This window comes from Ictidomys tridecemlineatus, chromosome 1, assembly GCF_052094955.1.
Source record: "Ictidomys tridecemlineatus isolate mIctTri1 chromosome 1, mIctTri1.hap1, whole genome shotgun sequence".
Taxonomy (NCBI): Eukaryota; Metazoa; Chordata; class Mammalia; order Rodentia; family Sciuridae; genus Ictidomys; species Ictidomys tridecemlineatus.
The window spans coordinates 219,269,476-219,341,564 of record NC_135477.1 but is presented as its reverse complement, the minus strand read 5'-3'; the positions used below and the strand labels follow the sequence as shown (position 1 = coordinate 219,341,564).

Sequence of the window (72,089 nt, the reverse complement as noted above, 5' to 3'; positions counted from 1 at the left end):
ATGAGTACACATTTCCCTAGTGAGAAATGTATGACCTGTTCTTTAAATGTCAAGCAGAGCCTATTTATTGGGCGCCCATGTTTTCCTAGTCTTGTCCAGAGATGTACAGAGATACAAGAAGATAGAAGAAACAGTTTCTGGCCTTACAGTCAGTAACGCAGCTAGGTTGGAGACATCCCTATAACCAGAGATATGGGGGCCCCTTTGCAGATGGTTCAAGGGTAATTTATGTAAAACTATGTTTCTTAATAATTATATCCAAATTCACTGACATAGGATGTCAACTAAAATGAAAAGATTGAAATAAATAAAATTTTGATTTGTCAAAAGAATTCATAATTGAAGGCCAGAGATTGAGGTCTGGCATCTTGACCAAAAGGGATTAGAAACTAGAAATTAAGGCATTTCCTTAAGGTCTTTGACTGCTGACTACAGAAAATTCTAGATTTCTTGGAATTTTCAGATGGCTGAATTTTCTAAATAGCAACAATTAATAAATAGATGGTCTTTATATCCAGGGCATATTTACCAGTCCCACCACTCAATGGTGACTCCACTTGAGGAGCTGGTGAGGGTAAATCGATCCAGATGCAACAGCAAACAGGGCATCTATAACAAAGGCAGGGGAACTGCTGTCCTGCCCTGTAGCTTCCCCTCCCCACCCTGGCCAGTCAGCCCTCTTCATCAGAACCCTGGGCTTTGTGTTATCTATTTTCTCATTTGTCATGTTCTTTATAAAGACACCACATTTAATTTTCTGGTCTTGCTGTTTTCTTTTGTCCAAGGGTGCTACATTCTAGTCTGGTTCACAAAGTCCTTGTCTGCCTTGCTTTCTCTACGCTATTGTCTTTCTCTCTAATTTCTTTGATCTCCTCAACCATACAAAGGTCATTTGTCCATTGCACTTCCAGCTGACTCAAGTCTCTATGTTTGAGAATGCCCAATAGTAGGCCAACTTTTAGAGTTGGCATATTTTCTTAGTTTCCATAGTTAAACTCATTTCTCATAAAATATGACTCTAAATGATTATTACCAGAATTTTAAAATTCCTCCCTCCACTCCCTGCCTTGCCCTGTGTGTGTGTGTGTGGGGAGGGAGAGTGGGGAGGGCTAAAGGCACTGAAACTATAGAATTTGGGCATGAGAATTTTCAGCTTTGAACATGAATGCAAAAATAAGGACCCTTGAAGGAAGAAAAAACTTAAAGGCATTATGGTTTAGATATGAAGTGTCCTCCAAAGCCTCATGTGTTGAGGGCTTGGTCTTCAGTGCAGCAATGACCTGAGGTGGAGCTTTGGGAAGCTATTGAATCACAAGATCTCTCATCACATCAGTGGATTTATCCACTGATAGGAAAATGAACTACAGGAGGAGGTGGGAACGGTAAGTCATGGAGAATGGCTGGAGGAAGTAGGTCACTGGGGGTAGCCTGGAAGGGCATATCTTGTCCCTGGCCCCTTCCTATCTCTACTTCATGCCTTCTATGAGCTGACTGCGTTCCTCCACCATACCCATAACACTATGATGCTCGGCTTCACCTCAGGCCCAAAGCAATGGAAACAGCTGACCACAGACTGACCTCTGAAATTATGAGCCAAAATAAATATTTCCTCCTGTAAGTTGCTCATGTCAGGTGTTTTGGTCACAGAGATGAAATTGAATACATCAGGAATTTTGTCACAGTAGTAGAAAATTGACTAACACAATAACCATCAATTGCAGATTTTTAGGTCAATCCAGTTTTTATTTGTGACGATTCATCCAGTAGTCATTTACTAAAAATTATTCACAATAGCTACTGTGCTAGACACTGGGAAGGAAGGAGCATATGTACCCTGAAGAAGAAATTACCTCAAGATACACAGGCTATTCGATATGACGCAATGACTTCTGCAGCTGAAATGTTTATGAAGAAATGTTGTAACAGAAGCATTAGATTGTAAGCTTGTGGAAGGCAGAGCCTGGGTGGATTTTATCTTTCTGACTTAAACACCTAGTTCAGGGCTTGACACAGCACAACTTTTTTTTTTTTTTTCAGTATTTGGAACTTAATCTCATGATAATCTCAGGTTGTTCTACCACTGTCCTACATCTCCAATCCTTTCTGATTTTTTATTTTGAAATAAAGTCTCTCTAACTTTCCAAGACTGTGCTTAAACTTGCGATCTTCCTGCCTCAACATGCACCAGCGTGGCTGGAAAATTTCAGGACATATATATTTAATGATTAATTGGTTGATGGCTTGAAATAATGAGTGAAAGAATAAATAAATGATGTTGTCTATGTGCCTGTTTATATCAACCAGTTCCCTCTTGCTATTTTGTCAACTATCTCTCATTTTGACAAGTGACTTTTTGTCTGGGAGAATACTTTACAAGTTTTGTAGGTCTACTACTTTCTAGTCTCTGTTTGACAGCTAACTTTAAGTCAATGATATTTATCAATGAATCAGTTTGTGGCCATTGAATGTCTCAACTTGCCATTTATAGAGTGACCTGGTTGGGAATTCACTGGGGTAAAGAAAACAGATTCAGATACCAGTGTGCTGCAGATGACTCTGACAGGAAATGAAGTCAAGAGAAGCTGATCCCCAATCCCGGGTCACTGTTTAAAACAAACAACAAACAAACAACAACAAAATCAAATCAGAAAAACACCTAATGACATCAAGCATGAACTCTGTCCTTGACCAAATGACCATGTATTTTGTGTCAGATAACAGAGGCAACATCTGTTCTTGCTCCTATTTTGAAAATTATTTTAAAAACTATATGTATATTATTCCTTATACTGTACCTAATAGTACAGTATAAGGAATAATAAAATGAATATCAGGTCAATTTAGAAATGGTGTATGTTTACTCTGTATACCCTCCCTGTTCATGCTGAGCCTGTGCCCTACTATGTCTCTGTGTTAGGATTTTCCCAAGAGGCAGAATAAATTATATATATATATTGCAAAAATAAGGATCTTTCAAGGGTCGATAGATAGATAGATAGATCGATAAGGGAATTAGGGAAGAGGCTTATGAGATTATGGAGGCTGAGAAGTCCTTCAACCACAAGTCCTGCAAACTAGAGACCCAAGTAGCATGGCTAAGTCCAAACCCCAAAACCTCAGAAATAGAGAAGCTGGTGGGTAACTCTCAGAACTTGGCTTAAGGCCTGAGAACCCTGCAGATCTGCTGGTGTAAGTTCTGGAGTTCAGAAGCTGGAAAGCCTGGAGTTCTAATGTTCAGAACAAGGGAGTCCCAGCTTCCGGGGAGGCTGTGGGCATACCCTCTTCCCTGCCTTTGTGTTCTATCTGGGCCCCCAGTCAACTGGAGGGTGCCGTCCAGTCCACACTGAGGGCAGATCTTCCCCGCTCAGTCCACTGACTCATGTGCCAATCTCCTCTGGAAACACTACCACAGACACACCCAGAAACACTACTTCACCATTTCTTTAGGTGATTCTTACCCTAGTTAAGTGGACACCTAAAATTGACCATCACAATCCCATACCTCCCGCTCAGGCATGGTCACCATTCTGAAGGTGGAACAAGGATAAATAAGTTGTAGTTTATTTGTAAATGGAAATCCATACAGTGGTGGAAAAGAGTAAACTAAGCACGGTGCCAAATGAATAAAGTCATGAAAGATTATGTATGACACCATTTATCTTAGCTTAAATTTCATTTGGAAATGCATAAACATAGTAAAATTTAGCAAAAATAGTAAAAATATTTTTCTTTGATCAGTTAGAATATATGGTAGTCATTAGGTTGCATTTTTTTGTGGAAATGGAAGAATAGAATGCAATTCCTATGAGCAAAGTAAACAAAAATTTAGATAATTCAGGATTTATTAAACTATTATTAGGTTTTGCCTCGATTTTAAACAGCATCTCAGGTATATTTCACTTGCCACAGTTCTTTAGTAGAGCTTAAATGTCAAGCCGAAGGCCTCAATGACAAATTTTTTTCTTTGGCTCATTAATAATAATTGGGGTGAACTCCCTACCTAACTAGGTAACTAGTAGTTATAGTGTAACAAAAATAGAAGCAAATATCAAATAGTTAGCAAGTAGGCTATCAGTTCAGTGTTAATTATAACACTTGGGGCAATGAAGAGCTAAGTTTAAATGTCTGAAAACTTTAGTGTCAGGATCTATCCTGTTTCCTTTCCTCATTTAATCTTTCAAAAAATTTTGATTAATTAAAAAAATACATAATAACATAAAAGTTGTATACATTATGGTGCAGCACATAAAGTCTTATTCAATCTGTATTACTCTTAGGGTGGGCATTATTATCCTTACATTATAATTAAAAACATAGATACTTAAAAGGGTCATATTATAAATTTGTAAAATTGTTACTTGACAAGGCCAGTATTATAATTTAGGTCCATTTGACTTGCAACTCTTTTGCTAATTTCAAAAATATTTTTAATGATGTCTATTGGGAAAGAATAATATGAACTTTACATGGCATACTCTTAATTAAAACACCAAAAAAAGCAAAAAAAAAGTCACTTTAGAAATATTGATGCATCCTATTTGAAATATCATGTACATGGAAAACGATCGTCAATTTAAAGTTATATTTATCTGTAAAAAAATATAATTAAGTTATATTTATCTGTAAAGCATGTTGCCATGGGAACCTGGAGACCAGGGGACAAGGAATAGGATGTGGGGTCAGAAGATCCACGTTTGATTTCCTCTCTGGCAACTATTAGTTGTGGTCATGACAACACATTAAAACTCCAGTCCTCCTCTACCGACCTGTACAAGGAGAATAATCTCCCTACCATTATTGGTTGTTATTGATCCCTTTTAAATTCTCTCTTCATGCCAGTTCTGTTCCCCTTCCTCTCTTTCCTGTAGGCACAGTTCTATTTGTTTGATGTTCATGCTTTAATTTGTAAGTCTTCTTATAAACTATGAATAAAAACGGTGTGTTTTTTCACTGGAACTTTCCATCTGCATTCCCTTTTCTTCCTTCCAGGTTAGATCACACTTCTCTGCTCCCCTGAAGTTGGCTATGATCATATACCTTGTTTCAGCAATAAAACACTAGTAATTGATGTGTGTCATTTTTTGAGTGGAAGCCTCTCAGAGCCAGGGTATGCATGCCTCACCATGCTTCTTTTCCCTACTACTGCCAATAGTGGGTCTTTTAAAAATATTTAGCATGGGGCACATTTATACTAAGGAATTGTTTGTTGACTTGAAATTCAAACTTAACTGTGTGTTATTTGGCAATCTACCTCCAGCCAGAAGTTAACAGTTGTTACATTTCAGGGTTTCAGGATCTCCTAGTAGTAATAAAACCATTTTTCACGTCAAATACTGTTTCAGAATTCAGACGTTGTACTTTGGCATCCCTTTTATTTCATGTAGTTGTTTAGAACATACACGGGGTATAAAGAAGCATTTGGGCAAGTGAAACACTCTCCAATGGGTGTTCAAATAGTATCTTAGTTTGTTTGGGCTATTATAATGAAATACTATCAACTGGGGAGCGTATAAGCAATAAAAAATATAATTTATATTATTTCTTATAGTTCTGGAAGGTGGAAAGTCTAAGATTAAGTCACTGGTAGATTTAGTATTTGGTGAGGGACTATTTCCTGATTCATTGATGGTATCTTCTGTGTTCTCACATAGAAGTAACATGATAGCTCTTTGGGGTTTCTTTAAAGGTCAATAATCCCATTATTGAGGACAGAACCCTTGTCTCCTAATCACCTTTCAAAGGCTAATCTCCTAATACCATCACTCTTGATTAATATTTCAACATGTGAATTTTAGGGCAACATAAGCATTCAGATCATAACAAAAAGTAACCTGTGCATGTGATGTTTCTGGTCTAGTTGGTCTTAGAGAAGCCCATGTAAGAACAGGTGTGGCCTTAAAGTGTGAAAACATGGTCACTGACCACATCATGTGCTATAATATCAATGAACTACTTATTAGGTGTATATGTTTCTAGACTTTATGACCATGTTTAAATTTCTCTGCTCTTCAGAATGAAAAGGAATAGGGCCTTTCCTAGTAAGGTTCCTAAAGGAAATAAACACACAGAAGAGAAAGAAAAAGAAATATGTGCTTTCTATTACTATAAGCTTTTGCCTCAAACCCCAGTCTTTTGGGTAGACTGCCCAAAAGTCTCAATTTTCTCACCCCAGTCAGGCTGAGTATCCCCCTCCCCATTGCCTGTAAGCTCATTTTAAGGGTCTCTCTTTCTTATCATTCCAATTGTAAGGAAAATCTGGCCTAAGAAAAGGTGAAGAAAAGAAACCAAAATTCCAATGGTGGTGCTAGTCTCCTTTCTCCATCCATGCCAGACCTTCTCACTGCAATGCAGTGGTCCAAGTTGGCACTTGGTGGAAAGGGGTCTCCCATCTAGCATCATCTACATACTTTACAGCATATTTGTAAGAGGCCCCAGGTGGCAAGTATGATGCATATTAAATTTATTTTTCAAGGTAAAAAAAAGAAACAGTACATTAAATGTATGCATTGTCTATTAAGCAAAGCTTCATTTCTTGACTGTTTTGTGGGGGAAAAAAAAGTGGTCCTGGGAACTAGGACAAGGGGAGAAGGAAATACTCCCCTCACAGTTAATGGTCTTGTACTTCTCTGGGGTGAAGTATAGAGCAGGAGATGGGAGACGTGTGGAGAGGGAAGAACTTCTGGCTTCTCCTTGGAGATGCAATACCATCAGGCAACCTATGTAGCTCTGCTGTGTCCTGGGTAATAATGTGGGGTAAGGGAGGAAGCATTCTTTCCACCCATCTGTTCACCCCTAATGTTCATGCAGTTTTAATCTTGTACCAAGCAATCTAGCTGCTGATGATACAGTGGTCAAACAGTCCTTTTCTTATAGGCTGCCACTGTGGTGGTAGGGACCAAAAACAGTAACTGAAACTTTTTAAGACCAAAGTACTTCTCTATGTAGGGAAGAAAAAATTCTTTTAAAAAATACAGATTAAGCTGGATAAAAGGAGGCCTGGATATTATCAATATTGTGAAGCACCATTAACCTAACCCCAGGGGTGTCTTCTGCTGATACATTAACAAGATATAGATTTTTCTTTCCTACTAGTCAGTATCCATTGGGACAGTGTACTGTGCCCAGCCCAATGAACTGAGCATTTATTTATTTATTTCTGTAAGTTTACATTCACCCTAGAGAAACAATGTTCCCAGGGTAAGCTTCTCTGTCCCTGTAAATTTCCCAGCTGTTGTCTATGTAAAGTATAAATAATTGCATCACGTTCCTCTTGCCTCCACTGGGCCTTTGAGTTTTCATGACATCTTGATTAGGTATTAGATTGAACTTCCAAAGTTAGCTCATGTTCTAGACTGCTTCCTTGAATTCCTTCCCTGGGTTCAACAGCACAACATTTGCTGGCACACTTGGACATGGCCTCTTGTCTCTGGCCACCTGTATGTGGTGATCTTCCTTATTCTCATCCTGCTAGGTTGACCTTGAATCTTTTGCTTGTTTGCAACTTGGACAACTACCATAGCCTTTTGCCCCAGTTGGGATTCCATTTCTAAGTCTTGTCCCAACTTACTCAAAATGTGGTCCAGAGATGCCCAGCATGGCACCAACTATGTTTTTGACATCAAAATCTCAAGTTCTACCCCAGATCTCACTGAATCAGAAACTGCATTTTCAAAGAGAATCTGGGTGATTAGTATCCATACTAAAGTGCAAGAAGTTGCTCTGAGCTCCAGTCCATTAGTGTGGACTCTGTTAGTGTCCTACCAGCATCTGTCTCTGGCACTCTCGTGAGCTAGGGAATCATTATTGTCATTTGCATTAAATTTCTTCCTTTGGTTTTCCTTCTTGAATGTGTTTTCATTCATGTTTTGCCTTTCTAGGATCTATTATCATTAAATCTCTGAAGGAACTGCATTAGTTGCCTCTAATTTCTCTTATCTAAGTGCTGTGTAGTGTTGATGTGCTTATAATGGGTGTACTTTTTCTTGTTAATCAGTAGATCCCCCGTCATTTCTTACAAATGCATGTGCATGTACACACACACACACACACACACACACACACACACACATTTATTTCAATGAGATCCTTGTCCATATGAAGGGTCCTCACTCAGGTCCACACAGCACAAAGACATCTTGAGAAGTGACTGACTTGGACACTCTGTTAATGGTCTCATGATGTGTATTCTACTCACTAGAAACAGAAAGCTTTTGTTTCTAACTGATTTTGCAGATCTATCAGAAGCTTCCTTCTGTGTGTGGGTTGTCTAGGATTGCATGTTTTTTTTTTTCTTTTTTATATATCTAAAGAGTTATTCTCTCCTAGTGTTCACTGGTTTTAGCTGGTTGTTTATAATTTTCTTTGACTCATGCTTGTTTTCATTTGCTTTTTATTATAAACACTTGAGAAAAACCTTGCACAATCATTTTGTCCATTATACAGCTACTTCCATTATGTTTTAAATCAATTTTTTAAGGATAATAAAGTTGAATTATTGTATTCAAAGTATTTATGGAAAGAAATTCAGAGAACACTATGTACTGAGATCTGAAAGATTACTTGATGCTTCCATTTGTTAGATCTCTTTAGAAAAGAAAAAAGCTGTCAACTGCCATTTGCATTCATATACTAAGTGTGCCAGTATTGAATTGGGCTCCGTTTTATGTGCTACAGTTAAGTCTGTAAAAAAAAAACTACGCAGATCCTAACTCCTAGGTTTTAGTTTAAATAGATAAGTTACTTCTAACTAATCTCCCATATCTAAGTTCCATGTAGTATGGATTATGCTGTGACTTTTTTTTTGTTGCTGTTTATGTGTTTGAAGAGATCTAAACACACTTTTCCCTGACTCCTTCTGCCCAGTTCTGCCCTGGTTGTTTTTTTTTTTTTTTTTCTTCTCCAGCAGCTCCCTCTCTAGCTTTTCTCTTTTTAGGCTGCAATGGTTTGAATATATGCATATACGCATCCAAGATTTGTAAACTGGAAACGTAACATCTATGGTGATGGTATTAAGAAATTATGTGTTTAGGGAATCACACGGGTTCTGCTCTCATTAGTGGGATTGACCTCCTTATAAAATAAGGCGTCAAAGAGCTGCCTGGCACTTCCTCTCTTCTGGTATGAGGGGGCATAGTGATGATGTGACGTCTTAGAAGGAGAGAGAAGGCTCTTACCAGACACTGAATCTGCTGCACTTCAATCTTGAACTTTCTGGTCTTCTGAACTGTGAGGAATAAATTTTTATTATTTATAAATCACTTAGATTATGTGTGTATGTGTGTGTGTGTGCACGTGTGTGTGTGTGTGTGTGTATGTGTGTGTGTGTATGTGTGCACATGTGTCAGTATATGCTAAGTTATAGGCTCACCTTTCTCTACCTAGACATTGATTTGGGAATTCAAAGCTCAAACCTAGGCTTCCTCTTCCATCATTGTATATTCTACCCTTGGAAATACATCCATTTTCCATAGTGTCAGTTATGCATGTGAAGATGACTTATAGTCAGTCTTTGTTTGGACCTCCCATCTGATCTTCAGTCTTATACATTGTCTACATTATCTCAAGACTTAAATGACTCAAACACATTGTCTAAAACTGAATTCATGAGTGTCTCCTCCACCAACCTGGAGGAAACTGGAAAAATTCCCCTCTTTGTGTTCTCTTTTGGCTTACATGTATTGGGGGATGAGATGTCCTTTAAGTGTAGGCCCACAACTCTATCTATCAATAGGAGAGTTTTCCGTGTGCCCAAAGGTAAACTCAGGAGTATATTAGGAAGGCTAGTAGGTTGAACATTTAACATCCAGGAATAAACTCTAATTAGTAAGGAACTTAACTTGGTGGGTAACTATCCAAGTTTCCTCACCTGGGGGAATGGGAATTTGTAGCTATTTGTCACATTCTCCCAGAGGTCCCCAGCAGGCTTGGCTCCCAGTTGCCTAGAACACATTCAGTAATGCATCCTTCATTGTCTTTCCACTGTCTCCTCCCTTATTTTCTCACTTCCTCTCAGTGCTTCCTGTATAATCTCCAAAATAGATTATTCTGCCCCAAATTCTTTTCTCGGGGTGTATTTTTAAGAAAACCCAAACTAAAGCACTTAACATCCTTGGGGACCTATAGCCCACACTGAAGACCTACTGCTTCTCTTCCTTTCAAATAATCTGTACTAATTCCATTTGAGGGAGATTATGAAATCTACCCTTATATTACACCATGGCCAAAGAGACTGTGAAAAGCAACATGAAAAAATAGAGCTGGAATGTTTATCCTCAGATAATATGTCTAAGTTTCTTGGTATTAGGTACTATCATAAGTAAAATAACTTGAGAATGATAAGTAACCAGGAAGAGAGCTCTGGGCCATCACTACTACACAGCTGTCTTCTATAGTAGTACTGTCCAGTAGAAATTTGCAGTAATAAATTCTGCAGTAATAAAAATGTTCTGTATATGCACTGGCCATTTGGGCAGCCACTAGCTACATGTGCAGAGTTCATTGGCATTTGGAATAAGACTAGCATGACTGAGGATCTAAATATCAATTCTTAAATAATTTTAACTAAATTAAATCAGTCATATGTGGCAGGATTCCACCATATTAGACAGTGCTAATGTTTACTACCTCAGTGAGGAGTGCTACCTTCCTATCTTCCAGCATCTGTTATGTGAGTCAGAAACCTTAAGAGTCCATCCTGACACCTGCTCTCCATCTTACCCAACGTGAATTTCATCATAAATTTTTTCATATCCATTTATTATCTCTAATCCCTTGGTTTCTTTCTTTATGCCACCACTAGAAACCAAGTCACCATTTTCTTTCACTTTGATTAATGGAACAGACTCTTAATTTTCCTCCTTTCATTTACTCTCAGTTTTTTTTTAATCAATTTGCAATCCCCTAGCTTTTCAAAATGTAATTTTTCATCACCAACTTAAAAACATTTTAAAGATTCGCATTGACTTTCAGTTAAATCCCTGCATCCCAAACACAGCCCAGAGCAGTCTCTGGTGTTCTGACCCTCTCTTCTAATTTCTCCTTCTAGGCATACATATGTCATGAAGCAAAATGCCAAGAAAGGTCAAGATTTTTATTTACTTCATTTGTTAATCTACTAGTGTGCCATATTTGTCTCAGTAAAAATAGTTTTTAATATAGTTATTTCAGGTACATATTGAAAAGATGTTTTTATTAGCACACTATAGTTATATACAATAGCGGATTTCATTTTGACATACTCATAAATACACATAACATAAATTGTTCCATTTCAGATTCCTATTTTAAGACTATTAATAGTTTGAGGAAAAGCGTCCACTATGCAAATTAAGGATTTTTTTTTACATGCTAATAGATGAAAGCCCTGGCAGCAAAGGTGCTATTGATATTGAAGGGTTTAGTGATAGTTTTAGATGAAAAGATATTTATGAAAATCAAAGGAAGGTGAAAACTTAGAAAACAGTGGATTCAGAAGGAAATGAGAAACCACCAAGAATGAAATAGACAAATTTTAAAGGTTGCAGGAAATCAATTTTTATAATCTTTATCAAAGGAGGAGAATTCTCAGATGAGATGAAGGGAGGACTGGAGTGAAGGGAGATTGGGGAGGTGTCTGTGAGAGCCTTTGCTTATGTGAGTGGAATTATGCAGTAAACAGAGTAGAGCGAGGGGCTTAATCCAAAGGAAGGTAGCTGTGAAACAGTTTCACCTGGAATGTACAGGAGGCGACCTAGGAATATCTGTCTATCTATCTAATTACTGGAAGGATGAAGGAAAAAAAAACAGGTTTAATATAAAAGAGAAAGTACTAAATAGAAAAGAGAATAAGGGGTTTAAGAGAAGCCTTTTGACTAGAAGAGGAGTAAAATAATAAAACAACAATGATCTAGGAAAGGCAAAATGCAAGTGAGCCCAAGTTGAGTTACACAAATGAGCTTCTGCATGTGTATCTAATACATTTAATCTCCGTGGAGTTCTGACTCCAAGACTCCATCACAATGAAAATAGTCAGAATTCTCAAACTCACAGTACACACGTGATCCTGAAGGAGGCACTCTGGGGAAAATCTGAGAGGTGCTGTTATAAGGGGAGGAGAGGTTACTTTGGGGAAGAATCCCCTGAGAACCTAAAAATAGCTGTAAGGTGTTTTGAGTTGGGTACAATGGCACACACCTGTAATCTCAGCAACTTGGGAGGCTGAGGCAGGAGGCTCTAAGTTCGAAGCCAGCCTCAGCAACTTAGTGAGGCTCTAAGCAAATTAGCAAGACTCTGAATCAATATAAAAAAATAAAAAGCATTAGGGATACGGCTCAGTGGTTAAACATCTCTGATTAAATCCCCAGTACCCAAATAAATAAAATGAAACAAAAAAATTTAAAAGTGTTTTTTAAAAGGTTTTCCTATCAATACAACTTCCTGTAACCAAATTCCAACCCATGTTGGTTGCTGGTTGCATCTTAGCCCACAGCATCTTTGAGAGCAGCAGCCCCGCCTCCAGAAGCAATGGCCTGAACTCCAGTCACACAGCCAGTCAGCTCCCCATCCCCTCTTCCTCAGGCTCATCACTCTATGCCTCTTTTCCTTAGAACCTTTCAGGGAAATGACTTCATAATTTTACATACATTTAAGAATGTATTCTTCTACTCTTCTGGAGAGAAATTATATTTAAAGAGCAATGTTCTAGAAATATCAACGCCTTACACAAAAGAAAAAAAATCAAAAAAAGAGAAGATTTCAGAAGCACAGGTTGTCAATGGTGACACTGGAAGGCACAGAGGTTTTAACATCACATATGTGTCATTCTTGTGGAAACTGGTTGTAACCACACAACTTACTGTCAGTTTATGAATATTTTTTCACTAGTCCAAGATAGTCTTGCCTAACAAGATGACATTAATAATAACTTTTTTTTATTATTTCTTTCATGAACTTTTGGAGTATCTGTTTTTCCAAACAATTGGTACTCAGGCAACCTCATCATCCCTTCCTGATATACTCGGCTCTCTGTGAGGCTCACCTGAGGACTGACTACTCTTTAAGACTTTCTTTCAAATCCCACTTTACTCCACATCTCTTAACAATTTTACCATTACCTTTGCAAAATCACAAACTTCCTTTTCCATACCCCTCAACATTGAAAGGCTCTTCTTAACTAGCCTCTCAAACCTCATGCATATCTTGTATTTACCTGTTTCTCTCCAAGACACTAATAAAGTGCTATCAAAGCAGTAGTCTTTCTTACTGCAATAAACAGTGGACTTATCTCTGCTTCAGCCACAGGCAATTGGAATTGATATTTTCAGGGAATCAGCAGCTAATGTATTTATTTGGCCCCCAATGGGTGTTATAAATTGTGCTTGCAAAAATGTCATTGAACAACTATTGTTTGTATGTGATGAGGATTTTCTTAATTAAAAGGTGCAACGTTTACGATGTTTGCTGGCTTCCCAGGAGAAGACCTTATGCCAGAAAACAGATAACATCTCAACGGTTCAGGAAGAACAGATCTTGGAAGACATCAGAGAGCTGCCCTCTTCAATTTGCCCATCACCTCCAAAACACTGTGATAAAAGCTCTGAAGTATCAGAACTGGATTTCACTGTCATTTCATTCGCTATTACCATCAGAGAAAACTCTGCGTAAATACATACATAGATGATAAACACACTGACTATTCATGAAGGGAGAGAGAATGTGTTAAAACACCAAATGTTTTGTGTTTGCTTACAATTAGCACTCAGAGTAATGTCTTCACAGAAAGCGTTCAACAATTAGAAAATTCACTACAGCCCACTGGGATGCTTAAAAGAGATGGAATTAATGATTGCAAAGAGTATCATATTCACTGAAGTACCAGTTCAACTGTAAAACATAAATGTTTTCCTGAGAGCAGAAAGTTTTATTTAACTCCTGAGGTAGCCAGTCAGCTGTAATCAAATTGTGGCATGCCAAATTTGCAACTTTCCCTCTTTATTGGGCAAACACTTCAAAGTCCACTGATGCAATTCTGGAAAATGCACTTACTGGTGATTTAATTCCATGCTTTTTTTAATATTGTATTTTTGTGATTTAGCTTGACACCAGAACTACCACTGATCATAAAGTGGTTTTGAAAATAAATTTGTAATTTTGATTTAGGCTGGCAAAAAGTAACAGATGTTTTCTTAATTCATTTTACGGGAATCTAGTCAAGTCTTACTGAAAGAATTCTACCTCAGTTACAATTATATTATCTGTGGGAAAAATTGTATTTAGAATATTAAAAATGGAAATAAATAATGTCAGGTAACATTTATTAAGGGTTTACTAGATGTTGGGTGAGCCCTACACTAAGGTTTTAACAACATCATTGGATTGTATCTTGTAACATTCCTGCAAGACATGTGGTATTATCATTGGATGCATTGATTACCTGAGCCTTTAAAAATTGAAAGACCTGCCCAAGGTCAGGCAGCTAGTAAATTGCTGTGCAGGATTTATCTCAGTTTCTCTTGACCATGAGTTCCTGTTTAATGCTATGGAAAAAGGTAAGTTCCCATATCTCATGTTATATTTCCCTAGAGTGAGAACATCTGAGAACATATTACACAAAGTACAATAATATTTTGATTGACTTAAAAAGCCATGAAGTGATACAAACAGGTAGACACTAGATTCATATTGAAGAAAATAACATACAATTCAGTACAAAAGCTCTTTATGTCCTCTCAAAAATGTAAGCTGACTAGCTGGATCTTCACTTGTTAATACCAATGGAGCCAAGCTTCTTTCATTCACTTAATGCAGTTTTATTCATTGTGTTTACTATGGGACACACATTGAGGAAAAACACAGTCTGATGGGACTGATAAGAAATTCATTCTTCCAACAACCATATTCGGGCGTCCATATTCATTTCCTATGGCTGCTGTAACAAACTGCATGACCTTCAAATCATGAATATCATTACTTTATTGGTTCTGGAATTTAAAAGTGCAAATGGTTTTATGGAGCTAAAACCTAGATGTCAGCAAGGGAGGCTTCTTCTGGAGGCTGGAGGGGAGAATTTGTTTCCTTGCCTTTCCCAGTCTCCAGAGGCTTCTGGCATTTCCTGGCACACGGCCCCTTCCTTACTATTAAAAAGGCATATTACTACCCTTTGTTTCATTGTCATTTCTGACAGTGACCCTCTGGCTTTCCTGTTACATGAAGTCTTATTTTACCTTGGGCCACCAGACGATCCAGGAGAATCTCCTCCTCACAAGATCCCTATACATCTGCAAATTCCCTTTTATTCTGGAAGGTAACATATTCACAGGTTCTGGAGTTTAGAACATGAACATCTTCGGGAGGAGGGTATTAACTTATTACAGGCTCTACTATGTGTATAAGCCTGTGATATACTTTAGTATAGAATAGTCAGTAGTAGGTAAGACAGAAATTAAAAGAATAATTTAAATTAGTAACATAGGCTATAAAGAAAATAAAACAGGGTAATCTAATAATCTAATATAATGGAGAACAATTATAGGGTTGGGAATGGATACCCCTGAGGAAGAAACTTTGAGAGATAAATGGTAAACAAACAAACAAACAAACAAAAGCAACAAAATCTGAGGGAGGGACATCTCAGGTAGAAGAAGTGTACACAAAGGTCTTGTAGTAGGTTCTGCCATGGACAGAGAGGCTAGTATGGTAGGATTGGGGAGGCACGCAGGAGGTGAAACACTCAGGTCACAATGAAGAGCTCTGAGCATATTCTGAGGCTGATAGTAAGTCATTAGAGGACTTTGAAAGAAGAGTGATCTATTTTGATTTATGTTCTTAAATAGAAGATCATAGAAGAGTATTGCTATAGAAAATGGATTATAGGGGCCAACAGTGGGTAGAAAAGATCTGTTATGAGGCTGTTTCCATGGTAGGATGGGGAAGAACCATGATTTCTTGGACTATGGTAGAAACTATGAATACAGGAAGAAAAAAATACAACAGATATTTTGGGTGCATATCATAAGGAGAACGGATAGGATTGTTTCAGTATCTCGGGGGGGGGGGGAGATTATCTCTAAGTCTTTGGTTTGAGAAATGGAGGATAGGGTGATGCTGTTTACCATGGAGGACCTGTAAAAGAGCATTATTTGTGAGGAGATATCAAGATTTCTGTGAGAACGTGTGTTTAATGTACTTGTAAGGCATCTGAAACTGTTCCAGGAAGAGTGTCTGCTATATGTACCTGAAGTCCAGAGAAGCTATCAGAGATAGAGCTATGCATTAAGTAGCTCTAGGCATTTAACATCATGGGACTGGATGAGACCATTTGGTGAGAGAGAGAAGGTATAAAGTGATCTGAGAAGGACCCAGATAATAATAATAATATCAGTGCATTCTCATGTAGCACTTGATCTATTTCTTGCCTAGCACTACAATCTCTCCATGTATTAATTTATTTTATCCTTACAACATTTCAGTGAGATGGCTTTTATTGTTAGCATACTCTTATTTCACTTTTATTATTAGCATACTCTCTTTATAATTGAGAACTCAGAATAGGAAACTTTGCCTAAGGTCATACAACTAGTAATTGGCCAAAATAGGATTCAAATTCAGGGAATTCTGGTTCATGAGCCCATTCTCTCAACTTGAGTTTATCCAAAAATGCTTCCCTCAGGAATATATTCCCGGTGAATTTAAGATTATTAACAAAATTACAACAGAGATCACCATTTAGCCTGTGTTTCATGACCTTAAGCAACTAGTCCAATGCCGATTAGAACTGGGGTTGGTGATTGTGAACTGGATTCACATGCATTGGTTAACAATGTGTTTGAATTTGGTGAAACAGAACATCCATACACACAAAGAATTACACGAAGTGATTTGTTTATTATTTACAGACAGGCAGCGGGGACAACAGATGCCTAGGATTCATTGTGTGCTGAATGTTTGGAGTGGATAGAGCCACTGTACACACCCACCTCATTTCCATTGCAGCTAAAGGACACCAGAAAGCAGCCTACTCTGGGTTCTATACCAGAGTATAACTCACTGGGCTTAAGCATTGAAGGAAGTCCTGTTTCTAGGGGGCCTGGAGCAGTTCCCAAATTTTTTGACCATTCCCTCTCTATCTTAGGATACTGCAGTCTCCACAGAATCCTACAATTATTTTTGAGAATCACAAACAAGAAAGTGGGAAGGGACTGGGCAAGTCTTAAGTTCATCTAGCAAACTCCTATACTGATAAGCAGAGTTCAGTAGTAACATTGTTTAGTTTTACTAAATACATCCTTTCCTTTTAATGTGCTCTATTCTACACCATCAAACCTTAAAATCTTTTTCATGTGCTAGCTCTTTAAGCTACTTTCAGGTAGGATTTGACAAAAAACAGTTTACACAGGCTTCCCATAAATATACTTTCCACTAACACCCAGGAAATTCTGTGGTTACATGAACCATTGCCTGAAAAACAATCAGGCTACCCATCATGACCAACAGCTCATCTTTGAGAAGATAAAGTATTTGGAATTGATTTTCATGATGAATCACATTTTTAATACTTGTACAAAATTACTCACAAATTCAAGGGAGTTAGATTTGACTGAACCCCATTTATAAACTGTACTTACAACATGTTCTCATATAACACCCACAAAATGTTTTTGTTGGTGCTCTTGATTTTTTTTTTATTTTTAAGACTCAAATTCCTTGAGAAATACTGAAGGAAAATTTCCACTTCTGTGAAAATTGTCAGAATCACTGTGTGGGATGGAGCAGTTTGTTGATTAAATGACAAACATCATCTGCTCAAGAGGGAGTCAAAGGGTCACATACAGAAAAGTCCCCAAAGTCTAAATGTGAATGTGCCAATGATGAGAAAGCCATCTCTGATTCAGTATGTACTTGGACAGTAACTTAGCAAAGTCCAATTACTGAAAATCTACTGTGAGCCAAGCACCAGAGTCACAGTAATGGGTTACAAAAGCAAATGAGCACCATCTGCATGAAGTTCATGGGCTAATAAGAAAAAACTAAAATCAAATAAATAATAAAATGTAATGGGGAAAATGGGGAAGCCAAGAAAGTTTGCTAGTTGGTTCTTATTGCTTTCATGGTCTGGCTTTGATACCTAAATAGGATCTTAGCAAAATATTGTTAGTGTTGATCAGAGGATGAAACCATCTTGGTTTCAGTTCTCTGGACTCTTTAAGAATCACATGTCCTTAAGAAGAAATTAGGTTTCATACACTGAGCCATAAGGGGAAAAAAAAATAAGATCAAGGACTGAAGGTTTTCCTTCTTTAAGGCTTTCTTTTTTCATTTGCCAGCGTTCAAGGAGGTGCTAATTTTAGCATCTTCAAAATAGCTTTCCATCTCTCCTCCCAAATTCTACTAAAAAATTGACTGGGCAGGTATGTTACTTAACAGTAGGCTTCTTTCTGGGATTAGAGGAAAACACCCAGCAGTAGGTGCTACGAGATGCACTGATTAATTAATTAATAATTTATTTGCATCCTCTGAGGGCTGGCATGCACTAAGCTTTATGCTAGGAGCTACAGATTCCAAACCTTAGTACTCAGAAAAATGTCCCCTTCAAATATCCACTCTACTCCCTGGCACCATTATATATGTCCAATTATATGACATAGGAGAATGAAAGTTGCAAATGGAATTGAGGCTGCTAGTCAGCTGACCTTGAGCTGGGGAGTAAATGGCTTCTTAATTCTTCAGGACAAAATCCCTTTACGTCTCATCTGTCTTTGTTTGTCTGTCTGTCTGTTTGTTTGTTTTGTTTTGTTTTAGTACTGGGGATTGAACCCAGGAGTACTTAATCACTGAGCGACACCTCCTGCCCTTCTTTGTATTTTATTTAGAGACAGGCTCTCCCTGAGTTGCTTAGGGCCTTGCTACATTGCTGAAGCTGGTTCTTTGAACTTGCAATCCTCCTGCCTCTGCCTCTTGAGCTGCTGAGATTACAGGAGTGCACCCCAGGCTAGGCCCTCATTTGCTCTCCTGCCCCATATCAATACTCTCACACTCCTCATGTCTAGGACTCTAGTCAGTTCTAAATTCAGCATATTTGCAGGAGTGTGCTGACCCTCCCCACCTCCACTGCTACACCCCAGTCCAAGCCACTCTCACCTGGCTGATTTCATAGCCTTTAACTGGTTTCCCTGCTTCCATCCTTTTCCAAGTGCATCCTATTCTCAACATAGAATCCAGGATAATTCTTTTAAAATGTAAATCACTATTCTGCTCAAAATCTTCAGTGATAGGCAGTCTCAGAAACCAAAAAACTCCTCAGTATCTGGCAAGAGAAGTAAAAATGTATGTCCATACAAAACTTATGTAAGAATGTGTCACATTATCCAAATTAGTCAAAAAGTAGGTCCATCCCTATTATGTACTGATGAGCGGATACATAAACTGTGGTACAAAAACATAATGGCATATTATGTGGCAAACACAAAGCAGTGAAGTATTGCTACATATTACAAAACGGATGAATCTGAAAGCATTAGGCTAGTCCAAAGAAGGCATTCACAAAAGACCATGCTTCATCCTATTTATGTGAAATTCCCAGAATAGGCAAATCTATGGAGAGAGAAAGCAGATTAGTGGTTGCCAGAGCATGAAAGGAGGAAGAAGGAGGAAGCAATTGCTAATGGGCATGGAGTTTCTTTCACAGCGATGATGATATTCTGAAATTAGATAATGGTGACATTTGCATGGCTTTGTGAATACGCTAAAAACCACCGAATTTCACTTGGAGGAAGTGCAATTGAACATAATTTGGCTTCTATAAGGAAGGTAGATGGATGTTGGGAAGGCATGAGTTTATAACTCTCTTTAAATCTTTGCCTGGAGAAATTCTGACGTAGCTTTGAGTGTAGGTCAAGGTGCAACAATAGTTGCTATGGTATTGAACATTCTTAATTTAAGCTTTCAGGAAGAAACTGGCCAAAGAATGAGGTTAGTAAATTAAGTGGAATTTCCTATATAGGTGGCAAATGGACAGAGAGCAATAAAGTCATTTTCCCTCCAGACGTCTCATTTTAGCCAGATTTTGACAATCCTGGGCTGTTGGGACTCCAAGAAAGCCCTATGTCTTCTTGGTGATGATGTGATTATTGTGACCCTCATTCCAAATGATGTCTTAACTAGAGGTTGAAACATAAAATAGAAAGGTACATTGATGGATGAGTTATAAAAATATTTAATCATTTTGTTGTGGTTTGAATATAGGAGCTTCTTGAAAGTGCTTGTGTGAGACAGTACAGGAATATTCAGTGGAAAAATGATTATATATTGTGAAAGCTGTAACTTCATCAGAGGAGTAATCTATTTGGTGAATTAATAATTTGAAGAAATTAAGGAGTGATCACTATAGGCAGGCAGGACACAGCTGGAGGAAGTAGGTCACTGGTGGTGTGTCCCTGGGGACTATATTACCCCTGGCTTCTTGCACTCAAGCTCTTTCTGATTCCAGTCTATCAAACGAAGCAGCTTTCCTTGGCCATGCCCATCTCCCATGATGTTTTGTCTTGCCTCTGGACCAAAGCTATGGAGTCAACTGACCATGTGTCATCATAGATGCAACCTCTGAAACCATGAGCCAAAATAAACTTTCCCTCCTCTAAGTTGTTCTTGTCAGATCTCTTGATCACAGTGTTGTAATACTCACTTTTTTTACCCTTTGTTTTATATGTGTGTGTGTGTGTCTGTGTGTGTGTGTGTGTATTTATATATATTGTTGTTGTTGGGAGTTGAATACAGGTCCTCATACCTGCCAAGCAGAGTTCTCTACCGCTGGACTAAATTCCCAACCTTCAATAAATATTTTTTGAGTCCTTTCCAGGTGTACAAATAGAAAGGTAGGTAGAAAGACTGAAATGACATTACCCTGCCATTGTAGAACTTAGAATCTTAGTGGAGAGAACAGACATAAATCAAATAATGACACCAATAAAGCAAAACAATTGGGAAACACATTACAAAGGAGAATCCTCATTCAAGTGGTAAACAGACTTTATCTGGGGAATTGATAGTCGAGCTGTGGTTTAAGAGAGAAGCCAGAGGAAATTAATTGGAGGCTGGAGGTAAATTATGGTAGTAGAAGAGATGGCAGGGGATGGCTCTCAGTGTTTTAGGAAGAAGGAATTTCATTTGTCAAGAAGAAGCATGACACACCACTGGAAGTTACAGAAGACTGGTGCCCCTGGGAGCCAGATGAAGAAGGGGCTGGGGATTTAGCTCAGTGGGTGAATGCTTACCTGGATTTGCATGAGGCCCTGGGTTCAATTCCCAGGTAAAAGAAAAGAAAAGAAAACAGAGAAGAAAGAAAATTTCTATTTTCTTTGAGGGCTTTTAGGCCCATGTTGAAGAATTTTGATTGGAGTCCTAAGGGCAATGAGGGGTAACTTGCCACTCTTAGAGCAGGCTTTGTGTGGCCAGGTTTGACTTTCCAGCAGAAGGCTCTTGCCACATTGTGAAAATCATACTAGAAAGAGAGCTCAGTCTTAACAAGGGCATATAATTAGATTATCATTAAGTTGAATGGTATGAACTTCTATATATTTGAAGATTGCCCTGATTTCATATGATTCAATCTAATATAATAAGTATAGAAAACTTGAACTAACACCTATAGGTGAACTAATCTTTGCTTTTTATTACTTAAACTCAGAGGTAATATCTAATGTTTATTGATTACTTAATGCTTAATACTTCAACTAACACTTATGTATTGCTTTAACTTTTACTGTGATTAACATTTATGTAATAATTTTTTAAAATTATGTATTTGTGGAGACCCTATTAGTGACCTTTACTTTTCCAGACACTGCGGATTTTGTAGTGAACTATACAGGCATAAACTCTTCCCACTTAGAATTTACATTCCAGTGAGGGGAAACAAATAATGAATGAATAAGAAAAATATACATCATGTCTGAAAGTCATAAATGCTATGAAAAAAATTAATTGAAGTAATGGGTTACACTTTTTAACAGATGATTTGGAACGATTCACTGGTAAAGTGACATTTAAACAGGTCAGGGAGTGGGCTATATAGTCTGAGGCAGAGCACAGCAAATTGAAAAAAAGAAAATAAAACAATGTAAAACTCTGGGGCCAGAGCGTGCCTAGGTAGTCCAGGAATACCAAGAGCAGTGTGGCTGGAGCAGAGTTTGAAGGAGAAGAGAGCATATGGGATGGGCAGGGGCAGAGGCAAGGATAGGGGTGGGACACTGGAGATCTTGCAGGCCATTAAGTCTCTGTGAAAGACTTGCTGTGCCCCCGCCCCCCATCGGAAGAGGAGGAGTAAAGTCTGATTTATATTTTAGTAGTAACAACTGCTCTACTGAAAAACGACTGAGGGGAGGGGGAGAATGGTAGCAGGAAGATCAATTTGAAGGCATCAATTTGAAGGAATCCAGAGTCTTATTATACTGGTTTGTCCAACGTATATATCAGTGAAAGCTGAGAGAGCTGGTAGGATTTGGGCTACATTCTGAAGGCAACAGCCTCAGAACTTTCTGACACATTGGTTGTGGGTGCCAAAAGGAAGGATTCTAGGATCATCTTCTAGATTTTTAATGTGGAAAAGTGAAAGGTTGGTGTTTCCATTGAGTGTGACAGGGAGATGGGAAGGGGAGCAAGACTGAGCACAGGTCAGGTGCTAAGGTTTGGATATGTAACCCTTGAGATGCATATTAGATATCCACACAGAGAGGTGGAATCAGCAGTGGGCTATATGGATTTGGAGTTCAGAGGAGAGACCATCTTGATCCTGTCCTTTATACTGAAAGCTATGATCACCCAGAGAGTGACACTGGCATAGCAGGAAAATTGGAGGAGGAGACTTTCTGATATGGAAATATGGGCAACAATTAATTTTAACTAAGTAATCAAAAGCAAAAGTCAATTTAACTATGGCTGTTAGCTCAATTAAAATTTTCATTATTTAATATTTAGATTGGACTATATGAAACTTAGGTAATAGCAGTCACATATAGACAATTTCATACAGTTCAACTTAACATTCATATAGGAGAATGAAAAGAACTGGATTTTATGTAGAAAGAAATAAAGAGTTTAGTTGTTTTAGCTAATAGAAGCAAGCATTCTAAGGAAGAGAAAGTGCTGTGGATTGATCAAATAAGATGAGGTCTTAGAATTGACCACTGGATTTCAACATGTGGAAATCATTAGTGTCCTCAATAAGAGCAATTTTAATGGAGCAATGGGAGTATAAGCCTTATTGGCATGAACACAAGAGAAAATTGGAACAGACAGGGCACAGAGACAATTCTTTCAAGTTTTGTTGTAAAGGGCAGCAGGAGAATGGGGTGCTATTGGGAGGAGGGTGTAGAATCAAAAGTCAGTTTATTTTCTTATGTACAAAGAAAGACAGTGAGCTGGTAGAATACTCCAATGGAAAAAGAAAAACTGATAATGAAGAGAATTAGAATCTGGGAGTCAAAGACTAGGTGCTAATGTGCAAGTACTGCTCAAAGATTAACATGAACAGTTCATCCCTATTAACAAGAAGAACTCAGAGTCTGTAGGTGAGGATGCAGGCAAGTGGGTAGATGTGGTGTAGGAGCTTGTGGGACTTCTGATGGCTTCTATTTTCCCACGAAGTCTGAAGCAAGATCTCATCTAAGTGAAAGATAGTGGAGGGGATTTTAGAGTTTGGTACCTTAGTAGAAGTTATGGGACATCCCTTAGGAAGTTGGGGAATAAAGGAATAGGATTCTTGGACAGTAATAAGGTCTCGTATTGCATGGTCAATAATTTAAGTGGGACCCAAGAGCTGATTGGGTGTTTCTTCTACCAGGGTCAGCATCATGGTGCAGACATAAAGTAAATGGAATTGTATTTCCCAGTATTGGGGTTTTGTTGAGTGAGAACAAAACAAGAGGAGCACAATGAAGTTGGAATAGTAAATAAGGAAGTGATTATAATATCAGAACATAGTGGGGAAGTTCTACAGAAGACTTGAAGTCAGGAGTTGGGGTATAGAGGAACTAGCTACAAGGGCAGTAAGGGAAGGTATGTCAGGGAGTTGAACCCTTGACATGAAGCTGTGAATGCTGCTAATGGCAGATATATGCTGGCAATGACAGTGAATGTCAAACTCTGTGATAAATGCTTTATATGCATTCTCTCAATTATTATTAATCTCTGAAGATCATTTTATCACTTTTACATATAAGGAAATAGAGAAAGATATTCCAGATCTTTTTGTTGTTGCTATTAACAATTACCAATATTGCCACCCACCATAAAAAAATCCTCTTTCCAAAAACTGGTTTTAAGTAATATGCTCATGATCCTACAACCCATTGGCAATACATTAAAGGCTATAACCCAGATTTTCCAAACCCCTAATAAATTCTCCTAACAGAATTCATGTGAACTAGGTGCCCAGTGAATTAGGAACTTGAAACCTGCTTCAACCTTTTTTCTTGCAGCTTTTCTTCAATAATTTGCTACCCCCAAATCAGTGCCCGGATCAATTATCTCTTAGCTAAATCTTTAATAGGAAAAAAAAGATTATAGCAGATGAAAATAGTGTCTTGGTAATTTATTTGAGTATTTCCTTTTTCATGTTCTTGTTTGGACTTGGTAGAATTTAGCCTCAGGGGAATTGATAGCATTTCTATTAAAGTCAAGCTAGTTAGGAAACTTCTAATGGTTCTGCTTTTCTTTTATTGTTTCATAAAATACACAAGCTGAATTTTAATTGGAGATGAATTTGTCTGAATAAATCGCCTCTATGAGTGTGTATGTGTGTGTGTGTGTGTGTGTGTGTGTGTGTGTGTGTGTGTGTATTAAGAGATGGAGTCCCTTTTTGTTGCCTTCATTGGTCTTGAATTTATGGACTCACGTGATCTCACCTTAGCCTCCTGAGGAGTACTATGGGGTTTTTTGAAATGACTTAACAATGAATTTTGGGACAAATTTTTTACTTTTCCAGGTTCAGGTAGGGCTAGAAGGTGAGGCACAACACCATTTGTTTCTCCAGGGAAGGCCTTATTGTAAACCCTGACATTTCCGACTTTTCCTTTTTCTAGTCCCTCGGGAATGCCTCCTTTCTCCCAATTAATGATAGCAATGACATTCACACAACAAATAAACAAGGGCTGGCTGGACATTTAAGTATGAACTTCATCATTGCTTGTTTTGGTTGTTTATTTATGAAACAATCCTTCAAGGAGATAGTCAACTTACTGTAATGCCTCAAACTTCTGTCTCACATAACTAAGAATTTATATGATCACCTTCATTCAACTGGTTTCACGCTTTGAACATTTGAGGGGATCATATAAACTAAAGCTCAATTACTTGTATTAGTTTCTTAATGCTGCTGTAATAATTTGCCACAAACCTAATGATTTTGAAACAATAGCATTAAGGGTGTGTGTGTGTGTGTGTGTGTGTGTGTGTGTGTGTGTGTGTGTGTGTGATGTCAGTCTTGGTAAACACTCTCACTCTATGTGAATGGTTCCTGTAAAGCTGCACCCACCTGGTTTGAGATGAGGAGGAGAAGCATGGATTCCAGCAACCCTTCTCCAATAAATCCTCATTCATTCTTTGAGCCACTTCTGTTTGGACTCCTGTGTCAGAAATGTCATAAATGCTGTGGCTTATAAACAACAGAAATTGATTGCTTCCAGTTCTGAGGTCTAGGAAGTGCAAGATCAAGGTGTTGGCAGATTCCGTTTCTGGAGAGGGTTCCCTCTCTGATTCATAGATGATGATCACCTCAACTTTACATGGTAGAAGAGTCAAGGCAACTCTCAGGGGTCCCTTCTGTAAGGGTATTTAATCCCTTTCCAAAGGCCATCATCTATTAACATCACCACATTAGAGGTTCAATTTTAGGAGATGGATTTTAGAGAGAGAAACATTCAGACCATAGCACTCTTTCTAATGGGCTAAGGCTGGAAGAACCTTGTTAGAAGATCTTGCATTGGTATCTGATAACTTTCTGTGAAATGTGAGGTTATTTGTCATCTATTTGGCCTTGGGCCTTAGTTGATATTATACTGAGATTTTTCATATCTTTTATAGAAGTGAGGAAGGAATTCCAGCACATTTGCTGGGCCAGCAGGATGGAAGAATAGGAGGAACTCAGGTGAAATTTCAGAGAGTATGTATTAGAGGATATATTAACTAGGGCAATAGTTACCTTGAAGGTTTTCCCAACCAATTCCTCTGGCAGTAGTGTCAAATAGGATGACTGGTCTATGTGTAAGTACACCCTAGTCTCCAGAATTCTTTTCTTTAATGGTTTGAAGGTACATATTTCAGGGTTAAATCCACTTTTGTGGTATTGCTCAGGTGATGATCTTCAAGTTGTTTTATGATATAATTTTATAAAGCCACATAGTTGATTACACATTTTTAAATAAAAAAAATTAAATTTTAGAATTAACTATTTGCAAAGGATATAATTTCTAGCCAATTGTAAATTATTATTTTAAAATAATATATACCACTCTTTCAAATGCATCTAATCAAGCTAATACCATAGAAATCAAATATCCATCTTAAAAAAATTAAAATGTTCATATTTAATGGAATTTTTACATTTTTCTTTTTATCCCTTTAACTTATATATCCATTAATTCCTTCCTAAAATATTTAATTGTATGTTTTATGCTGAAATATTCTTCTGAACCACAAATATATTTGATAATGATAGTTGCTATTGAGTATCTTTTTTCCAAAAGTAAGATCCTTAGCATTTTTAAGAAAATCTTTTGTTATAATTATTATTAAGACATAACTGATCAAAAATACAAATGTTATACACTTGGATGAATAATTATTGAGCACAAAAAGAAAATTGTTATCTTTTGATGCAAAGAACTTTTTCCATTAGTTCTTGCCTAAGGATGAATATTAATTATTAGTATAACAAGATAGTTTCAGAATCAATTCTATCCCTTCTTTTACCTCATGAATACAAGTTTTGATGAATTTTGTTGATAAGAATATGCAGATGAAAAAAACAAATACCAAATATCTTCTTTGATATAATGAGAGCAACTAAGAACAGAACAGGGAGGAAGAGCAGGAAGAAAAGATTAACATTAAACAGAGACATGACGTGGGAGGGAAAGGGAGAAAAAAGGGAAATTGCATGGAAATGGAAGGAGACCCTCATTGTTATACAAAATTACATATAAGAGGTTGTGAGGGGAATGGGATAACAAACGTGGAGGGAAATGAATTACAGTAGATGGGGTAGAGAGAGAAGATGGGAGGGGAGGGGAGGGGGGAAAGTAGAGGATAGGAAAGGTAGCAGAATACAACAGCCACTAATATGGCAGTATGTAAAAATGTGGATGTGTAACCAATGTGATTCTGCAATCTGTATTTGGGGTAAAAATGGGAGTTCATAACCCACTTGATTCTAATGTATGAAATATGAGATGTCAAGAGCTTTGTAATGTTGTGAACAACCAATAAAAAAATAAATAAATAAATAAATAAAAGAAAAAATAAATAAAATAAAATAAAAATAAAGTACAAGTGTACTTTAGGTTAATGATTAATTAGGAGACTTAGAGTCTGGTTACGTAGTTGGGCATTAGTTAATAAGAAAATAATATATCTTGGGAAAAATAGTAAATCTTGGGAAAATCTGAAGGATGTAAATTGGTGACATGTTTTATTGATGATTCTGTACTTTTGATGATTGTATGGCTGGGGGTCATATCCTGGAAGGATGTAAATCGGTGTGCTCTCAATCATGGTTAAGGAAATGTCATGTCTTGGCAAAGTTTTAAATTATATAATCAATGACGTATTGTAAATCTATAATGATAAAAAAAATTGTAATAAAAAGGGGACCCAGAGAAAGCAGCTTTAGCTCTCTCTCTGAAGATTGCTCAAAAAAAACCCAGAATATGCAGATGAGGATAATATTTCATATGTCAATATCATTTAATTTGTTTATTCTTCCTATATTATTTATTAGTGAATTTTATTTCAATGATTTATCAAAGATAACTCCTTTACATTACATTTCAATTTTGTTGAAGGCAAAGAATTTGAACCCATCTCAGTTGATTTTTTTTTTTACCCAGCCATTAGAGTTATTCACTTTCTTAGCATGAGCACATTTTAATATTTTAAATATTTCCTGGAAGTTTTTATACTAAGACTAATTTTAGAGGAGTAAGAGAGATGTCCTGTTTTGTTTTTTAACTTTATATTAAAGTTTGAGTATAAAATATGAATATTTTACAATCTGCAGCTAGATGAATTTTTATTACCAAATGCACCGCTGCTACCAGTTGCCCAGATAAACAACAGAACTAACACACCACAAGATTCCTACTTGCTTCCTTGCAGTCTCTACTCCATGCTCACCCCAAGATGTGTCTATTTTTGTAATTGACATGACTTTATGTTCTCTTTTGGTCACCACTATTGGGATTAATATTAATGAGATTGAGATTAATAGATTCATGCCATCCTATTTCAGATAATCATAGATGGTTCAGTCCTATTGCTAGATGGCATGATTTCTTTATCCATTCTCCTGTTGTTGAGCATCAGCTATTTTTTTTCAGTTTGGGGCTCTTATAATAGTACTATTATGAACGTTCTAGTACATGTATTTTGGTGAATATGTCTAGATTTCTGTGGAGTAAAAACCTGGAAGTAGAACTGCTAGATCACACAATATGCAATTTAGGATATCTTTGGTACATATTACCAAATAGTTTTCTAAAATAATCTCACCAATTTATATTGAGTTGAATATATCAGCAATGAATGAGTTTTCTAGTTGTTCTATGTATCTGCCTACACTTAGCATTGTTTCTTTTTGTTAAATTTTCTAGTAGATAAACAATGGTAGCATATTGTGGTTTTAATTTTCATCTCTTTAATATCTAAAGAAGTCAATCAAGATTTCATGCATCTTGGTCATTTATTTTTTTATTTTTTAATAATATTGTTTAGTTGTCAGAGGACCTTTATTTTATTTATTTATATGTGGTTCTGAGAATCGAACTCAATGCCTCACACATGCTAGGCAAGAGCTCTACCACTGAGCCACAGCTCTAGCCCCTTATTGGCCATTTATATCTCTTTCCTGAAATGTCTGATAATTTATTTTTCCCATTGAGTTATCATCTCTTTGATTTGTAGAAATTCCATTTTCTTAACATATTTTGGATATATTTAACATATTTAAATATAAACATTTAACAAAACTTTTTGATATACATATTGCAAAGTATCTTTTATTCAGTGGTTGCCTTTTCTCACCATAAATGATATCTTTATGAAAATAGAATTCTTAATTTTATTTTAACCTAGTTTATCTTTTTTTCTGTCATATTTGTGCTTTTATATTAGGAAATGATTGCCTATCCAAAGTTATGACGAAGCTCTCTTATATAGGTTTATTCCCTCTGTTAAAGAAAATTTGTGCAAAGCCTTTGTTTTATTTTTATTTTTATTTTATTTTTTTATTAGTTACACATGACAGTACAATGATCTTGACATTTCATACATTTGAATCAAATGGGGTATCATTTTTCATTTTTCTGATTGTACAGGTTCCTGCACTGAGTCCCAACAGATCAGAACAAACCAGAACTAAACTTTAAAGTGGACCAATTTTTAAAAAAATAAAAGGAGATTCATCACAGCAGTCAGAAGGAGCCCTGTATATCTTACCTGGCATAAAAAAGTCTCCTCTGCTTTATTCTATAAAGAAAGTAACTTCCAAACCACTAATCCACTTTTTGTTCCCTGTTTCTGTTTCTTCAGCTCTTTTCTGCCTAGTAAGCCCACCTCCTCTGTTCATTTCATTGGAGCATGTTTCTATTTGTAGATGGGATGCCAATCAATTCACTAATCACTAATAAAAGCCAATCTGATCTTTAAAATTCATTTTGTTGGAATTTTGTTTTTAATTCCCATAAGATCTATATTATTTTACTTCTTGTGTTCACATCAGCAATCCATAGACATTAATGCCTGTGTACAGTGTGAGGTAGAGGTCCAACTACCTTTCCCCCAATATGTACATTCAATTCAGAGAACACCATTTATTGTACCTTCTTTAAGAGGTTGAAGGACTACTGTAAAAGGAGAGATGACCTGTAATCCTAGTAGTTCGGGAGGTTGAGACTGGAGGATTGCAAGTTTAAAGTCAGCCTCAGCAATGGCGAGTTGCTAAACAACTCAGTGAGATTCTGTCTCTAAATATAGTACAAAATAGGGCTGGGGATGTGGCTCAGTGGCCAAGTACTCCTAAATTCAATCCCTGTTATCCCTCCAAAAAGAGAAAAAAAAAAAGGAGAGATGAAAAGAAATCTAAACCTTCATATCAGACTCTCAGGCAGAAGAAACTAAGGAAAAATGTATGAGAATTTATCACTACCCCTCCAGATTTACTACTGTTAACATGTTTGTGCTCCAAAAATATATCTAGAAACATTTACTACTTTAAAAATACTTTTTTCTTCATATCCTTTGGAACACCTTTAAGTACCCCTTGGGAATTCCAGTTTGAAGAGTGTGGTCCTGGAGGATAAGCCGGGGAAGATCAGAGTGTTAGGGGAGGAATGGACATGTGGCTCAGTGGTAGAATACTTCTGCATGTGTGAGGCCCTGGGCTCCATCCCAATACTGCATAAGGGAAAAAATAAAAAGAAGAAGAAGAAGAAGAAAGATAAGGATGAAGAGGAGGAGGAAGAGGGGGAGGAGGAGGAGGAGGAGGAGGAAGCTTAGGGGGAAGAATAAGGTCCTCCTGACGATTTTATGTACTATAAACCCCTGTTTGGCCCAAAGGGAAAAAAGGAGACCATATAGAGTAAGCTGAGCAAACTTTCTCAAATAAATGAAGTGAGATTTCTTTTCTCTCTAAATGACTTGGCCTTTTGCTTATTTCTCTGTTGACTACCCAGAACTTTTCAATGGTGACCACTAAATGTACTGTGCCTCAGTTTCATGGCCTTTTTTTCACTAAAAATCATTCAACTAAAGATTTTAAGTGGATTTCTATGTAGTTTCATGATTGGAAGTTACTGAGGACTCAAATTTCATAGCTGCCCGTTATTCTCTTTTTACAAATGGAAATACATAAAGTTCATAAAGCAGGGAGACATTAAAATAGATTATTCAAGGTCATGTTCTGAGTTTCACATTTAATTTCTACCCAGAAACCAAGATCTGCATTTCTAACCTAATGTTTCATCTCTCTTGAAGCTTTCTTTATGCTTTTTTAAAGAACTCAAAGTTCCCCGTCAAAGGGGCCCCCAATGCATTAGCTCTTTTGTTCTTTAATTGGGGAAGGAATGCACAGACTCTAAGCATGTTTGCCCATGTGAATTTCCCAAGGGCCACAAAGTATCTGTGGATACAGAGGACGGGAAGTGGTACAACCCAGGGCACAGCAGCAAGGACGCCATACTTCCTTCAGCTCCCTCTGAGGCCTCTCATCTCCTGTCCCCTTGCAGGCAGTAGCAGCATGGAGCTCCTGTTTGATAGGAGAGTTTCAGGATCTGCCACAGCACACAGGAAGGTTTGGTGCCGCGCCCACGGACTGCATTTGGAAAGAACTTGAGGGGATAAGGTACTTTTAACCACTCAGGTTGTCTCATAAATCTTCCTTGGTTTTTCAACTCTTAGAATACAGGCAGGAAGAAGGGATTTAAAGGGATAAAAAGTTCTGGCAGGGAAACCTTGGACATGGAAACACTTTTTAATTTAAGTTTTTTTTTTTTTTTTTTTTAGAACATTTTTAGGTTTACAGGATTACGGAGATAATAGTACAAAGAATTTCCCCTGTTAATCACCCAGTTTCCCCTGTTAATCATCTCTTACAATGGTATGGTATATTTATTACTATTAACGACTATAGATTGATGTCATAATTACCAAATTTATAAGTATCTATTTTTCCTGTGATGACTCTATTTTTTATTGTTGTGATTTTTAAGGTCTAAATAGTGTCCAAAAAATCATTTTGGTGCTTCTGCTTTGTTAGTGTCCGAAATGCATGCTTTATTTGTCCCCAGGGTAAACCAACAAGGCCTTCTGGGATTTATGTCTTATCTCTTCATCCCGAATTCTGGGGACATATCCTAGCCTTCTCTGCGATCCGTTTTCTTTTGGGAAAAGACCTAATAAGTTCTTTTATTTTGTCCCTTCCCCACCATAGGCATAAATGAATCCAAGGACTTTTCACATTTAAACAAAATTAATGTAATTCTCTCTGTAAACATTTATTTAGCCTGTGTTAGAAATAGGAAAAACAGTCACATAGGTGCTCTTAGGGACCTTTTAATCTTTGAAAGCACTAATGAAACCTAAGCCAGATGCATGTATCACTGGTTTCTGGTGTTGCCCCATGGCAAGGGAGATGCATTTGGGGCCAGTAGGAAATCTGCAAGTGATATCGAATCTTCAGAAGGAACCTGTATGGTAATCAGCATCAGCCCCTTGTTGAGTCTTTATCCTGTGTGGAAACTATGCTGGGCCATACAAAACTCAAAAAAGCAAATGACCACAGGTAATACTGGAGCCAGAACTATAATCCTGGGCATCAGGCCTTGACATTCAGCCTGTCTCCTGCATTAACATGCTGAAACTCACCAGATAGCTTATGGATTTCTTAGGTCAGGTTAACATAAAATCCATGTGCATTATGAACTTCCCAGGTAAAGGGTAAAAAGATATCCTTATCTCCCCTAAAGTATTCTTTTTCATCTTGGTGAGGATTTACTCCTGAAGAGCAGATAACAAAAAAGTAGAATGGGGCACAAGGGCTCTTGTTCCAGTATTACTCTCAAGCAAAGTAACATTCCACACCAAGGTTAGTGGCTTACTTGGGGTATAGTATTATTTTAATTTTACTTTAGCATTTATTTATAACCTATGGAAGAATGCATTGGAGGAGCTCACTCTTTTCCATTCCTGACTACTTACTGCAGAAGGGTGTGTAATATCCTGATAAAATGTGAGACCACTATAGTCAGCCTTCTTCAGTAGTCCTCCAACTTAGCCCACACAGAGTATTATTCCATATCAGAAATTGAAATAATATCCTATTAGAGGGACTTTTAAAGATATTATCCTTTAGCCATACCTGATAAACTAAGCCCTAACTTATAAGACATCTAAAAAAAACTGTTAGTCTCATTGATATCTTATAGTCAGAAATTTTATTGAACATATCCAACATTTGGTAGGGAAGGGAGATGAGGCAAAGAAGAATAACATATTTGAAATTAGAAGCTTGAAGTTTACAATATTAGAATGTGGTGGTATATTAATATTTGTAAGTTCTGAATCACTAAAAATAGTAGGTGGATTTATAAATGCCACAGTCTCTATTTGCCACCTGATTATACTTTCTCAAGTCTAAAACCAGACACTTTTCTCCAGCTGCCAATTTAAGAGAAGTAGTTAAATTTTTAAAATGTCTTTCCTCCCTTTCTCTCTCTCTCTCTCTCTTTCTCTCTCTCTCTCTCTCTCTCTCTCTCTCTCTCTCTCTCTCTCTCTCTCTCTCAAATGCAGCATATATAGCTACTTACCTCCCAAACATTCTAACAGCTATTCTCCACCTGCTTTCTTGTTAATAGAACCTTAATTTTGTTTGGAATGGTAATCGCATAGACGTACTTCATGATTTGAGATCAGTTTAAGCTAGTCAGGAAGTGCAATTCTTTGGTAGTTATTACACTTTCCAACTTTTCTTGCAGAATGTGTGTGTGTGTTTGTGTGTGTGAGTGTCTGTACATATATAGGTATATGCATATGTATAGTATAATAAGTATGTATATATGTATATGTGTAGTATTATATATATATGTGTGTGTGTGTGTGTATATATATATATATATATATATATATGTACCAGTTGTGTGTGTGTTTGTGTATATATCTCAGTTGTACATTGGTATCCTGTCCTTCCTTTTACCTCCTTTGCATGTAGACGTGATGCCTGTTGTTATAGCAGCCATATTATGACTATAAAACCACAAACAACATGAAAAGGATAAAAGAATAAAAGAAGTGACTTTCATATTGTGATTATTGAATCTACTTCCCTATCTTCTGATTCTTATTACATATATTATTAAGTTTTAAGGTTTTTGGTTCTTTAACATCTCTCAAATTAAGAATATGTTAATGGTTTAAAGAAGATCTCAAGCATTCTTTTAATCCCTGGACCTGTGGGGAGATAGATAGTAAAGAAGATGGGTTTTAGCAGTATTTTGAAAGGTTATCTACCTTTCAAATTTGGCCTCAGACTTCAGCACCATTAGTATTTACATCTTGAAAGATTATTTTAAGAAATGCTGCCGTACTCATGCTTTTGTTGGCATGGAGACCAATATTTCATGAAAAATCTCATTGGCAATTATTAGTTAAAAATAATTCAGAAGCAATAAAATATTCAAAAAAAGAATTCATAAGAGTTGAACTCTGTGAAGAAATATAAAAATAACCACTTTATTTCACATTTTAAAGTGTACACAGAGATTATGCATTACGGGTTCCTGCATAAGGCACCTATATATGGTAAAATCTCATAGTAATATGGGTATATTTTTCATAGCTATTCACAATGTATTTCTTTCCTTGGGAATATAAAATAATGACTCCTCTTATAGTGATGGTGCATCAGTTTTGACATAATACAGAATACGAGGGAAAAATCCCCACTTGCTTAAACCATGCCTATTTGAAAATGTTGATATTCGGAATTGAAATAATTACCACTGTACACAGGGAAACTCCAAAATCTTGTTCCATAAGTTGTACATACAAATCTGTTATGTATCCTAATATACTATTTTCAAGATTCCTTTTAGCATGGCCTTTTAGTGACCTGAGGGTAAAAGGTTTTATTATTTATTAGCGTACTATAAAAATCTTCCAAGGGTATGCGCACATATAGATTTTTAGATACTTCCTGCTTCTCCAGCTCATGTTCTATTTACTTTAAAGTTCAAAGTTCGGAGGTTCAGCTCTGTGATGGCTGAGTTTATATGTCAACTAGACTCAGTTAAGAGATTCAGAAGTATGAAAAGTATTGTCTATGGGTGTGTCAGTGAAGGCTCTTCCAGAGGAAGAGATCAGCATTTGAATTAGCAGACTTCAGTAAAGAAGATGGCCCTCCTGGTGTGTGGATGCTGTTCAACCCAAGGAGGGCCCAGTGAGAACCACAAGGTGGAGGAGGGTGCATAGGCCCTCCCTCTTTTGGAGCTGGTACATCCCTCTGCTCCGGCCCTCTGACACTAGCCCTCTGGTCCTTGGGCCTTCAGACTTGGATCAACACTTACACTACTTCCCAAATCCTCCTAGTTCTTGGCCCTTGGACACAGACTGGGACTTACACTCCTGGCTCTCAGGCCCTTGGGCTTGGATTGGTGCCACAGCCCTGGCTTACCTTGGTAACTTGCAAATGGGAGAAGGTGGGATTGCTCAGTTTCAATAATCACTTCAGCCAATCCCTCAAAGAAATCCTCTATGTATCTATCTGCATGGATCCTATTGGCTTTGTTTCTGAGGAGAACTCTTGACTAAAATAAGGTCCCAACTGGATTTTCTGACCTGAAGTGAATCAGTATTGCCAAAGCGAGTGTTAGCTATGTTTGCTAGATATGTGCCTGTCAGTGTGCTCAGTAAGGTTTCTAGAAAAATTTAGTAATTCTTCATCTTGAAAAAAGATTTCTTATTCATGGAGATTTGTAGAAATATTTGTTGCTGTTTATTTTATGATTACTGCTCTTTGTTGGGATTTTCTGTGATGATTATTATTCATTGCTATTTGAAATCAGTCCCCCCCACCCCAGAGTGAGTGCTAGATATTCCTACTAGACATGTGCTTCCTCAGTGTGCTCAATAATGTGCTACTAGGAGAATTTAGTAACTCTTCATCTTGCAAAAGTAGCTTTTACTCATGGAGCTTTCAAAGGATTTTTTGATGTTGTTTATTTTATGATTATTAGTCTTTATTATTTGATATTGACTTCTCTTTCTATTTTAAGTTTAAATTTAATGGTGTCTATATACTGTTTCATTCAGACAAGTATTAAGTATCTATAATGTGTCATTTACTGGTAGGCTTTGGTCATGACTGACTGATTTCATCTTCAAGATCTCATACGAAGTACGTAATGCCCTAAGGAAATACCCGTGTTTTATCTGAGGACGTGAAGCCAGGAGAGGTTTACTACAGTGTGTAAATGGATAAACCATCTTGATCCACATTCCAAAACCTAGGCAAATTCCAAATCATGTGTCTTTCTCCTGAGGATGAGGGGTCAATCACAGCAGATATTTAAATGTGTCTGGTAAGCCAGCTCTCATGCTACCACATCTCTACTTTCAAAGTATTCAGAGTGTCATGAGAGCAGCTGTGGTGCATGATCCTAACAAGCCACCTGGATGAGTGAAAATTCAATCATATGATGAGAACAGTTGGTCTTTGAAATAGGCTCTGGCAGTAGCTAGACCAAGAGGGTGATTAGGAGCACTGGACATTGACCTTGAAGTCCAGAACTTTTGAGTTCATATCTCCATCCTTTGCTTGTTGCTTCACTTACTTAAGCCATAAAGCTTACATCATCAGCAAAATTTAATAATAATTAAAATAATGACCTGCCTCACAAAGATTTTAAGAATCAAATGAGATACCATTTATAAAGGGCTCCTATGGCACCTGGCACTTATTAGGTCCCCAAACATTCTAGAGGAACCAAAAGGGGAGTCCAGAGATAGGCTATCATAGACTGGACTCATGTCTGAGTCTGGCGGAGACTGGAGAGGTACTGGGAAGAGAGTTACCCCTGCCCCCAAAAAACCATGCTGAAGTGTTCAAGAGGAATTTGCCTGGGGATACTATGAATAAAACAAAGTGACCCTTTCTTTATCTACTGACCACTGCTAGAATGCTTACAGAATCAGTCTTTTTTCTTTTTTTTTTTTTAAAGAGAGAGTGAGGGGGGGGGGACAGAGAGAGAGAGAGAGAATTTTAACATTTATTTATTTTTTCTTAGTTCTCAGCGGACACAACATCTTTGTTGGTATGTGGTGCTGCTGAGGATCGAACCCGGGCTGCACGCATGCCAGGCGAGCGCGCTACCACTTGAGCCACATCCCCAGCCCCCAGAATCAGTCTTGATGTTCAATGATGATGAGATACCACTAATATGATCATACAGGTGCCTAAAAAGTGCTTTGCTGCTAGTCTGAAGAGTAGCTGTGGTCTCTGTTATAGGCACTTGGAGACCAGAAGAGAGGAAGATAGATGGAGACATCAGATATCTCAGTGATGTGCAGGAAGATGCAGATGTTCATTTGGGAGAGGTGGATTTATTAACTTCACTCGTAATGCCCTTTTGAGTGTTTTACCAGGGGCAGCTGGCTGAGTTGTCTTATTTTACAGCCCAAGTCGAAGAACACAGGCACTCAGATAATGGAGAGGCCTATAACAGAGACCACAGCTACTTGTACCCTTGTTGAAAATCTCCAATTCCATACTCATAGATACGGGAAAGCAACTTTGTAGCTATAAGTCAGATCCCTGATTCTTCCTGCATTAGTTATCTTTTCCCATGCTGTCCTAGAAAGATCTATTTTATTTTCTGCGTCTAAAGAGAAAGTTGGCTAAACATTAAATGTTGCTTTTCATGTCAATTACCTAGACAATTATGTCAATGACTTTGAAGGGCTTCTTTTCTGTTCCTGGTTTTTCAACCAGCCTTTCTCACCGAGAGCCCACTTTCCGTCTGCTTTTCATTGTTATTAGGCATCTGCTGACTGAGAACAAGGAGTTTGCTTTATGGTGTGGTGTAGGAGGTTTCAATGTGCCAAAACTTCTTTGCTGCAGAACTTAGGAGTGGTGAGCCATTAGGCAACAGTCTATTCAGCCCCAGACATACACCAGTAAGTGGCTGCAGCAGACATAATAGCTGACATTTGTGAAAATATCTCATAACTCTATACTAACCATCCTCCTAGAGTAGGAATTAGAAAAAAAAAGTGGGGGTGAACAATTCAGATCCTGATGAAAATGTCCTCAATTCACCACTAGCTGGGACCCCCACTGCAGTTCTGTTATTAACTGCTCCATTGTGGCCAAAGGACAGAGGAGAAGTTTGAACAGTGCTTTCTAATTAGTGCCTGTTATAGCGCCAGTTGGCTGGCTCGTGTTGAAATAGGAACAAGGCAGGTCAGACATCAAAACTCAGGGGAAGACATTAAAGCATTGGACTTCTTGAACTCCCTTTCTCTGCCCTACCATAGTCCTACAACTGGGCAACCCTTCATAGCACGTGTCTATTTGTCTTCTTGTACTTTTGTGAGGATCACAGTCCAGCTCACTGACCAATCAACATGGGAATTTTTCTAACTGATTCTCTATGAAGATTCCTAAAGGTCAGACTGGTAAGATTACTTATCCAGTTCCACAGCTATGTTGGAAGCCCCTGACTGCCAATAACAAAGGAAGATTTTAAATCTTTTTTACTTTAACAAGCAGGTTTTGAAAACTGAGGTGGTTCCCAGAATCTCCTTCCCTGATGAGTCATTGAAAGCTGTTATCAACCCTAGGAAGGGGACAGAGATCATTGAAATTCTCAGATAATCCCTAATCACCATTCTCGCTACAAACCTGGCCTCTTGACTTCAAAGATCTTCACTAAAACTGCTAACAACACTTCACTGATAAGAGAACTAGGATCCATTTGAGAAGTGTTGACTTGTGGGATGGGCCAGAATTGAGCAGCAAAAAGATGACAGAGAAGCAAATATGGATTGAAAACCCATTCCTGCATGACAGATGGGTTTTGTAGTTTGAAAATCCTACCATCCTATCCTTTTATGACCAGTAAAGCAGTCCAATTTAAACCACACGACAGTACTATCATTCACTTATGAACCATAACCAGATAAGAATCTCTTCCTACAGAACTTAAACATGATATTAGAAGCAGACACTGATTTGCTGAGAAATTAATGGTACTTTCCAGAAGTCATTTGAGTAGGTTCTTATAGAAGAATAAAATGTCCAATTCAAGAAAAGCCATCTGTTTTTTAAATCTCTAAAACAATCCTTCTCAAAACCTTTAGTCTTCAAGCCTTCTGCTCTTCTCATTATTTTAATGGGCTTTTCTCCAACTTTCTTTCCCATAGAGTTATAAATGAAGACAGCTGTACCGAAGAAGAAAGGGTGAAAAAGGCCTCCAGCTTCGAGTTGAGAGTCTTGCAGGATTGCCTGTGCTTCTCAGAAGACATCCCAGTGTGGGAAACCAAGTGAGGTAAATGGGAGAGAGAATGTTCAGGGAGAATTATTTCCCAGTATTCATGCTGATCCAGTGGTGATCTTTTATAGCTCCCGCAAAGGCGAGAAGGGAATGACTGTATAGTGACCCAAGCACTCAGCTGGGAAATAAGCAACTTGCAATTAGCTGCAGCTCTGCCACCACTGAAGAGTGTGATCTAAGACATGCCACTTCTCTTCCCCTAACTCATCTAAAAAGTGAGTAGATTAAATCATAACTGTAGCACTTTTTTTTTGCCCTAACAGTTGATATATGGTGTTGAAAACTGTGTGACATAATAGAAATAACATACCTTTTGGAAAGCCAACTTCCAGTTATATGCTATATGACCCTGGTCAAGTGAGAGGTCTTAGTTTCTTATTCATAAAATAAAGAGACTCACACTCACTAAAAATGCAGTTGTGAAAATGGGAAATAACATATGATAAATACCTCAAAAAGTCCCCAGAGTGTAGATGTCTTTAAATGAAAAAAATAATTCAATGATGTGATGACTTCTTCCCAAATGCTCTATACTATGAGGCAAGGTTTTAGGTTGTCTTCTGTGCCCTTGATTAGTAATATGAAGTCTGTTACTTTGTAGGAGTGAAGGTGATTCAAAGCTCCCAACTCTGTGTGAATGAAAAGGCAACTCTGTTCCAAGACCTCTTGGAAATGGTGTGAGCTCCATTTTACAGTCATGTCTCTACCCTTCTAGTTAAGATGTGGATGTGTAGTGGTCCTGAGGACTTTGCTGCCACTCTCTACTCTGTTGGGAAGTTCTTTGGGGGAAGGAAAATGTGATGAAGCATGGCCAGTTGCTTTACTCACATCCTGAAAATGCAGAGTCCTATCATCTTATAGAGTTCAAGAATAACCTCTTTGAATGCTTTTTCTGACATTCTTGAACACTTGGGTTGAGAATTGGGCAGGGCACTGAAGTATGGAGAGTAAGTAAAGGATTGCTAAAGATGTTCACTTAAGCTAAACCAATGTTTCAGCCAAGTTGAAAATTTGTCAGAAAATAGGCTCTATCTTAGGAGGAAAAATATACCCATCTTTTCTTAGATTTCATTAACAACAAACTTCTTTCACTTACAGAAACATGGATCATGTAACACCATGGCTATTTTACCTGGAGGAATATAAATTCCTGAAGTCTTTTGTATCTGTAAAAGCCAAAGCTAATTTGCAGCTGTAGAATTGATAATGTATTCGTATCCTCTCCAGACTATGGGATGACTTATCTTTCCATTGAGTGTGGACTGCAATTCTGTCCTCTAGAGGTCACCAATGCACCAAACTTGAAGGCTGCAGAGGCTTCCAAAATGCTGAAGAATAACCAAGTGCCCTGCTTATATTTGAGTGAAAGAGGAAAAAAAAAAAAAAAAAAAGAGGCAAATATATTATTCTAACTGCTGCTCTCCAGCTACTCTTTTTGTTTTGAACAAAATGATTCTTCTTGATTTATTTTGGCTTTTCTCCATACTGATCTAGATGAAAGAAACTCTTACATGATTAAATGGTTCTCAACTAACAGCTTACTTGTGGAAGTCAGGGAAGAAACTCTCTTATCCAGGAAAAACACTGATACAGAAATAGGTTAGTGTAGCCTTCATTAAATGAGTGTGATGGTGGGGCTCTGGCTAAGGCAGAATCCTCCGCAGTGCACTGTCCTCAAGGAGCCTGGGCACACTGAATCTGGGCACAGGGAAACATGGCCCTTTAGGAACTATTATGAGATCATGTAAAAGGAGCCTGACCCAAGTACTTAGATCTCTGCTGCCAAATCAGAAATTGTACATAAAGGGATGACTTTGGTAGTCCAAGAAAGAACCTTGTCATAAAGTGGCCAACTGAGAAGTCCTAATGGGACTTTTCTTCTACAGTTTGCCTTTTTAGTTAGTCTGAGGCTTTAGTCTTCCTGTGCAAGGCTGATTGCCTCCCTTGGAGAGAACGTGCCTTGAGAACAATACTACCTGTCGGCACCCTGTGGGCTTGAACTATGAGCTCAACAACTGACTGCAGGGAGTTGGGGCCTATAGTGGCACAACCCTCTGCTGGTGGACTGTGCTGCTCCAGGCGTGACCTGGGAGTCACCACCAGCCTGCCATTCACAGCATTGTTCCCGCAGTGCTGGTAGCTCTCTGAGGAGAGGAATTCTTAGACCACAGCTTTCCCAGGGCCCAGACACTTGCCAGCAGCTGACCCATCAGGAAATGGCCACTCCCCTCTTCCTTCCCACATTCCTTCCTGAGCATTCCCCAGTCTTAGGTGTGGTCAATCCTCAGAAGATCTGTTGGAATTGATTGACAAGAAAACAAAACCTTCCTCCAGATAAGAAAGATCACAGCACTACTGGAACTCTCTTTGCTTCTGGATGAGGCAGGCCTCTCACTCTCTCTCCCTTCCCATCTCCACTGCTGACTGTGTAGTTTCTTATCACCTCTTTAGGATATGTGAAAACAGTCCTGCAAACAATGAGCTCGGTTTGAGTAACTGTTTTTAATGACTAATTTAAAATGAAGTAAAGCAACTTGTCCTAGAGAGTCTGTGGTGGTCTTTCTTGGTGTTCACAGAAATTTTTCTTTAGCACTAAGAAAGAATAAAGGACAATTTTACTTTTGAACTATTTGGTGTTCCTTTAAAAGCTTCTGATCCTGCAGAGATCTGGAAGCTTAGGAAAAGATGACACTTACCACTTATTCTACACTTATGCTAGAGAATCCTGTAACATGAATGATATCTTAAGGAGAATGGCAGAAGACTATTGGTTTAGCCAGGTTGAAAATTGTGTTCCTGACCTTTATCCTTGAAGTCAGACAGATAGCTTTCCTGGGGACTCTGCTGTTTAATCTTGGTTTCAGTTTGTTTAGCTATAAGCAAGACTCCCCTGCCTCTGTTTTCTTATTTGTAAAATTAAAGGGTTGCATATAATCTTCTCTGAGGTCCATTGAAGCTCACATTTACTCAACTGCACCTTGTCAGCTGTATTAGCCTCTGGAAGTTGCCATAACAATGTACTAAGTAGCTTCAAACAACGCTGATTTATTTTTTCACTGTTTGGAGGCTGGAAGTCTGAAATCAGTGTCAGCAAGGCCAAGGTATCTCTGGCGCCTCTAGGGATGAATCCTTCCTGTTTCTTTCACTTCTAGTGGTTGCCTACAATCCCTGATGTCCTTGGAATTGTGATAGATAGATGCATCACTCTATATTCTCCAGTGTGTCTTCACATTGTCTTCCTTCTCTATGTTTGTTTCTGTCTTCAAATTTCCTTTTTTTGTAAGAGTATAGTCATATTGTACAGACCTGCCTTTAACTCGATTATTTTTGCAAAGAATATATTTCCAAATAATGTTACAATTTGAGGTTCTGGGGGATTGAATTAAGACCTCAATTTATCTTCACTTGACCCATAACAGGAAACAACTAGCAAATCTCTCTGTGCTAAGTATGTGCTCTTTGACCCTTGGGTATACTCTTCGTGCTGCTCTGAGTCCTGAGCAGGTGTACATGGTTCATGAATCACATCAGGCAGTTGCCTACGTCTCTAGCTTTCAGCTGGGTTCAGTAATGACAGGAGTTAGGATGGAGGAGGAGAGTGAGGCTGGTAGGATGAGGGTGGAATTTATTCCCCAAGGGGACCTTTCCCTTGGAAGGTAAGTATAGGAGATACTGTCCATACAGATTTCTTTGCTTCTGAGGACCCTTAAGTTCTTGTCAAAACTTCAAGTTTAAGGTCAATAATTCTTTCCTTCCTACCCCTTCACTTTGGTTTCTCTACAGTGCACCCATCCTTTTAAAAGGGTTCTTTTTATTACACTCTTCAGATAACCCACTTAGAATGCATCATCTGTTTTCTACAAGGATCCTGACCCCATTCTTAATGACTGATTTCTTAGAAGTTCTAGGTGTTAATTGGACCTAGAGGAGTCTCAGCAGAGACAACTCTTGTAATTTGGTGAAACATGGCTGCCTTTGGGTAGTTCCTGGTTCAGGAAACATGCAGAAGTCCAGTTCTTTTATAGAGCCAGAGTAGCAAAGCAGGTACATGGCTTGGTGAGTGTCTGGATGAGGTAGGTTCAGACACACAGAGGTTCATGGCCACATGGGAACAGCCCTCTTGTGTGGTTTTACATCCCCGAGCCAGGCTGTCTTTGCCTCTTGAGTAAAGATAATCAAGCTCACTTGGATATTCTGTCTTGTCCCTGCCTCGCTGCCCCCTCTGGAGGATTACAGTGCATCTTCTTGTCCAATATTTAGAACTTCTTTAATAAAGCAGTGTTCCTTTATAAAATTATTTTGCATGTTAGAATTTTAAAGTCAATTTTAGGTCCGTGCTAGCAAGAGTGCTATGGAAAGTGTATTCACATCAGATACGCCATTGAATATTTCACCTGATTTTCCATTTTCCAGAAGAAAAAAGAGAGACATGTGAATAGAAGGGACCAATGCCAGGTCTAGAATGACCTATTCTTAGACTGCCCTGTGAAGTAGGTATGGTTCAGGACCTACTTAAATCAATGAGGAAACTGAGTTTTTGATCAGTTTGGGGAATTGCTCTGTTTGCTCAGCTAGTAAACTTATAAGGGCTAGCATGCAAACCCTGGTTTTCGAATTCCATTATTTACTTTAAAAAAGGTCTGTTTATTTTTACTCTGATGTTTCTCAGCCTTTAAAAATGAACATCTGCAGCCTGTGATCAAGCATCAGGCCTTTCCTTCCTTCCACTGTCCAAGTTAGTGCTTTACACTGGCATCCTGAGGACTTTCTTGCATGGAAGAGGGAGAGAAAAGCACCAAGGGCATTGCATGACTGCTGAACTCCCATGATTTTCCCCCTAGGATGAGGTTTCACCATGTTTTTCAAGGTGATCTAGAACAGGTGGGCTCAATCAATCCTCCCATTTCAACCTTCCAAGTTCCTGGGGTTACAGGCACTGAGCCAATATACTTGGCTTTTTTAGCAGTTCTGGGAATCAAACCCGGGTATGTCCGGCAAGCACTCTACCATGGAGCCAATCCCCAACCCTGAACTCTCATGCCTAGAGCCATTTCTCTGTGTCTGCCTTGGAATGATATTCCTTGGAATATCATCTACTACACTTCAGGTATGTCCTTTTTACTATTCTTCCTTCATAGGATGCCAGTCTCCTTCTATTCCACTCTGTGTTCCATGACTGTTGCTTTACTCTGTTTTGAACCTGAAGTAAATTCTACACCCACATAAATTTACTAACAATGTCTGTTGAAACTTTACAGTGTACTGCCTTAGTTGACCTCTGCTATGGCCATGAAAATGGACACTGATACTTAAGGGTGGGAATTAAGCCATGGATATGAAATGTCTTTTCAAATGTACAAGAAAGGGGCTCATTACTCAAAAACAAAGAAACACACATATTTCAGCATTTGTGGCTTAAGTTTCTGGTTATACTTAAAGAACTCTAAGTTGGTTTGCACTAGATTTCTTCCCCTCTTTTAAAGGAAAAAAAAACATCACTCATTTAAAACTAGAAAGTTCTTTTTGGATACCAAGTGGATTTTTCCAAATCACATTTGGCTTAGTCAGGTGTGAAGGGATGAGAAAGTCTTAAATTCTGTTTTCCTTAAAGCCCACCTGGGTTTAAATAATAAATGGAAAATATCTTACTAAGTTCACTTGAATTGTTCTGGAACTCAAACATTTGGAAAGGCATTATGATATTTGAGAATACCTGAGTTGTTTCAATTTTACCCTGGACATTTTCTAAGTACCTTATTACCATCCCAGTTTTATTATTCTAGACATACAAAGAAGCAACAGGTTTTCTTTTTAAAGATGAAAAAATGATATATAAAAAGAGAAAAGGAACCTGGAAAGGATAGGAAACAGCTCTCAAAAGTCATTATTTTGGAGGTTGGAGGGTGTAACTCAGAGAAGAGCCTGTTCTCAACATGCTTGAGGTCTTGAGTTCAATACCCAGCAACAAAACAAAACAAAACACTCTTGTTTCTGGTTTCCCTTCAGGGGAAGGAGAGTGGAACAAAATGAACCCGTATTATAACAAGACAAAAGTATTATGAAACATACCTAAATAATCTGGATGGCACGCAAATTTACCTGTGTTCAGTTGCCTACTCTTGTCAGCCTTATTTTCCTAAATGCCACTTTCATTACACTACATTCCTGTGCAAGCACTTGACCTGTTTCCTCATTGTCCACTGAGTCCAGTCTGCATTTCTTTCTCTAGATTTCATAGCTGTTTAGGATAGTATCCATCCTGGTTTCTTGCTGTTGCATGAAGGATGGTGTCAGAAAAAAAGCCTCAGTTAATGAACCAAGTCATCCTGTGAAGAATGAGGTTTTCCTACTAGAAGAGTTCACAGAGGTGGAAGAGGAACTTGCAGACACTGTTCCCGGGGGATGCAGAAACCCCATAGAGGTTACTGAAGTAGCCTTAAGGTCCAACTTGCTGAGCTTAGTAAAATGTGGGGATGTGGCCACAGAAGCATGACAGAATCCTTATTATTAATACTGGTCACAAAGTTCAAACAGCAAGTAACAATGAGGCTTCACAGGCACTCCTTCAAGCTGCTGCAAAGTGTCCCCAAGTTATTTCAGGAACAGTTCAAATAATAGAGGCATCTTGAAGATAAAGGTGAGAATCACAGGGTTCTTATGCTGGAAATAGGGAGGTGGTGGTGGTGGGGTAAACCCTTCTCCTGTCAAATGGTTTATTATAAGTCTAATTTGGATTCTCTGAACAGCAAACATGCTTGAGCATATTTGGTAGATTGGAGGGAAGGGCCAAGAAGATTGCATTTGCATAAAGAACCAATATACTATCTGGTGCATGCTGCTTTCTCCAGAAGTAGGGTGGGGAGAGTGGGTGATTATGAATACAATATGAGCTGTCACTCTAAACGCTGGCAGCTCAGCTTCCATAGATTTATGCCTGAGCCTAGGTTCAGAGGAAGCTGCAAATAAAAACTGGAGGAGTTGTTCTCTTGCAGAATAAAAATTAGCACTATTTTGGGACCAATGCACAGAATAATAGAAAATTCAATTTTTCTAACTCCATTATCAGATACAGATATATAAAAGCTTTGCTGCAATTGGGTTTTTTGTTTTAGAGAGGACTTTAATTTTTTTCATTTTTAATTGATGACCATAACATTAGAGATTTTACCTGGAAAAGAGACAAGTAAAGCCCACCTAAAAAAAATATTGTAATAAGTAGTATTAGGTATCATCATTGCGTATTCTTCCACAATACTTATTTCATTTTTTTCTTCTAATAGTAAAAATCATAGGAAATTTATATTAGGCGATTATGAATATATTACATGAGTTATATTTCCTTATTTCATTAAAATGTCATGTTTGAAAGAGAAATCTATTGTTTTCTAAAAAACTGCAATGGATTGTTCATTACATAATTTAATTGATGCTAACATGCTGACCTCAAGTTACCAAATGCAAAAGTCATTGATCTTGTTATCTTGGCAACTCTTTCAAGACAACGGGAGAAAGATTCTTTTCTTTTCCTTGCATATTTGCTATGGATGACAGGAATAAATAGAATGTTAATCCTAATTAATCATATAATTATGTGTTATGTTACTAAAAATGATGACATCTTGTATGATACTTTCTAAGTAAGGCAAAAAGAATCTCATCATTTTAGAAGTTGATATACCCCACAAAGAATGGAATAGAATCAAAGTCTTGGAGCAAAAAGGTAAAGAACAATTAACTCTCACGCTCAATCACCAATTGTACTGATTCCGTAGTCATATATCTAGGGTGACCCAAGTGTATAATCAAAAACCACAATTAGAATCACCTGTTTCATGGAAATATTTTGCATCCAATGTAGGATCTTAAGAATTAGCAAAAAGCCAAAATTCCTTTAGGCCTCTAAACATCTTGTTAATAATAGGGTTAGATCCCCAGGCTAATCGGAGTTTAGTGTAGTCCAAAAACATGAAGTTCTGTTCAAACTGGACCAACATTTTTGTGTGTTGAAGATCAAGGAATTTTTTTACCTTGGGACTCCTTAGAGAACAAAATCAGTAGAATGAAATGAAAGGGAAAATATAATGAAGTAAAATAGTAGTAAAAGGCTTTGGAAAGGAAGCATTTAGGCTGGCAAGATATTTGAAATAGGTGACTATCTGGTTTTCTAGGATGGAAGGGTTTCTTGGGATCCAAGGCTTTTAGTACTTAGACCACTTGTGACAAGTTGGTCACTTATTGTTGAGATCATACTGCCCAACTTCTTCACTTTACACATGAAAAACTAAGGCTCGGTTATGAAATGACTGATATCTTAATCCATTTGTGCTGCTGTAACAAAATACCTGAAACTGTCTAGTTTATAAAGAACAGAAATTTAATTTCTCATGGTTCTGGAGACTGGGAAGTACAAGAGCAAGGTGCTGGCAGATCCAGTGTATGGAGAAAGATGGTTTGCAGAGGTCCATCTTCTTCTTGTGTCTTCACTTGGCTGATAAAGAAACTCTTAGTTTGCTTCTTGTTGGGGCACTAATCCCATTGACGAGAATACCACTCTTGGGACTTGATTATCTTCCAAAGGCCCTTTCTTCTAATATTGTTATATTGGAGGTTAAGATTTCAACACATGAATTTGGGGGCTCAGAATTATTTGATCCCTAACGTTGATCTTGCTCCCTTCACTTACAAGGACACTTATTTAGTGGATTAGGGCCTATCTTCATCCAGGTGATCTCATCTTCAGATCCTTACCTTACTTGCAGCTGCAAAGAAGACACTTATTCCAAACAAAAAATCATATTCACTATCTGAAAGTAGACATATAACTGGGGATGGACACCATTCAACTTATTATAAGAGTATTTCTTGGAAATTAGGGCTTAATATGTTTAACATTAATACAAAAATATCATTATTTGGTGGGAGTAAGAAAACAGTGATAGAAATAAAATTATGGCAATGTGAAGTTAAATATGGCAGCTATCTTTTCATTCCAGCATAGTCCTAGCCAGTAGGGATAAAAACAACAACAACAACAACAACAAAATCTATGACCTACCTTTAGGAGGAAGGTACAAGCAAGAACTCATCTCAGAATCTTAAATAGATAGGCTGTGGTTCAAGGAATAACTTTCACTCCCAGTGATAAAAATAACTAAGGAGGTTCCATCCTTCAGAAATTAGGCAAATGTCAGATTTGCTTTTGATTGGTTTACCTTGAGACACAAAAAATATTGGATAAATGATGTATAATGATTAATTCCCTATCTTACCTCTAGTGTTTGAACTTGGCCACATGAGCTAGAAGATGGGATTGAGGGCCTATAGCAGATGCTGTGGTTTGGATATGCTTAAAGTGTGTCCCTGTGGTTCATGCATTAAACTATAATTCCTATCGTGAGATATTCATATGGCAGAGACTTAATCTGACCATTGTATCTAGTGGTAGAGTCTTTGGGAAGTAATTACGACTAGATAAGTTCATCAGGTAAAGCTCCCGTGATTAATGTGGCTTTATAAGAAAAAAAGAGAACACACACACACACACACACACACACACACACACACACACACTCCCGTCCCTTTCCTTGTAATGCCCTGTGCTTCTCAGGACTTTGTTGGCAAGATATTCAGGTCTGTGAATCCCCAGCTCAATAGACCCCTTTCTTTGTAAACTTACCCAGCCATAAATACTTCATTATAGTAATAGAAAACAAACTAATACAAGTAGAGAGTACTGCTTAAGAGTTAATGGTAATGGAAAACATAACTACAGCAGCAATATATTAAAGTACTGCTATAGGAGAAATGTATCAAGGTATTTCTACAAGGAATTTCTATAACTCTGAGAAAAGTAACAACTTCCCTTTGATTCACACTTTCCCCCTCAGAAATTACTGTGCTTTTCAGTTCATAATATTTAGTAATTTCCCTTGAGATGTCTCTTTTAGCCTAAGGGTTATTTATATGTGTGTTCCTTAGTTTTCAATGATTTGAACATTTTCCAGTATCTTTCTGTTATGGATTTCTCATCGACTCACTTGTAGTCAGAGAACACACTTTGTATGTTTTCTATTCTTCTAAACTGGACAAAAATTATTTTATGGCCCAGAATACAGTCAATTTTAGTGAGTTTTCCATAGACACTATAAAATGATGTGTATTCTACTGCTTAGTGAGTCCTTTTATAAATTTCAATTATTTGAAGATGTTAGTATAGATCATATTTTCTATATTGATACTGATTTTCTATCTACTTGATTAATTAATTACTAGGAGAAGGGTATCAAACATCTCCAATTATAATTGTGCATTTGTGTGTTTTTTCCTTTTATTTCTGTGAGTAATGCTTTTGAATCTCTTCTACTTGCTAAATACAGATTTAAGATTATTATAGATTTTTGATAATTGCCACTGTTTTCACTATGAAATGTCCTTCTATAGGCCTGGAAATATCCCTTGCTCCAAAGGCTACATTTTTGGATATTAATAATGGTCACTCCAGCTTTCTTTATATTGATGTTTTCATGGTACCTTTGTTATCTTGTGTTTTCTGTTGCTATAACAGAGCACCACAGGTGCTGCAATTTATAAATAATAGAAGTTTATTTGACTTATTGTTTTGGAGGTTGAGGCTAGCCAATGGTGTTGGCCTTCATGATTCACCATGGCATGCAGAAAGGGAAAAGAGAGTAAAAGACGGAATTCACAGCTCTTTGATAATTGGCATTTGTCCATTCGTGAGGGTCAAGTCTTCTTACAACTTAAACACCTCCCATTAGGCCACCTTCCAACTCTGTTGCATTTGGGATTAAGTTTCCAGTATATACTCCCTGGGGAACATTTTCAAACTGTAACAATGGGTATGGCTACAATTAATTTAATAAAAATGTTAAGTGAGAATTTGGTGTGGAGTCCTGGGCCCACATGTATATAGAATAAGTAGTGACCTTTTGTATGCATCACTTCTATGATCCTCATGACACTGAGTGGTTAAGTGTGAGTGTGAGGTCAGAAAGTTTCACCCCCCAAACTACATAGCTAGTACCTGACTGGGTGAACCTAGGTCCTCAAATTTTAATTCAGGTCATTTTTCATCCTTAACATGTCTCTTTAAGATATAAAGTTTTCTTTCTTGAGTTCCTGTTGAATTGCTTATTTACTAGAATTTTTGGTAAGATACTTTATCTTTTTATTTACAGACCCTCATTTTTCTTCTCCTGAAACTAATTATCTGTACGTTAGACCAATTGGTGCTTGACAGGTTTTATTGCTATGTCCCCAAGCTTTCTGATATGTTCTGATATTTTCTTGCACAGAATCTGATGTTCTGTTAGATATCATTCAGTATAATTTTTCATCTCAAAAAGTTAAATGTTAGTCCTGTCTATATCATTCTAATATATTTGTAATTTTCTTTTAATGTGCGTTCCTGCTAATTAGATCAACTCTCTCACTTCTAGGTCTGTCTCTTCTGGTTGTTTTTTCTCCTTGTTATGGATTACATATTCCTGCCTCTTTCTATTCTAGTATTTTTACCGTGTACCAGATATTATGAATTTTATTTTTGTGTTTGCAAGTTTTGTCTTAATTTATTTTTTAAATTTTAATTTCTTACATATGACAGTAGAATGCATTACAATTCATACAACACATATAGAGCACAATTTTTCATTTCTCTGGTTATACATATACTTGCCAGTTTTTATTGTTTTCCTTTGAGGAATGTTAGAACTTTTTCCTGAAGAATGTTAAGTTAGTTACGTTTTTCATCTGATCCTTTTGGTATCCATTTTTAAGCTCTTTGAGGGTGGGTCTACAGGAGCTTTATTCCAAACTGAGTCACCTCCACTTTTAGGGTGTGTTCTTTGTGTCTCTATTAATTGGCATGCATATTCAATGAGGTCTGTCCACTTGAAGTTGAAGAAAATTGAACAATTTGCAGGCCCGGGTGAGCTCCAGGAATTGGTCTTAGCTACCATGGTGTTTACTTTTCCTCTCAAATGTTTTCCTTGCTGATAACAAGTGTTCATTGATATTTAGCCAATGACTCAAGAGAACCCCCTTTCAGACATTTGAGCCTCTTTCTCTATGTAGCTTTCAGTTTTCAGAGATTCTCTCCTGTCAATTCTAGAAATCACATCTTCCCTGAACTCAGATATTTGCGTGCTAACCTCCAGAAGACAGCTGATCTCTGTTTGGATTCCTCTCCCTGCACTAGAGTCTTGAAATTGCCTTGGGCAAATGAAGACAGGACTCATTTCTTTCTTTTATTTTCCCTCTCCAATGTCAAAGTCCTGATCTCTTTTTTTTTTCCCTCCATGTCTAAAGTTATTGTTTTCATAGCTCATAATTATTTATCACTTGCAGGTAATTTCATCCCCTTTATTCATTGTTAGTCAGAAGCAGGAGTTAATAATTATATATTTACATGAATAAATGTTGATTCTTAAGGTCATAAGTTCAGGGCTTATGGTTTAGTTCTTGTTTTATATGTCTTACTGGTTAATTTTTATTTCTAACTGAAACTCAGATACCTCAATCTTAACATTCTTCCAAACTAAACTTTTAATTTCCACACCCTCACCTTGATGTTCATCCATTGGTTCTTACCATTTTAGTATGTGGCATGAACATCCACCCAGCAGCTCGGGACAAGAACCTGAAAGTTCATCAACTCATCCGTGTCCTTCATATTTCATGCTCAGCTCACGAACAGTCCTATCAATTTGATTTCTAAGATATGCCCACATGTATCCCATTCTTGTCATCCTCACTGACAACAATTTGACCATCATCTGTCTTCTTCTCATAACTTCTATGATTTCTTTTCTTCTCTTCCTTCTATTATTCTATATACAACAGCAAGAGTAACATCCTCTCGAATGTAAATGGAATTATATCATCCTATTTAAGACTGTCCACGGCTTCCTTTGCATTCAGAAAAACTTTCAGACTCCTCACTACAGTCCATGAGGCCCCAGAAACTCTAACTGCCATCTGTCTCATCAGCTTCATACCTCATCACTATCCCTGTTGTTCACTAAGTGCTGACCACACAGTCCTCCCTGCAGCTGCTGTGTCCTGTCAAGGCCTTTGCACATGAACTTTCTTCTCGGATTGCGCTTTCCCTACTCTCTCTGTGGTGCTGTCTTCTCCTTAGAATCATAGCTCGTCCACCACCTTCTCCGGGATGTCTTCCATGACCACACTATTTAAAAAAGTGCCCCCAATGCATTTTGGTATTTCAGTCTTTGTTTCCTTCATGAAATTATCAATCCCTTATTGTAATTTTTCAATTTTATTTAATTTTTTTTTTTGCATTTCTTCCCATTAAACTATAATCTCTGCAAGGAGATCTACAGGGATCTTCCTGCCAGTGTTGCTTATTGTTGGCCTTTTGACACCTAACAAAGTGCTTGGCTCTGTCCTCCTCCAGGCTTTCTGCCTAGGGGAAATTTCCAAACAGCAAAACTCAAAGGAGGAGAAGCCAAATACAAGGAAAATGTTACTTCACTGACTTAAGGGGATAGATATCTTAGTTTATGGAAACTGAGGTGACTTAAATTGCTTAATTGAAATAATCGATTTATTAGGTCAACATAGAGATGATAAAATTAGGTGAGAAAAGGATGAATTAATATATCTGGAAGGACTCTACATGGTAGCTTTATACAAGGCAGAAGTGGGCATAGAATGGTAGGACAACATTAAATATTGGCAGTGTCTGTCTTAACAGTCAGCACCTAATTGGTGAATCGGTGAAAAAACAGCCCCCATCAACAAAGGACGCTTCCTCTTCAGATGGGAAAGATGCTCTGGACAACTCATTTTACTTCACCCTGAGGTCATGGGAATTCAGTTTAATGTGTCTTATTGTGACTGATTGTAGAGTGAACAAGGCTGTTTAAAATACCAAAAGCAAAAGTGTTCTCTTTACTTCTAACTACATTTCCCCTTTTCTCTCAATTGAAGGGCTTTATCCAGTGTCAAAACTACCACTCTGGGTTGGGGAACATAGCTCAGTGGTAGGGTGTTTGTTCAGTATATGGAAAGCCCTAGATTTGATCCCGGCAACACAAAAATACAATAAAACCGTCCTTCTCACTACCATTCCACAGATGAATTTAGAATTCAGGGTGTTCAGGAATCCTGATGTTCCTTCAGGAATTCCTGATGTTATTCTTAGGAGAGGGTGTAGAAACTGCATCATCTCTATCCCATCCCATTATCATGCATTTGTCTGTTGAAGCAGTAGCCCATGGAAAGCGGGAGGTTTGCCATTTTAACAACAAACAAAAAGGTCTTCCTAGTACATATCAACTTTATTCCTTCTTTTCATAATAGTATCTCTAAAACAGTCAACATTAATGTTACTTCTTGTTTTGAAATAAGTTATTCCTGATCCTTCTAGTTTCTTCCTGTTTCTTGAAAAATGAGACAATATCATATATTTGACACCCATAATATTCCAGATACTAGAGTCTTTACTATTATATATTTGCACTTGCATATGATTTTCATAAAAACCTAAGAAATAGTTATTATTGGTCACAATAATTTTGTAGGTCAAAAAAAAATGAAGTTCAGAGAAATTGAATAACTTCTTTATGTTGACACAGAAGATAACTGGTGAAGGTAGGGTTGGAACCCAGCTTTCTTTCAACCACTGAACAGAAAGTTCATTATTTCTAGAAAAATGTTTGCGACTCCAGTATGAAGCAATCGTGACATGGTACGTGTGGTCTTTGTGTGACAGGGCCTGGTCCAGTGATCCCAGTTCTGCGCCCTATTTGGAGAGGACAGTCAAGTTCCTGCCATGCACATGCCCTTTGGGGTTTAGAGACAGATGTTCTCAGTTTGTCTGCAACCAATTGTATTTACATACATCAGCTTTGTTCATTTCTCTCTTTCTTGCTTTTGGACAAAACAACATGAGATACTCTTCATCAAAATTTTTACTTTTTAAAAACCATCAGAATTTTTACTGTTTTAAAACCAACAGAACTTTCAGAATTTGATTCATAGATTACCACAATCCCCATTGTGGATTCTAGAACATAGGTGAGAAATGGCCTTTATAATTATTTAACAAATATTTGGGGAGCATCTATGGAGACTTAGGCACAATTCTAAACATAAGGGGTGTCGATGTGAAGTGAGAACCCAGAGTCATTGAGCAAGGAGGAAAGACAAACAATTATGTCATGAAATAATATTTCAGAGATGACAAGTGCCATAAAACAAAACAAAACAACAACAACAATAACAAACAGGGCTATGTATTAGTAGATTACTAGGGAGGAATTAGTTTATATTAGATAATCAGGGAAAGTTGAGTGTTTACATGAGCAACTAGCCTGATCTGTCTGAGGCACATGAGGAAACTGAGATACGTGAGGATCAAGTAAATTATCCATGTGCAGGCCAATAAACTTAATGGCTCAGTTAGAACTGGAGTCTATGTTCTTCAAATTATTTTCCTTTTCTTCCTCTTTTAGACTTTCCTTTTTTTTGGGGGGGGGTACTGGGGATTGAACTAAGGGGCACTCAACCAATGAGCCACATCCCCAGCCCTATTTTGTATTTTATTTAGAGACAGGGTCTCACTGAGTTGCTTAGTGCCTTGCTTTTGCTGAGGCTGGCTTTGAACTCACAGTCCTCCTGCCTCAGCCTCCTGAGCTCCTGGGATTACAGGCATGTGCCCAGCCAAACTTTGCTTTGTGATGAATTGAGTTTTCTATTTCAAAATTGTCTAGAATAGTCTGGTCCTTTTACATAATTCTTAGGATAATTTGCAGATTCACCATAATAAAGCTTGTGAAATTTTTATTGGCATTAAATTGGATTTATTGATTAATTTGGGCATCATTTTCATCTTTACCTTATTGAGTTTTCCCATCATAATGATTGTGTATCTCTTCCTGTATGAAGGTCGCCTTAAATATTTCAATGGTATCTATATTTTCTTCTTAAAATTCTTATGCGTGCTTTGTTATACCTATTCCTAGACATGTTACAGTTTGGATTGGTAATTGGAAATTGCACATATTTTTTTAAAGTACATTTCAAGTTATTAGTACTGGTACACAGCATTGAGGTAAATTGATGTTACATATTTATCTTTTATCCTCCCAGTAAACTTGCTGAAATTCTGAAGTGTTAACAGTTTGACTGAAGTTTGTCGTTTTCAGAAGATACCTTTTATTTATATGTCCATTCTTTCTTTTTCTCAGTTAATCTTGATTCAGATTGGTCTATTCTCTTTACAGTTATCTGTCTTTGGATATCATTAGCCATATAAACATATGTTCTGAGGATCTGTCTTTGTCTTTAACACATTAACATTTATTGTGGCTATCTGTATTGGCATTTCTCTCTAGAAGCTGGGTGGTACAGTAGTTGACATTGCAGACTTTGGGTTCTGGGCTTTTTATATTCCAGTTTGGTCTCCATCATTTACTAACTTCAGCAGATGAGCAAGTTACTTAACCTCCCTATACTCCACTTTTCTCATCTGTAAGATAAGGAGAGTAAAACAGGAGGGAAATCAGTACAGTGAAGAAAGGGGACAGAGGGACAGAGAGGATGAATAGGAAAAAAAAGGAACTGCAGAATGCAACTGACCAAACGATGCTATGTACATATATGAATATACCACAGTGAATTCCACCTTTATATGAATATACCACAGTGAATTCCACCTTTACGTATATCTATAAAACACCAATTTTAAAAAAACCCTATAAATAAATAGAACGAATTCCAGCAGAGTATAGGAAGGAGAACAGGGGCAGGGAGGAGAAGAAGGGAAGAGGAAGCACTTGGCACTGAAGTGAAATAAATTATATTCCATGCATGTATGATTTTATCAAAAAGAATGCCAATATCATATATAAGTATAATGCACTAATAAATATTCATTTTAAAATAAAATAGTATTAATGATATAGTACTTACTAGACTGGGTTGTTATAGGAAATAAATGAAGCAATATATGCAAAAAGCTTAGAGCAGTACCAGTGCTATGTAATTTTCAGCTATTATCAATAATTCTTTTTTTTCTAGTTTTTTCTTTTGCTCTTCTGCTTTTCTATATTTCATTGAAATTATTTTATTTATTCCTTCTTTCCCCACCTACTCATGTAACAAAGATTGGAAGTTATTTTCTATTTTTCCCCCAGAGATAATAACTCCTTTGAATATTCTTTACTTAGAACATTAAAACATTTATCATCTCTCCTGTCTCTTATGCCATTTTGTTAAGCATTTTTTTACTGACTATTTTTTATCCACCAGATTAGTTGTTATGCTTATTCTTATACAGTCCATGCATACTTAGAGTTATCAAAATCACTGCTGATTTTATTGCTTATCTCTTTTCTAGTATCCCACTCCTTTGTGTGTTAAATTTCCATCTTTTGGATACACATAATTTGATATTTCTTTTGTAGTGTGTCCTCCTGGTGGTAAATATTCTCTCAGGTTTCTTTTTTATTTGCAAACATCTTAATTTCACCCTTACTCATGAATGATAATTTAGCTGGTCAGATAATTCTATGCACAGCCATTTTTTCAAAAATATCCCTTGTCATTTGCCTTTTGCTCTTGTCATTGAGAAGCCTGCTGTCAATCTAATTCTTATTCCTTTTAGGTTATCTGCCTTCCCTCTCAGCTTATGTTTGGTGTTCTACACTTGTACTGTAGGTGTTAATCTATGATAATTTATCCTTTTTTCTTTTTATTGATACTTAGTGTGCTTCTTAATCTGAGAAATATATCTTAATTGACGATTACTTGGTGTTTGGTGCCACTTTCTGGGGCTCACCTTACAATCTTTGTTTTTATATTTTCAGTTCTTCTTTCCTAATGCCCCCTGCTATACTCTATCCTAATCTGCACAAAAGAACAAACACTCAGTATTTATTTCATTGATTTGTCAATCACCAGATACCCTGTCTTACATTGTGCAACTTGTGACCCCAGCTAGATGCTGAACTTTCTGGGTCAGTTTGCTATGCCTTATAGGTCTTTGGGGAATGGTGTCTCAGAGATCAGTTACAAACTACCTTGGATTGAATCCTTGCTCCATCACCTATTTTTGATATCTGTTTTAGTCAGCGTTTTCACTGCTGCGAGACCTGACAAGATAAATTAGAGGAAGAAAAGTTTATTTGAGGGCTCACAGTTTCAGAGGTTTCAGTCCATAGATGGCTGACTCCATTCTTAGGAGCATGAGATGTGTTAGAACGTCATGGCAAAATTGTGTGGTGGAGGAAAGCAGCTGGGAACATGGTACTAGGAAGCAGAGTGAGAGCTCCTCTCAATAAGGACAAAATATAAACAAAGGCATGTCCCCAAGGACTTACCTCCTCCAGCCACATCTCACCTGCCTACAAATACCACCCAGTTAATCCCTATAGGGGATTAATACACTGATTAGGTTAAGATTCCGTAACCAGATCATTTTACTTCTAAATTTTCTTCCATCCTTTCATATATGAGTGTTTGGGGGATACCTCATAGCTAAATGGTAACAGTGTTTCAGGACCATTATACAGCTTCTCCATGGCATAATGGAGACATGAATTGTACCTACCTGAGAAAGTACTTGAGTATCTATCACACATTATATGAATGTTAGCTATTAAACTGTTTTCTGTAGAGCAAAACTGTTAAATGACCTTGATCAAAAAAATATGTGGATTTAAAAAGAACCAATGAAAAATATGTGAATTTGGGCTGAATTTTGAAAAAAAAAAAAGGTAAACTTTAATTTTAAATAGGACGAAGAATAAAAGAAGGAGGGAAATAACAAAGGATGCATTAAGCAGTGGGAATAGCATGCAGATAAGTGCAGAAGTTGTAAAATATGAAAAGAAGTTGTAAAGTATGTAAAGTCTAAGTGCAGAAGTTGTAAAGAAACCTTCATTTTCCCCTCCAAGTTTAAAAAATTCATATAAATATGTATTCTTTTTTCTTTTCCTCCTCTGATAAGTACATCTCCATATAACATTTTACAAATATCCACATTTTATGGGGTCAATGTGGCACTAAGGTAATTCTGGACAAAGTTAACCTGACCATAGGGTTATTTTAGACGGTGTTTGGAAAGGGTCCTTGTTGGGTTTTTCTAATCTCAGACACAAAAATGTTATCCATTATCATATATGTCACCAGTATGATATACAAGTAAATGAAAACATATTTTTCCTGTTTCCTACTCCTTCACACTATTTACTTGTTTGGGGGAAAGTGAAAGAGGAAATATTTCAATATTCTAAAATGCACCTGTTACATTTAAATGAAAACAAAAATTTTAAATTGGATTTTCAGGTGCCAGAAGATTGGATTTTCTTAATTTTATATCCAACTGTCTCTAGATAATTATCTCTTTTGTTCTTCCATTGCTTTATGTCAACCTTCTGATAAGCCTGCAAAAACAAGATATGTTTGAAAGACTTTCACTCTATTTCCTGCTTCTGAAGTGTAAATGCTTTAATTGTTTGAAGCTCTCTGAGGTTTCCTTCCAAAGGGCAGACAAGAGATTGCAATTCTCCTCATGAAAACTCTCTCTGGCCCAGAACAAAGTTTGTGATTTAATGAGATAGATTTTAAACAATACAACAACAACCTGGTAGGTATTTAAGAACAAAACTTTTGATAAAGCTTCTAAGTTTTTCTAAGCATCTTTAATCTTTTTTAGATGAAGTCAGTTGCTAGGTGGGTATTCACTTTGAACTGATGTGTATTGCCTCAGATTTTAAAAACATGTTTTCTTGCAGGTAAAATTTTTACCTTCCATGAACTGTTTTCTTACTTGGAAGAAATATAGGACTTTCCAAAGAAGAGGATAGACCAGTGCCTTCCTGTGATATAATAGAATTATATATCAGTGTTTATAGCATAGTCATACCTGCAATCATATGGACTAATGGTTGGAAGGGCTAGGCTTTCTATTCCAACTAGATTTTATAAATTAAGAATCTAAGACTTAGGTGGTTCTATGGGATACACATGACCACCATGTATTGGTGGAAGTAATAATTCTCTTGACTCCTGGTTCAGTGGTCTCTGCATTTATAAACGAGCTCACATTTCTTAAGCACTGCCTAGGAGAGTTCCTTTAGCCTGGCTGGATAGAAAGAAAAAATGAAATTATTCAGTTTATCCCCTATGTTATACAAGACAGCACTTAAAACACAAAGTAATATAGATATTGTTCACTATCTGAACCCTTGCCCTCCAAATATAGCAACTGAATAGATTCAGATGAAATTTTTAAGATAGGGTTATAGGTTATTCAACTTTTCATTAGTATAATGAAATATCAGAGACTGCTAAGTTTATAAAGAGAAAAGGGTTATTTTTGATCAGTGTTTTGGAGTTTCCAAGATCAGATGGTTCCATTGGTTTGGCCTCTTTTGAGGGTGACAGATAGTGGCATATCATGGTGGGAACATGTGTAGGAACAGGCAGTCACTTCTCCAACAGGAGCAGAGATAAAAGAGAAGGAGAGATGCCAGGCTTGTTCCTTTTTATAACAACCCTCTCCTACAGACTACCAAATGGTCACATGAGAAATACCTTTCACCCCCAATAACTTAAGGACCTTTTATTTGGCTCCATTCTCAAAAGTTCAACTACCTAGCAACAGCGCCACACTGTGTAACAAACCTCTAATCATAATGGACCCTTGGGGGACATCCAAACCACACCAAACCATAGCAGGCTGGTGGACACGGGTTGCTGTCCATACTCCTACCACTTGAGAATGCAGAAATCATATAACCATACATTCACTCACTCTCTGAACTTACTTTCCTAATCCTTCCTCATATGCTCAATAGATTCAATAATGAACATGACTTATACTTGCAACAATATAAACCTGGGAAGATTATACATCCCAATAATCATAGAATGTCTGGGTTTTAAGGAGTACCAAAGATGACCTAGTTCAAATATCAGGCTTTCTAAAGAAAATATTTCATAACTACTGCATTTGATCCAATTGGCTTTCCCCGGGAGCCACAGACCATCATCCTGAAGCTCTAGGATGCTGACCATTGGTATACACTGAGGTTGACTTGGGTGACCCATACCTATTACTGACAACCTTCATGACACTGGTAGTCATAATTTACATATCAATTTTACATCAGTGAATCAAAGGTCATTTTAGTCCTATTTTACTGGATTTATTCATCTTCTCTGCTCTCTTGACTTTTGTGTTACCACATTCTTGGATCTCTCTAAAATTATCTGATGGTTTCTCCTGCTTCATTTGTTTCTCACCTCTTTGGATGTTAATGTTTTTAGTTGTCAGGGTTCTGTTATTTTTTTTAAGTTCTCTTCTATGTAATAATCCTATATGTCTAAAACTTACTTAATATATATTTGATCAAGGTTTTAAATCATTTCACTATCTAATAAACAAATACTTCCATTTATTCCTAAGGTCTTCTGTCATTCAAATGCTGATACCTCAAAAATCTGTGTCTTGGTAATCTGAACTCACTTACATATTATGCTTGACCTTCATCTGTATGTCATCTACACTTTTATAACTTACTATACAGAATGAACTCATCTCCAGTGGTCTCTATCTCAACGGGTAGACCTAGTTATTTTTCTCAAGTTGTCCTGATCCTTTACCAACTTCTGTCCAATCTATTACCAAATTCTGCCAATGCTTTTTTCTAAGAAGTCCTCTCATTTGTTTTGTTCTACATCCTTATCTTTTATCATCCTTAGCCAGACTTCCATCATTTCTCTTTCCAGCTAGTTCAAGAGCCTCTTGTTTTGCATTCTTACTTTTAGATATGCTCCCCTCAAATCTTGTCCTCTGTGTAGATACCAGGTCAATTTCTAAACCACAAATGTGGTTCTGTTAGTCTTTTGCTTCTCTGTTTTCAATGGCTTTCCATAGTGCAGCAGTTAGCTTGGCCCACAGGGCTATCCCTGTGGCACCATGTGGCCTGAATCCTAACCCAGAAACCACAACACTTTTTTCTTTCATGCCTTCATTGCCACTGTATCTCTCTTATCTTCCCATATTCTACATATTCCTATTAATTTTTTATGCATGAGCCCTGGAAGCTTCCTCAGTTGGATTGATGTGAAATCGTCTCCAGTTATTTTTATCTTCAGTCATGATGTTGTTTTATAATTACTTTTTTTAACTTACCTGTCTCTTCTTACAGTACAGGAATCTTTACATGTAGACAATGTATCCTTTTAATTTATTTTTCCAGGACCTGAATTAATGTTTGAAACACAACAGAACCTCAGTAAATATCTCTGACATGAATGCTAGTGAGAGAGGAGACTCTTGTTAGCCTTCATTTTCTAAATCCTCAAGACTCTATCCTAGCAGCATTGGAGGTTGGGTGATGTTCTTTGGGAGCTTATTACTAGTATGATCTTTGATCTATCAGATTTATAGGCAGTGGAACAAGGGGAATATAGAGTGATGATTCCATGTGTATTCTTATTTGTCCTGATAAAAATCACAGTTCCATCCATTTAATTGCATAAATATTTTTTGAAATGTATTCACTATTTTTAGTTCAGACTACAAATTGCTTACTCAGATGTCTGAGCAGCCTCTCCCTAATTGGCTTCCTTGCCTTCAGTCTAGTTTCTCCCAATCTATTTCCCACACAGAATGTAACACAATAATTTTTCCCAGATGCTAAAATTACTTATTGGATTCCAAAAACTCTTAGACAAAAATACAAGCTCCTTAAGACTGCTTGTAACAATACTTCTTACAACCCAGCCCTTGTCTGCTTCTCCAGCCTCATGGCTCGCCATGCTATCCTGGACCACCTGGGCTGAATGGCTTTTGGTCCATCAAATCTACCTTATTCCACTTACTTCTAGAGTTTCAGATTTTCTTGAGACATTCTTCCTTTCTACCTTCATTCTCATTTCCTATCTAAATCTTAATTATAATTCAGCTAATAGTGTAGGTATTATTATTATTTTTTTTACAAAGTCTTTCTGATGTCCAAATCCAGGTAAGGAATCCTTTATCTTTCCTCTAGCACCTAGTACAAGAACTTGCACAAATTGAATATTACTGAATAATTGAATGAACTTGTACATGAAATATAATTTTATATTATCCACTGGATGTCATCTTTCCATGCTGCAGAGAAGTTATAGGAGCAAGGTAACTAGAACTCTGGATTAAAAGAAAAGAAAAGAAAAGAAAATTTTACTAGTTACACATGAGACTGCTCCAGATAGTTCAGTGTTTGTTATTACTTTTCAGGTGTACAATAAAGAACTTGGGATCTAGGAAATCTTAGTCCTTTCCAGTTCTGACAGCTCGTCTGAATTTCTGGGTTCCCATAAGAAGGAAGGCTCTTCTCAAAATGAATTACTAACGAGGGAAATTTGGTGGCTGCTGAAGTTACGGTAGATAAACTCATTTGTGCTTCTGTGAGGAGGGAAGTCCCTCTGCTATGTCAAAATGAGTGGTACCTCTAAGTCACTGGCAATGATCTGACACACCAGAAATAGATTTCTGGAACTATCATGGAATTTGGATCTGGTTCCATGACAAGTGTGGGTCCAGGAAGACAAGCTTTTAAGTATTGTTGTCAGGCACTTTATCTTCTTGTGGGTTGTAAGGGTGACATTTATTAGTGATTCAGCAAGGATGCCCTATTTTTAGGCCTGAAGTAATAGTGCAACATTTCAGAGAATGGGAGACAGGGAGGAAGTGATACCAGTTCAAATGAGTCTCTTTTTATTTATGAATTCTGTGTTGATTAATTTTACATTGACCGTATCTCATTTGGGACTTAAAATAGATCAGACCTCCTTCTTAGATCCTTCATGAGTCAAAAGAGACCAAAATAAGGTTTTAGATATGTATCACCAAATAGTGGGTGTGTAATGTTTGGGGTTTTGCTTAGTATTAATACAGAGTGTAGAAAAATAGATCATTCCTTCCTTGCAAGTGAGTCAAAGACTTAGGGGTATATCCTTAAGAAACTTGCCTTGTCTCCTGTTACTCTTATAGAGAAATAACTATAGTCTGATCAGTTATTTCTCAGGTACAACATTGGCCATGAGAAGATCCAGGCAGGAGAATGGATCACTATGTCGGGATGAATCACTACCTCTCGTGTAAATTGGGGAACTTGGCTTCTATGACCACTCATCTTCTGAGTTCAGGAGATCTGTAAGAGTGAAGACTCGTCTCTAAATAAATTCTAATGAGGCCAGTTTGGTGACTGATCAAGCCACATACAAACTTTTTTCTTATGTTGTGTCAGTAGTGTTACTTGTGACAAATATGTTATTACTGGCATATTTTATTTTGATAACTAGAGTTTTTTTCAGATGAAAACTAAATCCTGTAGTTAACAATAATTTATTATATATTTTAAAACAGAAGATAGGATTTTAAATGTTTCCAACACAAAGGAATGATAAATGCTTGAGGCAATACATATGCTGATTATCCTGATTTGATCATTTCATATCATGTATGCGTTAACATATCACATTCTAGCCCATAAATGTGTATACATATCATTTGCCAGTTAGATATAAAAAATACAGATAAGCTGGGCATGTTGTGCCTGCTTGCAATCTTGGAGGCTGAGACAGGAGTATTGCAAGTTTGAGGCCAGTCTCAGCAATTTAATGAGAATGTCTCTCAAAATAAAAAATAACAAGAGGACTGAGAATGTAGGTTAGTGGTAAATTACTCCTGGGCTCAATCCAATAATAATAATAATAATAATAATAATACTCTAAGAATACATATTTATATAAACCCAAACTAAGAGTGACAAGAACTGGACTCCTCCTCAAATAGAGTAACTTTGAGTCAATTACTTCAAATATTTGAGCCTTAATTTCTTCATCTTTAAAATGAGAGTAATATGAAACAGGCACAGAGGTTAGGAAAATATGCCACATGGGTTGAAGGAAGATTGATTTGAAGATTAAAGAAAGTACTTCATGTGTTGCATTGAGCTTTTGTTTATGCTAAAGTGGTGCACAAACAAATCTTAGTTCATCCTCCCACATGGCCATGGTGTTGTGGATGTTAAAAGGAAACTGTACTTATCAACTGCTACCTGCATAGTGGTGAAGTGCAATCAAGCCTTAATGAAAGTGCATAATAAGTGAGGCCCAATCCTAATGGGAAGCTTAAAGATGTGTATATCTGCATGCTTTTCAGGGGAGAGTTTGTTAACTGAACTTAACCTTGGTATTCACTTTAAAAACCCCTGCTGACTTCCCTAATCTTTAGAGATGAACTCATCCTCTTTATTCACCTTTTTTTTCTTATGATTGTTAAACTCCCTTGTCACAGTCCTCAAACATCACCATGGTGCTTTGCTCTTTTCTTCTCACACCACACAGGCATCATCATCATCACCAACTTCTTTAACATTTGTTGAAGTCCACTGTTACACAAGGCAGCACGTTAGGCGATGCAGCTTTGGTTATATGCTAGGGTGTCTCTGCCTGGAGTCCTTTACCCTTTGAAGACCTTAGAGATGCCATGAATCCACATTAAAATTTATTTAAAACTCATAGGCTTTTCTCTCACTTGGAATCCAGAGTTTAGGATGTGCACAAATATCCTTATGGACCAAGGCATGTTTCTTCACCTCTTTTGTCTTGTTACCTTGAAAGAAAATGTGACACTCTGAAATGCCATGGAAATGGATGGACTACGCCGCTGATGGTACACTGAATTTGAATATCTTTTTGGAGTACGAAAAGGATTTGAGCAGTAGAAGCTCTTACAAAGAAAATAGATTATTTTAATTTTTCACATCCTCTCAGCATGAATGAAATAAATTCCAACATAGCCACCTATTATTTCATAGGAGTGCTGAGCATTCATGTTTTTACTTCTTATCATTTACAATTCATGGCTCAGGAGGTAGTCTTGAAATATCACATTATTTATCACTGTTGCATGTGGAGAATAACAAGCAGTTTGCAATATTAAATAATTCATAGAGCTCTTAAATGGACACACAGGCCTAGCTGTGACACAGTGAAGCCAGTTCTTAATATTCAAAAACTAGGTGGGTGTTGATCACTAAAATTTTAAATAGCTTTATTTTTTGCAAAAGTTTTTATAAGAATTAATTGTATTTTCAAAAAATTAAATGAAAATCTTTAGCTTTACTAAAGTAATTATAATTTAAAATTTGATAAGCATAAATTAAAACTTGTTTTGCCCCATGATTTTACTAATTTTGAACATTAGATGAAAAATAATTTTGAAAATATATGAAACAGAAGTTTCCCATACTTATGTTTACTTTCATCTGCACTTTTGACAAAAACATTCAAATTTTGAAAACTTTACATGTGATTAGACTTTTGATTCTTTAGGTCACTGATGTCATAGAACAAAACTTGTATAAAACATCTGGATCAAGAAAGATGATCAAGTGTGTATTTGTTGAAAAAATACATACCAGTTTATTACTTCTGCATGTTTCTTACTTTTACTCATCCAAACATTATTAATCCATGAATGGAACACTCGGATCTATACGATAATAAGTAAACTTCATGGCTTTTCAAATGTTGTTGACCTTCTCTCATATCAACATAACTATCATATATTTTCAGTTTTGTCATTTAAAGGTAAATTTGTCAAGAAGAGGGTAGTGAATATATATTAAATTATCATCTGAGAGTCTCACTTAATAATTTTTACATGGTTAAACATATGACATTTGGACTTTCATCTGTGGTCTTGCCTAGTCCCTGCAAATGACCGTGAAGACACAGGGTCCCATCCCCAGGGAGCTCCTGGTCCACATTCCCCCTTCCCAGCTTCCCTCTGAGTCTCTAACAAACCTCATTTCCAATTCCACTCCCACTGTGTTCACTGAATTCACCTTTTAAAGGGTCTCTAACTCCAGTGGGGATACCATGCTTTATTAATATTTGAAATCCTTATAGTATCTTACACATAATAAGGGCTTAATAAATAATTGTCAATTGAACTGAGTTAAAAGAAAAAATAAATAAAAGAGAAGTGCTGTCTGTCAGGAGAAGAAGGTCATTTGAATGCCATTGCCTCTGTGAAAATTGCTTTAGAGATCATCCACCACAATTTCCTGAAATATAAAGTGGCAGGCTGCTGTTCTACAGCAGGACAGGAAACTGGAAAAGACTAGCAATCAGGTAGTCTTATTTGCTATAGATCTCTTCAGGAAAGATTTGAAATGAATTCTCAACCTTAGGTATATTGTTCACAACTGAAAATTTAATCAACGTCTCTTGCTTTCTGGCTATAAGATCACTTATTTTTTTTTTAAAGAAACAGTATGTAGCTTTAATTTCACAATATGAACCCAGCTTCTTTTCTACAATCTATCATTAAATGAAATAAATGTACTGGAAAAAGACAGAGGAAGCTTGAGAAAATAGAGCAGTTGCAATTTCTATGGACAGTAAGACCAAATGCTGGATGGTTAGAGAACACACTTTGAGAAATCCTTTTGTGACTGATTCTGTTTCCTGCTGAATATGTATTAGAAGTATTAGTTTGGAAACTGCTGTGTGAAGAAAAGAAGCTAGGAAACTATTACAACTGTGTTCCATTGCTCAAAAGATGAAAAAAATGTCATCTTTCCATCTCTTAAGACAACCATATGTTATTTTTTTATTATTTTCCTCACTCCAAGACTAATGGTCAAACATTCTCTCAATAATATTTTTGAAATATTCTAAGTTAAAGCTGGAGAAAAACTGCTACTCAATCTTTAAGAAAGGTATCATTTGAATATAAAATAAAAATAAAAACAAAGGGTCATATTTTAATATAAGATTAGCTATTCTTATTCAGGAAGAACAGTAGATTACATGCATGACTATTGGCTCTAATTTTTAAAATTATGTCTGGGAAGAAACTGTTTGAAAAGGCCACCATGGGAGCTGGGAAGAGATGGAAAGGAAAGATTTTAGTTTGGAATTCTTTGTGTGGGTGTGTGCATAGATGGTGGGGGTATGTCAATTGAAAAGGTTTTATTTAATTAGAACTCTCCCCTCCCTCTCCCCCCCACCCCGCCCCACAGCCCAGAGTCTACATAGTTCTCATTGATTCCCCTTTTATTTAACTTTCTGCATCAGGATTTTTGGAAGAAGATATTAGTGTTGGTCAATGAACTGAAAAAGAAAAGAAAAGAAAAAGAATGAATATAGCTGAAGCTTCTTTCCTGGTCCAAAGAAGAGGAGGAAAGAGCTCACACAGGGAGTATGTGAGCTGCAGCTTAGGTAAGGTACATATTGTGCCAATAACTACTGGAACTTTGAAAGTTTTAAAAATTATTTTTAATAAAAACCTTGAAATTCATTTATAACTCTTGTTTTCAAGACTCAATTTCATTGGGAAATTCAGGTCTAACTTATAATCACATAGTTATTGTATATCAGGTTCTACCCGGTTATTATTTTAAGTGGATTCCTAAATCCCCTTCCCTGACTTCAGTGGCTGGTTCCCACTATCCCTGCAAATAAGCAGGAGGCAAGCAACTGGGTCTTCTCACATCCTCAATGTACATAGAGAGGTCTTTATCCTCCATAAAGATATTGTTTACCTTCATCTTTCAGCTCCCATTCTGACTTGATTTTGAATCTTGCTGGCTCTACTCCCCTCCTAGAATTACAAATGACCTCTCCTGCTGGAGGAGGGAAGGGTAGGGGAAATCCTGGGGAATGATATTGATTAAATTTTTAAAAAAAGAGACCTCCCCTTCAGTTGCTCTTTAGTCAATCTAAAATTCCTAAAGAATATTTATAGATAGACTTCCTTATATTCCATACCAAACTTGTTTATAAAAGTCATGCATGTGCTTGATCAAAAACCAAATATCTAAATTTGTTTTTAGTTGTAGTTGGACACAATACTTTTATTTTGTTAATTTATTTTTATGTGGTGCTAAGGATCAAACCCCGTGTCTCACACAAGCTAGGTGAGCACTTTTCCGCTGAGCCAAAACCCTAGCCCACCCGAGTACTTATTTACATTACAAGTTGAATCACAATGTCCTTTGCAGGTGATAATTGCCATCTAAATGTATTCAGTTCATACACAGGTATTTATTGTGTTCCTATTATGTAGTATGTATTGTTCCTGACACTGAACATATAGCTATGAAAGAGGCAGTCAAAATTCCTGCCTAAAAGTAGACATTATTATTGCTGTGAGTATATATGTGACTGCATAACCAATGTAATTCTGCAACCTGTACACTCAGAAAAATGAGAAATTATATCCCATCTGATTCAAATGTATGATATGTCAAGATCATTGTATTGCCATATATAATTAATTAAAACAAATTAAAAAAATTAGAAAAAAAAATCCTGCCTATATGACATTTATCTTTTAGTGGGTGAAGTAGAGAGTTAACAAATGTTTGTGTCCTTACTTGGTGATGTTGCTTAGTAGGGAAAAAAAAAAAAGCCTGTACCACAAAGGCAGGTTAGAGAAGGAAAACTTCAAATAACAGGACAGTTACAATTTTTAAAAGAGATTTCTATTCCTCATGTTCATTGGCCTAGTATCTCCAATATGGCAACTTGAGAAACACATTCATTTCACTCTTATCTTATTTTGAAAATATTCTGATCAAACTTTTCTGCAACTCAATTATCCACGTTTTCAATTAAAGAAGTATCTTAAAAAACGAATTAGAAGAACCTCGAGCAATGTCCTGGCCTAGTCTTCTGCAAAATCCTTTCTTAATATTTATAAGGTAGAGTCATCTAGTAGCTAGTAAAATCTAATTGATTCAATAGCAGTACTCAACATTTGTTTTGCTGATTCAAAAACAATTAGAAGGATGAAATAACCTGACAGAACTTAACAATGTTAACCAATGGAACATATGCAAACTGGTAAATAGCCACTCCAACTGCTAGAGTGATGGATAAAATAGTATTTTAGGGCATTGTAGGAGAAAATCTGAGTTCCTACATAAGTTCATTTATTTTTATAGTGTCTGTTTACAATTTTTTTCTATAAGCCTATTTATATAAAAGCAGGAAAAGCAAATATTTTTATGCATGCTCCTACAATCAATATGAATTTGGCCAAACCTGCTGAGATGGTTCTGTTCATAAATTTAAGGTAAAAGTATAATGCATTTCTTTAGCTGTATTTCTCCTTTACTATGTAGAACTGGAAAGATTCACTCTTTGGAGAGTTCATCTCCCACTGGTTGGTTCTTGGGCTGAGTGCTGCCGACTCCTCTGACGTTGATCTCAGGGTTAGCAATGAATTCTGAGGTGGTTGAGTCACTTGGTGGGCAATTGTCATGCAACATTGAAATGGTTGGTGGTTTCTTTGACCATGTCTGCCAACTAGAAATGCCAGAGATTCTGCTGTGCTGACTTCAGTACTCATACCCCAAAAAAGGAGAGCAGGTCAGTTTCAAGTTGGAGAGGGCCTCTGTGCATGTAATGCAAAGGAGGAGGGAGGGCTTTGCAGGAACTGATCTGCATGTGAATTTTCAAAGAGGCATGCCATTGCCATTTTATTTTCTTCAGCATGCTGTACCTTCCTCAAATAGAGAATGGACCCTGTGGGCCAAGTCTTACCTACCTCTCCATGTGTGAGACCCACTAGCATTCCTTAGAACCTAAGATAAAAAAATTAATGCAAGGAGAGGAAGATGGCGGCGAAGGGAGTGCATCACCCCAGTGCGCCGCGTCACTGAGCCAGTGAAAGACGATATGAAACAGCTGAAGGATTTCTTGTTGGGAATTTCCAGTGAAATTGAGGCGCTGCAGAATCCAATGGACAGGTTTCCATCGTGTGAGGTTCGGCTGTGGGAGCTCCATTTCTCCGCACGGAGGGTCGCATAGCCTGATCGCTCCGCGGCTGGTTGTCTGTGGCGCGCGCTGGGGATCGGCAGGGTGCCGGAGCGGGAGAACAGCGAGGAGCGGGAGAACAGCAATATGGATTCGGGGGGCTCCCGCCAGTGATACATCGGCAGCGCTTGGTGCTGAGTTCTGGCTTTGAGACAGAGGAGAGAAGCAGTGGTTCCAGTCACCAGTCTGACCACGGAGGAGGATGGCGGCCGCCATCTCTGAGAGATGATGTAATCATCCCATTGTTCTGCTGATCTCAGCTCATTCAGCTACGGAACAGGTGAACTCAGGCTGGTATTTGCCTGCGTCTAGCAGACAGATTTCTTGCTCAGGATCGGGACTGGGGATCTTGTGGAGAATACTCTTGGAGGCTCGTGCCTGGCAAGGCGTGAGCCGGGCACTGAGCAGCGGGACTTGGGTTCCCGGGACTTGGGTTCCCGGGGCTAACCTGGCCCAGGTCTGAGGAATCTGCGGAGACTGCCTGTGAAGGCCAGCTCCGAGTGGAGCGTGCGCTGAGCTTGGGGCGACTGGGTTCTGACTCCCGGGACAGTTTTGGCCTGGGGCTGGGGAGCCTGTGGGGGTCACTCGCTGGAGCCAGCTCCCAGCGGAGAGTGTAGCGGGAACAGAAAGGCGGGGTTCTTGCTACCTAAGCTGCTTTGGCCCAAGGCTAGGGAACCGGCGGTGACTGCTTCTCGGCCAGGATCCTGCTGGATGCTGTGGGGACAGAGTGGAGCTTCCACCTGCGCCCAGAGCAGGCCAAGTGACCCGCCGGCGTGGTATCATGAAACCCCAAATGCAGCTGGGGCTGAAGAGAGAAGCCGCCCACGCCTAGAATAGGACCAGCGACCCACTGGCAAGACAGGCCAGGTAGCTTGCCAACGTGGTGGACACGTAACACTGAGGCAGTCGCGTCACACTGGTTGGAGTGGGGGTGGAGCAGGGTCACCGCCCGGGTCCGGAGGGGGCTCAGCGACCCATTGGAGAGGTAGTCAGGTACCCCCATTGGGAGTGGGGGCTGTGCAGAACTGCGACCCACCGGCCTAGAGGTCTGCCAGCGTGGTAGACACGTCACACCAATTGGAGTGGGGGCACAGCAGAGCCGCCACCCACATCCAGATCAGGACCAACGACCCCAGGGCGTGGTAGTTACGTTACCACAATTGGAGTGGGGTCAGAGCAGAACAGCCACCAGTGCCTGCAGTGGGGGCAGACCTGCGACCAATTAGCGTGGTAGACAGACCACCCTAATTAGAGGAGGAGCACAGCCACTACCCGCCCTGCAAGGGAGACTTCCCAACTATACAAGAGCAATATAAACAAATAGAGGGTAAATTTCAAAAACACAACAGTTGCACCAAGCAGAAAGAAACGCGAGCAGTATGAAAAGACAAGGGAAGAAAGGACCACAAGCAATGCAGGTCAACTCAACTTTAGAAGAGATAATAGCTGCAACAGACGGAATGTCAGATAAAGAGTACAGGATATATATGCTTCAGATGATCTGGAGTCTCAAGGAAGACATGAGACAGCAAAATCAGACAATGAAAGATCACATTGACAAACAAATCCAGGAAGTAAAAGATCAATTTCACAGGGAGATAGAGGTAATAAAAAACAAACAAATTGAAATCCTAGAAATGCAGGAATCATTAAACCAACTTAAAAACTCAATTGAGAATACTACCAGCAGATTAGATCACTTAGAAGAGAGAACATCAGACAATGAAGACAAAGTATTTCAACTGGAAAAGAACATAGACAGCTCAGCAAGTCTGCTAAGAAACCACGAGCAGAACATCCAAGAATTATGGGACAATATTAAAAGACCAAATTTAAGAGTCATTGGGATACAGGAAGGCACAGAGCTCCATACCAAAGGAATAAACAGACTATTCAGTGAGATTATACAAGAAAACTTCC

At 37.6% G+C, this 72,089-nt stretch overlaps 1 long non-coding RNA gene across 1 annotated transcript; it reads left to right on the top strand.

The window, feature by feature from the left end:
* Positions 1–39,168: 39,168 nt before the first annotated feature.
* On the top strand, positions 39,169–67,608 carry LOC120885580 (uncharacterized). Its single transcript, XR_005728263.2, has 3 exons — positions 39,169–39,284; positions 39,359–39,505; positions 67,425–67,608. It is a non-coding gene; the product is annotated as an uncharacterized LOC120885580 (long non-coding RNA).
* The last annotated feature ends 4,481 nt before the right edge of the window (positions 67,609–72,089 follow it).